The sequence below is a fragment of the Dipodomys spectabilis genome, unplaced genomic scaffold (genome assembly GCF_019054845.1).
Source record: "Dipodomys spectabilis isolate Male_0828 unplaced genomic scaffold, ASM1905484v1 ptg000412l, whole genome shotgun sequence".
Classification (NCBI taxonomy): Eukaryota; Metazoa; Chordata; class Mammalia; order Rodentia; family Heteromyidae; genus Dipodomys; species Dipodomys spectabilis.
Window position 1 is genome coordinate 364,893 of NW_024871089.1, and position 72,089 is coordinate 436,981.

Here is a 72,089-nt window from a genome sequence, read left to right on the forward strand (position 1 = left end):
TATGTACCTTTGTTTATAAAACTATTAGAATTTCAAATCATGTTTTCATACCTTGGATGTTACAGGAATTAGAGAATATTGTGATACTGAGTTCATAAAATGTCAAAGCTAACTGGAGCAATCTTTTCAATACTAGGAGAAGAACTTAATACTTTGTAATATAGTATCTTTTCTTTTTATATAAATATATTTTATTAACTATATGTGACTATCGACAAGAATAAATTTCTACATTTATCTACGTCTTCTGCAGAGGCCATAGTCGATTAGATAAAAATGGGAGATAATCAGTAGCACTTTTTAAAGTGCAAAATACGTGGAGAATAAGCTAATACACATATTTTTCCACTATCGCCTTCCTCCTCCCCTGCCTTCCTTAATAGAAAACACTCTCAACCAAAAAAAAGGGCTTAGGTATTTGCCTCTTGGCCTTGAAAGTGGAAGCAGAATGGTATGGATGTTGGAGCTGACTGTTTATGCTGTTTTACATAATAATGCTACATGCAACAGTTCTATGAGTCCTGAAGGTCTTAACTCTATTTTCTTAGTGATGTGACTGGACTTAGTATTGTTTTCTACTTCCTTTTCAGCACCTGGCCAAAATTGTGATACTGTGTAATGGAATGAAAATGTAATAAGTTCTTAAGAAAGTCATTTAGAGCTCTGGAAATGTGGCTTCATGGTACAGTGATTGCCTATTATGCAGGGAACCCTGAGTTAAATTCCTCAGTACCAAATAAACAGAAAAGGAAACACTGTAAGTGGTGCTGTGGCTCAAGTGTAGATTGCTAGCCTTGAAGTTTAAAAAAGCCTTGAATTCAAACCCTAGGACTGGCAGAAAAAGGTCATTTAAATAGTAAAGGCAAAATAAAGAGCCCATACTTGGAATAAATAATTGCTCCATCCATACTGATACCTGACAAGAGTCCCTAATTCATGTGCTTACCTCTATTAGGATGCTGTGTTGAAAAAAAAAAAGTATTGTTCATTAGTTCATGGCAATTAATGCCAGGAATGTGCTTAGATAATAGGTGAAGATTAATCCGAGAAATCCAAAGATTCCAGGTTTTTGACTGGTCACTTCTAATTACAATGAAAAGGTTAATCGCAGTGAGATTTAGAAATCTTTTTGGTCAGGCACAGCACCAAAAACACAGAAGGTAGTAAATAGTTATGACAAAAGAGAAGGAATAATTACAGAAGGAAGGAATAAATGATAGTAAGTAAGGTATACCAGAAACTGTTCCATGGAGCCATTTTTGGATATTGAAGAATTAGTCTTATTTATCTAGGCTTATTCTTCATTGCATTTAGCAATCTTTTACGCTAGTTCTTAACCTCTGTGTACCAAGTTATATCTCCTTCTATGCTGATCTTTCATACCCGATCTCTTTTGCTTTCTAAAAATCTCAGTCTTTCTCTATTTGTCTATGAACATTTTCTGATATAAAGTCCACCATCTAGTAGGCAGAGGATGATTATATAAGGGTCCCAAAGCTAATCAGTCATTAAGGCAACACCAAAAAAGAGGACATATTTATTGCTATTTCAATTATTCTGAATAGATGCAATATCATTATTTCATTTAAATTTCCATGATTTGTCTACATAGTGTCAGTAAGTGCACACAAATGCAAATATGAGCTGGGTGCCAGTGACTCCTGTCTGTAATCCTAGCTAATCAGGAGGCTGAGACCAGAGGATTGAGGTTCAAAGTCCCTCTGGGAAGGAAAGTCCATGAGAATCTTATCTTCAATTTAGTAAGCACCAGAAAACTGGAAGCAGTGAGGTACATGAAGTGAGAGAGCAATCATCTTGAGCTGAAGATTTGAAGGATAATACCCAGGACCAGAGTTCAAGCCCCAAGACCAAAAATTTAAAAAAGAAAATAGGATTTTGAGTATCCCCAAGAGAAACTAAGATGTCAATAGTAATCTTCCCAGGAGGAAAAAGAAATGTTTTAGTCTACTTTCTTTTGCTCAGTTAAAGCTATGTCTTCTTTGCTGCACATATTCTCTTTCAAATATTGTCAAATATTAGCTTCATAATAAATTTCTACTAATATTTCTCAGTTCAAAGCAGAATTCTTGATACAATTGGTGTCACTTGTCTTAGTTATTATCTCATTTCACTGCCAACTCAGGATGGAGAACCTGTCAATCTCATACTTGTAATTAAAACCAAGCTCAAGCAGTAGAGTACTACCTTTGGTGGCAGGTGGACAGAGAAGTCAACTCTTCCGGGACAGGGTCCAGAGTCTGAGTTTAATCCCCAGAACCAGCACAAACTAAACAATCAAAAAAACAAAAACAAAAACCACCAGATATATCTTTGTGACCCTTCTTAAAGCAGCACTGGTCTGAAAGAGTGTCCTTTTGCTAATTATATTCGCTGGATCCTGCTTTTTTGGAAGGGTTGTTGTTATGGAGAACCCAGGGCCAGACTATAGGAATTAATAACTGATTCCTGCCACAAGAGAATCATTTCAGGAGGGAAATATCCATCCAAAAGGCACTTTCAAACCTCCATGTTTTTGTTTTTCTGCAGTAGAATTCTTTGAAAACAAAATTATTTCCTTTTCTTCGATGTTGGCCTTAAAATTGCATAGTTTCCTTTTGTAATACTCTCAACTAGAAGTTTACAGACAAGTTTTATATGAGTAAAGAACACACTCGAACAAGTCAGGAACAAAGTTTTCTTTAAGCCTTCGATTCTTTTCTTGTACAGTTAAAAGGAAAGCACAAATTACCTTGAACTTTGTCATCCTCTATGTTCAATTCCTCTCCTTATCAGTTTCCACTTCCAGTAACAGTTCCTCCTAGTTACTTCCAATAAGAATTTATGGTGCTGCTCTTTTAAAGGTATTAATATACAGTGAATGTTTTCTTGCTTCATTGAGATAGCACAAGGATATCGTTGGACATGAGATAACATGTGTTTCAGAGACAACTTAGTAAAGAGAAAATATGAAATTTAAATGGGTTATAAAACATTAACCAGGAGTACATTGAGTTCAAATTTTGTAAATGCTCCGTAAATTAAGGCTAATTTTAAGTAGGAAGAAGATTCTCAGAAAATTGTGTGTGTGTGTGTGTTGTGCATTATTTTCTAAGTGTACATGAGTTAACATTATGGGAACAAGAGGAATAAGAGTAAGAGAAGTACTTTCTTAAAGTATAAGGGTTCAATACACTATAGAATATTCTATAAATAAGACAACATTGAAACAATAAAGCCAAGGCCAGTATATTCATCTATGGGAGTAATATAGAGAAAGCATTACTAAGTGGAGGATGAAGGATGAAGCCAGCCTCTTTCGTCTCCTGGCTCTAAATCATGGTTGATAATCACACAAATTGGTAAAGAGTAGGAAGGAAGAATAATTCTGGTTCCAAAGCAAGTCAGATATAAGGGCATGGACTTAACTGGAAAAAAGGCCATATTGAAAAAACAAGGATTATACTAGCAATGAATGTGTGGCAAAGATCACAATTCCTTTCCTTTCCTTCTCTTTCCTTTTCTTTTCTTTTGTTGCTTCAGGGCCCTGAAGTATGGGCTTAGATGTTGTCCCTCAGCTCTGCAGCTCAAGGCCAAAGTCCTACCATTTGAGCCACAGTGCCACTTTCAGGTTTCTTGTGATTAATTGGAGATAACAGTCTCATGGAGCTGGGTACCTGTGGCTCACGCCTTTAATCCTAGCTACTTAGGAGGCTGAGAAGTGAGGATCTTGGTCCAAAGTCTGTCCAGGCTGGAAAGTCTGTGACACTCTTATCTCCAATAAACCACTTAGAAATCCGGAAGTAGCACTGAGGCTCAAGAGGTAGAGTGATGCCTCAAGCTGAAGAGCTGAGGGGCAGTGCCCAAGCTCAAGGTCCAGGAGATGTTAATCTTTCCAATCAAGGAGCATGGGTTTTCCCATTTTCTAAGTTCTGTTTTGATTTCCTTTTTCAAGATATTAAAGTTTTCATCATAGAGGTCCTTCACTTCTTTGGTTAAGTTAATTCAACCTCCCTAGCCATAAAAGAAATGCATATCAAAACAACATTGACATACCACCTCACCACAGTAAGAATGTCTATAATTAAGAAATCTAATAACAACAGTTGCTAGTGGGGATGTGGACAGAAGGGAACCATAATGCATTGTTGGTGAGAGTGTAAACTTGTTCAAACACTTTGGAAAATAGTAAGAAGGTGCCTCAAAAATCTGCACATAGAGCTCCCCTATGACCCAGCAATCCCACTTGTGGGCATTTACCCAAATGATCACAAACAAGACCATACTAAAGTTCCCAGCACAACTATGTTTATTGTAGCTTTATATACCATAGCTAAGATATGGGACCAACCCAGATGCCCCTCAGTAGGTGAATGGATCAAGAAAATACGGTATATATATATATACACAATGGAATTCTATGCCTCCATCAGAGAGAATGGCATTACCACATTTGTTAGGAAATGGAAAGACTTGGAAAAAGTTATGTTAAGAGAAGTGAGGCAGGCTCAAAGAAAGACAGGTCTCATGGTTTCCCTTATTTGCAATAACCAGTGTATGTCTGAGTCAAACAGAAAAGGTCAGATAAGTTGATGTTAGGGGAATTAACCCCAAAATAAGTATTCAATCTTTTTTCTTTCATCCAATTGTCTTTAACATGTTTTTAAGATGATTTTTTTGTTGCTTTGTATGTCCCTCCCCCATTGTGTAACCCTTGCTTTCACTTTATTTGATGTTGGCATAATATGTGGAGGGGAAGGGAAAAAATTGTTTAAATAGGGATACTGGTGGACCTAATGAAATGTACAAGTCGTTATTTCCAAAAACGAACTTTACAACTTTGGTAGGGGGGATGATCGAGTAGGGTGGCAGGTGGGGGGTGGTTAATGGGAAGGGATTGGAAGGATAAACAAAGGAGGAGGCAACAATGCTGGATAAGAAATGCACTCATTATTTTTCCCATGTAATTCTAACTCCTATGTATGGTATTTTCACAATTAAAAAAAGATAAATAATAGCTTATTCTAATGAACAAGAGCTTACTCTTGAGGAATTATTACAGATGTTTCTGTTTCCTCTACCAGAATGTGGCTATTTTTCCATCGAATTCTCAATATGTAACACCTGATGGGAAACAGCATCTATTGCAGAATTACATAACATGCAAACAGGTGATGTTTTGAATCTTTCTGGTATGGAATGTGGAGAATTTGGAAATAAGTAGTTAGCAGTTAAAGGAATTTTGAAGAAAATATCTATTCTTAACAACTTTTCTATTTTTTAAAGATGAATGTTTTTTTTAAAATAATGTCAAGTGTGAAAATATTGTATAATTTGATACAATTCAAGTTGATAAGCCTCTGATAAAGAAGGGGGGATTAATTCAAATTAGATGGCAAATAGTATCAATTTTTAATAGGTAATACATTTAGAATAATATTTACTAAACCAATAGAGTGAAATTATATTTTATGTACCTAATTTTTTAACTTTAATTTTATTTTCAAGGTGATGTACAGAGGGGTTACAGTAAGAAAGTTCGTGAATACATAACTTTTTAAATTTGTTACCACCATCCTCATTCTTCACACTTTTCCTTCAGCATTCTGAATATTGTTATTGTACTGCTTTCCTCTTTTTCCTTTTTGCACGATTTCGTTGTTCTTCTTCCCTTCTCTAATTAAGATCAATGTATATGCCATACACAGTGTACCAAAATCAAATACAGCAGACGATAAAGCAAAGGGGGGAAACCCACACACACACACACACACACACACACACACACACACACACACAATCACATATTACACCAAAAACAACTGCAAAGAAAAACCTCGGTTAACCTATCTTGGAGTTTATTTTGCTCAGCATCATCCTATCGCATCATATATACATAGGTATGGAGCCATTCTGCTCATCTGCTAGACTCTCTTAAACATTTCCTAATTAATACAACCGAGGAAAACCATGCAATCTGTTTTTTTGTGTCTTGCTTGTTTTATTCAATAGGATTTTTCCATGTCTTTCCATTTCCTTACGAATGGTGCTATATCATTCTTTCTGATGGAAACATAGAATTCCACTGTGAATATATATATATATATATATATATATATATATATATATATATATATATATATATATACATATACATATATATCACATTTTCTCGATTCATCCATTGAGAGGCAGATGAGTTTAAAAGGTGGTTACCTGAAAGTATCACTTAGGAACATTCAGAAAGGACAGATGCCAATTTCACAGACATTCTAAAACATGATTTCTAAGTCAGATAGGATTATGTGGTGGTAGAAGCATTGAAATATCTGAACGATTCTAATGTATATGTTGCACTGAATTACACAAGAAGATATCCAATATAATATAGGATAAAATTTGAAGTGATAAAATATTCACTTGAGAAAGATATAGGAGGCTCCAGAAGGATAAAGTTCATATAATATTGAAGAATTTAGAAAGAACAGCTCAACTATCTCTTTAAATAAAAATCATGTACATGAAAGGGCAAAAGAAGGGGAGGAGAAGAAAATAAATGACAGCAGATCATTGTCCCTAATTAGAGTATAAAAAACAAACAAACATAATCTATAGATTCCAGGTTAAAAAGAGACCAATATTACATGTCCCCCTTAATTTAGGTACATTTGAAATATTTACTTGGTTTTCCCAAAATAAATGAATACATAAAAATAAAATAAATGACATAAAAGGTGTTTTTTTTTTTCCAAATCTTTCCCTTTCCTAACGAATGGAGTAATGTCATAGAAATCGTTAGAATTCCATTGTGTATATATAGCAGATTTACTTGATTCAATCATCTACTGAGGGGCTGGGTTGGTTCCATATCTTTGCTCTGGTAAATAAAGCTTCAATGAACATAGTTTTGGAGGTAGATTTAGTGTGGTCTTCTTTGTGAACATTTGGGTAAATATCCAAAAGTTGGATTGCTGCATCATAGGGGAGCTCTATGTGTCTTCTGAGGAAACTCCATACTGCTTTCTAAAGTGGTTGAACAAGTTTACATTCCTATCAACAATGCAATAAAGTTCCCTTCTCTCCACATCCCCTCCAGCAGCTGTTGTTCTTAGAGTTCTTGATTTTAGACATTCTAATTGGTTGTTTTGATTGGCATTTCTTTTAAGGCTAGAGAGGTTGAGCATTTCTTCATGTGTCTATTGGCCATCCTTCTTTCCTCTTCAGAGAAGTTTCTCTTTCAGTCTTTAGACCACTTATTTATTGGGCAGTTGTTTCTTTGAAGATTTGTTGTTGGGGGGGTTAATTTTTTGGGTTGCAGGTATATTTTAGATATGAGACCCTTGTCAGTTGTATGGCTAGTGAAGACCTTCTCTGAATCCGTAGGCTTTCTATTGATTTTGCTAGCTATGTCTTTTGCCATTCAGAAGCTCTGCAATTTCATGCAATCCCATTTGTGCAACTTTCTTTGTATTTTTGGGTCTCTATTAAGAAAATTTTGGCCTGTGCCAAGGAGACCTAGGGTTTCTCCTATTCCATTTTGTAATGTTTTCAGAGTGTCTGCTTTGACTCTGAGGACTTTTATCCATTTGGAGTTGATCCTGATGCAGGGTGATGCATAAGAGTCTAGCTTTAGTTTTCTACAAGTAGTTAACTAATTTTGCCAGCACCATATACTGAAGAGGCTGTCTTTCTTCCATTTTTTTAGCTTGCTTATTGAAGATTAGATGGCTATAAGTCTTTCTGTTCTTTTCGCGATTTATATGGAACAATAAAAGGCCCCAAATAGCAAAAAAACTATCCTTAACAGAAAAAAACAGTTCTGCAGGAATATCTATAAAATTTTAAACTCTACTGTAAAGCCATAGTATTCAAAAGAGCTTGCTACTGACACAAGAACAGACCCCAGTACCATTTTTTTAAGAATTTTTTTTTTTTTAGTATTTAATGTCTCCTTTCTATCCCTCCCCTACTCTCATCCAATCCCTGCTCTTCTCTCAATTTAATCTTTTAAATTAGATAATTTTTCACTTTTTCACTTTTTAAATTTAAAATTTTGTTTTTCAATTTTTTTCTTGTCTCTCTTTATCATTCTCTCCAATCCATTTCTCTCTTTGAGATTAGGACTTGGTTAATTTCACTCTCCTTTTACCTTTCCACATCCCTCTAATCCTATTTTTCTGATTTCTCCCTAACCTAAAAATTTCTGGTTTGCTAAATTCTTCTTTGTTGTTCTTAGCCCATTAATACATAGTTGTCTGATGTTGAATAGATTGGTATCTGTTGAACTAGATTGTATCTGCAGCCCTTTAACTGTATTTACAGGACTTTGGTTGAAACTTGCCTTAAAATAGTTTGCTAGCAAAAACTCGTGTCAGTTTCATACCAAATGGACAGAACACACTGGAGAAACACAAGAAAAATGGCAAGTAAGGGTATCTCAACTCCAACTCATGATAATCAGGGAACAGAACAGATAATGAATACCAGAGAGGAGAGTTCCCAAAAAGCTCTACAAACACTAATGATAAACATGGTGAATGAAAAGATTGAAAACCCATAAAGGACTCAGTGTGAGCATAATAGGGAGAGAGAGGAGGCAAACCAAAGGTCAATACAGGAATATCATGAGTGTGAGGAAGCTTCTCAATGTTTGATAGAGGATTTGTGTGAGGAGTTTTAGAACACTCAAAGAGAACTAAAAGAATTGCGTGAGCAGTCTGAGTACAGACAAAGAGATAGACCAGAAATACGTGAGCAGCCTGAGAACAGACATAGAGAAAGTCAGGTATGGCGTGAGCAGGCTGAGAACAGTCAAGGAGAACTACAGGAATTGGGTGAACATGAGGAAGATAATCAAAGAATAATGCAGGATCTGCAAGATCAGTATGAGAATAGGCAAAGATCAATAGAGACATTTATGGGATCCATAAACAGAGAGACAAAAGAATTCAGGGAGACAAAAGGAATGCTGAATGAGCCCGACAGAAGAAATGGGAGTCCAAGGAAACCATAACCAATCAACTAAGTGATTTTAGAATAAATATTGAACACCAAATTAAGGAAGTAAGAAGTTAACACAAGATATAAAACAAAGTTCAAAAAAAAAAATGAAGCCATTAAAGCTGACCAATTAGAAGGAAAAGAAATTTTCAAAAAAAAGTATAAAGTCTTGACAGTAGGTTAGACCATGCAGAAGATCAAATCTTGGGGATTGAAGACAGTCTAGATATTATCAAGAAAGAACATACAGCTATCCAAGACAAATTCAAGAAATATTATAGATGTATTCAACATTTGGAAGACACCATCAGAAAGCATAATCTGAGGATAATTGGTGTAGAGGAGAACCTAGAGACCGAAGTCAATGGGCTAGGAAGTTTGTTTAGCAGGATCCTAGTAGAGAACTTCCCAAACATGCAAAAGATAGGCCTATTCCGATACAAGAAGCTTTTGGGAACTCAAAGAGACCAGACCAGAAGAGGAAATCCCACTGTCACATTATAAAGATCAATTCAGACCAAAGAAAAATGCTTAAAGATATCAGTGAGAAAAGATCATTTATAATCACCATTTATAATCACCTCAGATTTCTCAGTAGAGACAATTAAGTGCCTGGAATGATGTATAGAATGCCCTACAGACAAAGAACTATAAACAAAGAATAATGTACCCAGCTAAACTCTCCTTCATAACTAAAGGTAAAATAAAAACCTTCCACAGCAAAGAAAAAGTGAAACCACATATCTCAACCAAACATCCTACAAAAGATATACAGATCTCCTACACATAGAAAACCAACAATACCACACTAAAGGCCAAGAAATCACACTTAAACCGAGAATCCAAGAACCATAGGAAGAAGCCAGTTGTCACAGCCCCAAGAAGATGGATAAAATGGCTGGAACTTCCAAATGCCTCTCAGTCTTATCTCTCAATATAAACAGACAACTCTCCAATTAAACGACATAATATGTCTAGTTGGATTAAAAACCAGATCCTTCTATCTGCTGCATTCAGGAGTTACACCATGCCCATAAAAACAAACACAGTTTGAAAGTGAAAGGTAAGAACAAAATCAATCAAACAAATCGCCCCCATAAACAGGCAGTAGTTGCAATCCTAATATCAGATAAAATAGACTTCAAATTAAAATTAGTGAGAAGAGATAAAGAAGGTCGCTACATACTAATTTAGGGATCTGTCCTTAAGGAGGATATTACAATTCTATATTTCTACTTGCCAAACATCAGAGTACAGAAATTTATACAAACCTCACATGGATCCAAAGACATTAATTGTTGGGGACTTTAACACACCACTATCCCCACTAGCTAGGTCAACTCTGCAAATCTAAACAGAAAAACCGCACATCTTAACAACTGCAAAGATCAACTAGATTTAACAGACTTCTAACGAATTTGTCACCCAGCAGCATCAAAATACAGGTTTCTCTCAACAACACATGCAACATTTTCCAAACTGTACCACATTTTAGGTCAAAAAGCAATCTTGTCCACATTAAGAAACATTGAAGTTATACCTTGCATTCTCTCACACCACAAGGAAATAAAGTTCGAACTCCAGAGAAAAATCCAATAAAGAAAGTCTTGTAACATATAGAGGCTGAACAACACACTGCTGAATCACGAGTGGGTCATACAAGAGATTAGAAAGAAATTCAACTGTGCATGATATTCAGTAAAAATGAACACACAAATAACCAGCTCCTATGGGACAGAGCAAAGGCAGTATTCAGAGGCAAGTTTATCGCTCTAAGTTCCTACATAAACAAATTGGAGAGAACTGAAACCAAAAATTTAATGAGACATCTGAACCTTCTTGAAAAAGAGCAGCAAAATAAACCGCAATCCAGTACCCGGAAAGAAATAATTGAAAATCAATCCGAATTACATGAACTAGAATTTTAAAAAATACACAGAAAGAATTAACAAAACCAAGAGTTGTTTCTTTAGAAAAATTAACCATATTGACAGACCCTTAGGAAATCTTATCAGAAAAAGAATAGAACACACCGAAATAAATAAACTCAGAGATGACAATGGAAACAGAACCACAGAAACAACCAAGATTCAGATGCTAATAAGTTTGAGAACTTGGCAGAAATGGACTTTTTCCTAGCAAAGATGAGTTAAACCATCTTAACAGGCCCATATTAAGCATTGAAATAGAAACAGCAATAAGAGACCTCCAAGCGAAGAAAAGTCCAGGACCAGATGGTTTTACAGCGGAATTTTACAAGGCCTTCAAAGCAGAGCTCACACCAATACTCCTCCAACTCTTCAATGAAATTGAAAGAGAAAGTTCACTACTGAACACATTCTATGAAGCCATCATAACCCTCATCCCAAAACCAGGCAGGGACTTATCAATGAAAGAGAACTATAGACCCAATTCTTTGATGAACATTGATGCAAAACTTCTCAACAAAATTTTGGCCAATCGACTACAATAACTCATACAAAAAATCATACACCATGATCAAAGAGGATTCATTTCAGGGATGCAAAGCTGGTTCAATATACCCAAATCTATTAATATAATTCATCACATCAACAAGACCAAGGATAAGAACCATAGGGTTATCTCAATAGATTCAGAAAAAAAAATTGACAAGATCCAACACTCTTTTATGATGAAGGTTCTGGAAAAATTAGGAATCTAGGGAAATTCCACAATAAAATAAAAGCTGTATATGACAAAACTGCTGCAAGTATTATACTCCGAGGTGAAAAACTAAAGCCATTTCCTCTTAACTCAGGAACAAGAAAAGGATGTCCTCTCTTTCCACTTCTCTTCAATCTAGTTTTAGAATGTCTATCTACAGCAATTAGAAAATATGTGAACATAAAAGGGTTCCAAAAACGGAAAGATGAACTAAAACTCTCCCTGTTTGCAGATAACATGATTTTGTATTAAACAATCCCAGGGACTCCACTCCCATATTACTCAAACTGATTCAAAACTTTGAAAATGGCTAGATATAACATTAACCCTCAAAAATCAATGGATTTTCTGTATTCCAACAATGAGAAAAGCATGACTGAAATCTGGAAACTCTATTCATAATGGTTCAACAAAAAATAAAATACCTAGAAATCAACTTAACCAAAGAAATGAAGGACCTGTACGATGAAAACTTTAAAAACCTGAAAAAGGAAATCAATAAATTTAGAAAGTGCCAAAATCGCCCATGCACCTGCATTGGAAGGATCACCATCGTGAAAATGGCAATACTTCTCAAGGCTATCTACAAATTCAGTGCTATACTTATCAATATTACAACCTCATTCTGCAAGGAAATAGAAGAGGCAATCCTAAAATAAATATGGAACAATAAAAGACCCTGAATAGCAAAAACGATCCTCAACATAAAGAACTATGCTGGAAGAATATCAATACCAAATTTCAAACTCTAATACAAAGCCATAGTCATCAAAATAGCTTATTACTGGCACAAGAACAGACCTCAGGACCAATGGAATAGACTTGAAAGCCAACAAATGAACCTTCGATACTATAGCCAACTAGATTTCTATAAGGGAGCTAAAAAAAAAAAAAAAAAAAAAAAAAAACAGAATAGAAGAAAGACAGCTTCTTCAGTAAATGGTGCTGGCAAAATTGATTAACTACTTGTAGAAAACTAATGCTAGATCCTTATATATGACCCTGCACCAGAATCAAAGACAAATGCATCAAAGACCTCAGTGTCAAAGAGACACTCTGAAAGCATTACAGAATGGAATAGGAGAAACCCTAGGTCTTCTCGGCAAAAGCTGAAAATTTCTTAATAGTGAAACAGAAAAACAAAAAATCAAAGAAAGTTTGGTCAAATGGGATTGCATGAAATTAGAGAGCTGCGTAACAATGGACATGGCTTATAAGATCAATAGAAATCCCACGAACTGGGAGAAGACCTTCACTGGCCATACAATGGACAAGAGACTCACTTATAAAATATATCTGGAACTAAAAAAATTAAATCCCCCAACAACAAATCTTCAAGGAAACAACTGTCCAATAAATAAGTTGCTAAAGACTTAAAGAGAAGCTTCTCTGAAGAGGAAAGAAGGATGGTCAATAGACACATGAAGAAATGCTCAACCTTCCTACCCATAAAAGAAATGCAAATCAAAACAACATTGAGAGATCACCATACCCCAGTTAGAATGGCTATAATCAACAACTCTAATAGCAACAGGTGCTGGAGAGGATGTGGAGAGAAGGGAACATTACTGCATTTTTGGTGGGAGTGTAAATTTGTTCAACCACTTTGGAAGTTAGTATGGAGTTCCTAAAAGACTCCACATAGAGCTTCCCTAGGACCCAGCAATACCACTTTTGGGCATTTACCCAAATGATCACTAACAAGACATTACTAAAGCTACCAGCACAACTATGTTTATCCTAGCATTATATACCATAGCTAAAGTATGGAATCATCCCAGATGCCCCTCAGTGGATGAATGCATCAAGAATATGTGGTGTATAAACACAATGTATTTCTATGGCTCCATCAGAAAGAATGACATTTCCCTTTTTTTAGGAAATGTAAAGACTTGGAAAAAAGTATGTTAAGTGAAGTAAGTCAGGGCCAAGGAAACATATGTCCCTTGGTTTCCCTAATATATGTTTGAGACAAGCAGAAAAGTTCAGATAAGTTGATGTTAGGTGAAATGAACCCAAAAATAAGCATTCTAATATTTTTTTCTTTCATGTAATTGTTTCTAACATATTTATAAGATGATTTCTTTGCTACTTTGTATGTCGATCCCCAAAGTATAACCCTTCTTCTCACTGTATTTGATTTTGGTATAATTTGTAGAGGGGAAGGGGAAAAATCATTTAAATAGGGATACATCTGGACTTATTGCATCTATGAGAGGTAGAAGCCACTGTGCAAAATTTAACTTTATTTTCTTCTTTGGTCGGGGGTAAGGGTGGTGTGTTAGGGGGTGTCTGTGGGTATTAGCGGGGAAGATGGGAAGGGGAAACAAAGGAGAAGGCAACTATGTTTGATAAGAAATGAAGTCATTACCTTTCCCTTGTAATTGTCACCCCTGACCCATAGGAATAAAGATATTCACAAGTCACTATATGGAAAATAAACTTCGCATCTTTGGGGTGGAGGAAGAGTTGTGAAGGTGGGTGAAGTAAAAGATAGAAGAAAAAAAGAAAGAAGGGATAATAATGCTTGACAAGTAATGCACCATTACTGACTTGAATGTATTTTTTCTATAAAGCATCTTTTGAAGAAAATGATTTTAAAAATACAAGGCAAAAAAAACTAGCAACAGAAAACAAAAAAACAAATTGATTATGGTTTTCAAATGCCCTATTATCTGTATGAGGTTGAAGTAGCTTTATTATCACATGTGACTATCATTGCATTGTGAGATTTTTGTTCTTTTTAAGTTCCCCAAGGAAATTAGCATTTCCTGAAGTATATAAATATACTGTTTGACATTATACTGTATTACTTACTAAATGCTAAGTTGACCAAACTGTGTTAAAGAATGATGCTCTTTTTTTATTTATATTCAAGGGTTTAATTTGATTCATGAAGAAAGTGAAAAGCAATTCAGTCAAATATAATGTTAACTTCCCCTGTATCAATATTCAGAATGACTTAATCCGCTGAAAACATCTTGTCGAATACATTCTGATTTGAAATACAAAACATATGTTATGAATTGAGAAGATTACATTGTTGTTTGGAAACAAAAGTGGCCTAAGACAAAAAGAAAAAAATAAAAACAATAATAATACTAACAACAACAATACACTTTTATTAAAGTGGAATGTTCATCCAAAATTGGTAAAGTTTATCATCTTTAATATAAGCAGTAATTCATTGAAGTGACAATAAAATGAAAGAAAGTAACTGAGGTATAGTGTTAAAATTGTGATTCATACTTGGATAAAGAACTTCTCAGGAACTTTGTTCTATATACCATTCTTTTTTGGTGGTGTGTGTGGGTGAAAGTTGAACTTGCCCATAGTTGTAATGGGCTGTAAAATGTTTTCTAAAATTTATGAATTTCACCACATAGTATAAATATATATATTGCTAGGTTCAATAGAGGTCTTCACAAATCACCTTATTAAAATATTTGACATGTGTTCTATTTGTAGCTCGTATTTTACTTCGAGTAATTACTGCAATCTAAAGTGATCATACAACTTTCACCATTTACTCAGTGATCACCTGTGATAGAATAATTCTGTCAAAACCCTGGCAGTTTATTCATATTTAAAATTTGCTCATTACCTAAGCTCTTGCACATCACAGTGTGAAGCGATCTGGGTGAAAATACTAAGATGAATTCATCAAGAATTATATCAATATTCAAAAAATTTTCAAGTGAAGTGATATGATACAAAGTCTTTAACATAATAACAACAGATGTGTCATGCATAACGATGCCCATATGTTTAATCTTTATACATGTGAAACATGCAAATTTTTAAAGTATTAACCTCACATACATAGTGATAATAGGGAGAGATATATAACGGTGTAGGATTAATTTTACTTTCATAAATATATTAATATCTTTCGATGTGAGTATTGCAATTGGACAGTGAAACATTAGGAGTTTCTAAAGACTGGCTCTTGTTAAAAAACTTTTTTAGCTCACCTGTATCAACAGAACTCTGGTGAAAGGGAATATCAATATGTGTAAGCTCTCTATGTGTTAGAGAAATTAATAGTTATTCTAGTTGCATGATAAGAAGTGAGGAGTATAGGCAGAAGTCATGCAAATAATGATTTACTTTAAACTTTATGGCAAGGTGCCAAATTGCATATATGTACTTTTGGGTTGATCACATTAAAATAACGGGAACATTCATGCTTCCCAAATTAATGTAACAAAAATTTTGTTTTTACATCCAAGGAGGCATAAGTTGTAACAAGATTGCACAAGGTCCAACCAAATGCTTCAGAAATATGCATGAGAGAATTCCATGAAGAAACTGACACATAGAAAGGTTTGAATATAGGGGGCTGGAAGTTGGCTCAGTGGTAGAGCCTTGCCTTGCATGCCTGAGGCTCTGGGTTCGATTCCTAACTACCTAATAAGCAAAAAGAAAAAAGTCGGAGTTGTCACTGTGGCTCAAATGGTTGAGCACTAGCCTTGAGCTGCAGAGCTGAGGGACAGAGTTCAGGCCCCACGACTGAACCCCGCACCCCCAAAAAAAGAAAGCCTCAGAGATTTTCCTGCTCGAGCTTGCTTTGTGTCGGGATCCTCAGATCTCAGCCTCCTGATTAGCTAGAATTACAGGCATGAGACACCTGCATTCATCACACAAGAATATCTTAAAGCAGATTCTTAAAGGAATGGAAAGTAAAATTTGGGAATATTGACAATCAAAAGCTTTTGTTAGAACTTTCTTTTAAATGTAACAAACTTCTTAATATGCAAATCAAGTGACTGAATTGCACACGAGAAGATATATGAACATCTTGTTTTCAAAACTATAACATAAATATTAGTAACATTTCCATTTATACGAGTTTGAGAAGGCAATTTTCTAAACTGATAGAAACAGAAGCATTGTGGTGTTGCTGTACATATAGGACAAAACCTGCAATTTTTAGAAACTGCCATCAAAACACAGATGGGAAAGTGGAAATAGAAGAATAATATCATTTGTTAAGGTAGAAACAACCAAGAACCAAATGACCTATAGAAATAGTATTTGGAAGGTGCACAAATGATACATTTTTGTTGATATCACCTCAAGTAAAGCAGGATCCTCCCAGAAGAAGGAAGAAAATATCCTCATTGCCTGGGTTACAACCAATTGTATCTATGTCCTTGAGTTTTGTCTTTTTCATTGTGATAGGGAAAAGACTGGCCATTTCCTTTTAATGACCTCAGAACTCTCAGATCAACTTGTGTTTCAGTCAACTGAAACATAAAACAACCTAACAAGGTTGGTCACTATTCTTTTATTCAATGAATTTCATGGCAAGTGTGTTATTTTAAGGAGATGTGTGCCTTGTTTGAATTTTCTGTGTTGTCCACGATTCTCCTAGCAGATATTACACCTTTCCTTGGATTATTTATTGCTATGCACAAGTTACATCCCATTATTCTCTTCCATTATTTGTCTAGAAATAAAATCAGAGGAGGGAAATTTGCTGTTATGTTATAGCATTTATCACAGCAAAAATAAAAATAAAAATAAGCTTGAGGAGTATGGTTTAGAATTCTAATGTATGTGGAGAGAGACAATCGGAATACTAGTCTCTGCATGAAACTTGCCAACCAACTTTGACACAGAACAATTGGGCCTCAAGTGTTAAGTAGTCTGGATGATACTTGAAATCATCCAATTCTCTATTGAAGCTGGAATAGAAGGGAAAAAAGAAAAGCCGTGTCTTCAATTCTGGCAACATGTAAATGACAATAATTGGATGAAATTTGGCAAGTATATATTATTATTAAAATATTTCACACTGCATATATGTCATTCTTCTTGCCAATAAAGACTTAATTTACTTCAATAACTAATATATAGAATATATTCCTTTTTTCAACTAGGCATCCATCCAGATATGCTCTCAATAGCTACATATCATTTTATTGTTCATTATAATTTTTATCTTGGAGTTATATGCTTGAATGTATATTGATCAGTACTCTGTTATACTAAATCATATTTTTTCATGTGAAATTATGTGAAGGTTCTTTAGAGTTATTAATGCAGATCATTGTCTGAAGTGCCTTATTCTGAAGTAATATTAAAATGTAATAATAAAGAAAAATAATATCACCTATTGATGAATATAAAAATATATGGCATTCTTTGTATAGTTTCATGAAACTCTAGGACCACATCTAAAATTTTGAGGCTAAATTATTTGACTAGAATATGTAACTCCTACATCAAGAAGAGAAAAAATGTTACAGATAGAAAAGTAGACAATAAAATCTGAAACTCTATTGGGAATGTGTACTCCTAGGTAGGAGAAGTTGTCAGTTTGAGGCTACCATACTATCTCTATCTTTCTTTTTTCCCATGATTGATTGAGAAGTTGCAAGAATTATATTAGTGTTAGTTACAGAGAATTTTCATCAAAAACATTGAGTGTATTTTGACTTCATAGAAGTTAAAATGTTGATAATGGAACTCTCTTTCAATTTGTAGAAACATTCTTAATTGCATTGCTTCATGGAAGTAACTAGACCCTGTAAAAGGAGCAATATGAATATCTTGTTTTGTAATATGACAGCATATATCCTAGTATTTCTAGGACCAAACAATTTTGAAATTCCTCTATGGTGAATTTAGAAAAATCTGTCAATTAGTTAATGTATCAATTGGACAATTGCAGCACCATTCAGAGAGTGATGGCAAAAGAAATGACTGCATGATTTGGAAGGCCACAGTTCTTCTGTAGAATGTTCGCTTACTATATGTAATAGCAAAACTTAATAAAGTTTAATGACAAGTCATCAAAATAAATCTTAGAATGATCTTTGTTTCTATCTCCTCAAATTCTCTGGTTTAAACTAAATAGACGTGGAAGAGGAAATAAATCCACCACGGGAATACATGGACCGAACTGCTTCTAATTAAAATGGAATTAAAAATGACAATCATCAAAATGATAACAAGGACTGAATAAGCCAGCAGTAAGTTAGGTGGAAAAAAAATTAAAAAACTGACAAACCCTTAGCAAATCTGAAAGCAGAGGCAGTCTGAGAGAAGAGGGACAGAGAGAGAGAATGTACACAAATGAGTAACACCGTAGATGAGATATTTAACCTCATGGCAGAGTCAAGATACAGAAGAGGATAAGAGAATATTGTGAAAAGCTAGTAAAATAAAACCCTAGACAAAATTAGAAAAATTAAAAAAAAAATTAGACAAAAAGGTTTACAGGTCATTTCTGGAAGTCCTTCAAAGGCTAACCCAATATAAGCCTCTTAAAATCTTCTATATAGCAGACAGTGAACTTATACAATGAACTTGATGTATGATGCCAGTATTTTGCTTAACCAAAAACCTCATATGGATTCATCAGTAAAAGAACTGTAGAAACATTTCTTGCTTGAACTTCAGTGCAAACTTTCTCAATAAATTTCTATACAACTGACATGAAGAACTAATAAAAATAACCCACAAATTCTGACCGAAGGGGAATCATAGCAGAGGGGAAAGTTGCTTCAACATATTCAAGTCAACCCATGTAATTCAGTTCATCGGTAGGAAGAAGCACACGAATCACAAGATCATGCGTATAGCTGTCAAAAGTCATTTGATAAGATCCCATGAAACCTTATCATGACAATTAGGGAGATAAAAGAAACATATGAAATATTCCTCGATATAATAAAGAATCTCTATGACAATCTGACTGTTCCCTTACACTTAATGGTGAAAGGAAAATACATGTCCAGAATTAGGAATGAGAGAATGAATCCCTGCTCCACAAAGCTTTTCAGTATACAATAGGAATTCCTAACTGAAATAATACTGGTATAATTTGGGGAGAGGAAGGGAAAAAAACAAATTATTTAAATGGAGATACAGGTAAACCACTTGCAAAAATGAGATGTATAAGACGTTATGTTCAAAAAGGAACTTCACAACTTTGGGTGGGGGTGGGGAGAATGGAACGATAGGGATAGTAAGGGGAAACGAAGGAGGAGGCAACAATGCTTGATAAGAAAATTACTCATTAGCTTGCTCATGTAATTGTATCCCCTCTCTATTTCTTTGCAGATAACTTGATTTTCTATTGAAAGACTTATACACTACAATCACAATCCTTTGGCTGTTCTAATCTTTTGGCAAAGTAACAGAGTTTACAATGAACTCAAATAAATCATTTCAGTATGCCCAAAATGAAAAGAATGAAGCTTAACCACAAAAAGACCTTCTTTTGTGATAGCCTCCAAAAGAAAATACTTATGACTTCACGTAAGCAGGGAAGTGAAGGATCTCTGTGAGGTACACATCAATCATCTGAAAATAGAAATTGAAGCATATTTAATAACATGAGAAAACCATACATGTTCCTGTATTTGAAGTATTGACATTGAGAAATTTGGGAAATTCTCAAAAGCTACTACCTCCAAATTCAGAGCATTACTGATCAACATCCCTAAAACATAATTTAATGGAAGAGAATATGTAATAAAAAGTCAAATAGAAATGTAGATGAACCAGAAAGCAACCTTTAGCAGGAAATTCATAGCAAGAATATAAATACTCCACTGCAAACTCTATTATTCAACACAGAGAAAAACCTCAAAATACACAAAAACTCACTCACACACATACAATATAGATATATGCAAACATATGCACATATACACACAGATGTGTGTATACAGACATATATATACATACATATATAAAATTAGAATTGGCACATAAACAGGCCTAAAGACCAATGGAATAGCATTAAAGACACAGAAATCATCCCAGAGATTTATGGCCACCTAAATTTTGATAAAGGTGCCAAAAGCATCAGATAGAGGAAAGGGAAACTCCTCTCAATATGGTGCAGATAAAAATAGCTATACATGTATGAATAATTTAAAGTAGAACTTTATATTTCAACTTAAGTTGGAGCGAAGTCTAAATGAAACAAAGGCCTCAAAGTAGGTTTATGTATCATGAAATATGATAGTATGGATTAGGGGATGACGTATTGAACTTCAAAATCAGGTCAAAATTTACTACATAACAATCCAGTCACAACGAATCAAAGGAGGGCAGAATATAAGGGATTGTGTTCAACTGGAGAATTTTGCATGGCAATATTCAGAGGTAGCAAGAGAAATATGTGTAATAAACCGACCATTTGGGAGACAATCTATTGAACTCTAACTATAAAACATGCAAGGGTGACAGAGCTCCCAAAATTAAATTTCCTCAATAACAAATTCACAAATCCTCAGAGAGAAAACTGCCTGATAATTAAGTGGGATAAAGACAGAAGAGACATTTCTCTGAAGAGGAAATATCAATGACCAGTACACACATGAAGAAATGTTCAACCTCTATAACCATAAAAGAAATTCAAACAAACAGCATTGAGATTCCACCTCATCCCAATTGGAATGACTATAATCAAGAACTTTAATAACAAGAAATGCTGGAAGGGTTGTGGCAAAAGGAAATTCTACTATATTGTAGGTGGGAGTATAAACTTGTTAAACCAATTTTGAAAGCAGTATGGAGGATCCTAAATCTCCGAATAGAGTTGCCCTATGACCCAGCACATGATCACAAACAAGACTGTACTAATCCTACCAGAACAACTTTGTTTAAAGCAGCATTATTTACGATAGATAAGAAAAGAAATCAACACAGATCCCCCTCAGTAAATGAATGGATCAGGAAAATGTGGTACACACACACACACACACACACACACACACACACACACACACACACAATGGAATTTTATGCCTCCATCAGAAAACATTTGTTAGGAAAAGAAAAGGCAAGGAAAAAATTATATTAAGTGAAGTAAGCCAGGCCCAAAGAAACATACGTCCCATCGTTTCCTTTACTTGCAATGAATAGTACATGTCTGGGACAGGCAAAAGTTCAAAAGCTATGTACATTTGACAAGATTAAATGATGTTAAGTGAAATGAACTCCAAGATAGGGACACAAGTGGTTTTTTCTTACTTACTAGTGTTTCTAACAGATTCATAAGGTACCATCTGATTTTTTTGTTGCTTTTTTGTTCCTTCCCAAATTATTATCCATGTTTTCAATCTATTTGATGTCAGTGCCGTGCATCTTCTCTATTTGAGGAGGGGAAGGAAAAAAAAAAGAGAATGATTAAGGAGGGATATAAGTTGGCCCATTGTATGAATGAGATGTACAAGACTGTTGAAAAACAATTTTTACAATTTAGGCTGGAGGGGGAGGGGTTTACTTGTGGATGTGGGAGCAAGGAGTGGTAGGGGAAAAACAAAGAAGGAGGGAACAATGCTTGATAGGAAATGTATTCATTACCTTGCTCATGTAACTGAAACCCCTCTGTACAGTATTTTTAAAATAAAAAATCTTAAAAAAAATTCATTAAGAAACAACCACCCCATTTATAAGTTTTCTAAATTATCCAAGAGATTCTGATCGGTATGAAATAAAAATGACCAATAGATGTATGCGGAAATATTTAATATCTCTTGCCAAAATCGAAATGCAAATAACTACAGTGTACATCAAACGTGCTGTGCTTATCATGAGCAAGAATACTGTAAAAATACTGTACGAAGGAGTGACAGTTACATGAGTAAGGTAATTAGTAAAATTTTATCGAGCATTATTGCCTCCTTTGTTTTGCTCCTACCATTGCTTCTTTCCTCACCTCCCCAACTCTTCCCCACACTGAAGTTGTAAAGTTCATTTTCAACATAAGGCATTCGACATCTCCTTGTTACATTGGTTCAACCTGTATGCCAATTTAAGCATTCTGATTTTTTTTCCCTTCCCCTCCCCAAATTAGAAAAATATATATACAACAGCCAGGACACTGGAATCAAATTCAGTGAAAAGAAGGGTTATATTGTGTGTGTGTGTGGGGGGGACATACCAAAGAAACAAAAAAGCGCATACTACGTTTTAAACACATTAAAAACAATAGCACGTGTTCCTATCTTCAGGTTCATTTCTCTTAACAACATCATATATCTCTATTTATTTATATATGTAAATATATAGGTATATATATCATAACTATACGTATATATATCATATATATGTATATATGTGTGTGTTTGTGTGTGTGAGTCTCTCTCTCTCTATGCCTATACATGTTTATTTAGCTTCAGACCTTTTTGCTTGTCCTAAATTTATACTAGTTATTCCAAATAAAGGAAACCATGTGACCTATGTTTCTTTGGGCCTGACTTACTTCACTTAATATAATTTTTTCCAAGTCTTTCTGTTTCCTACCTAATGGGGTGGTCATTCTTTCTAATGAAGGCATAAAATTCATATATATATATATATATATGTACATATATATATATATACAGATAGACATATATGTACATATATGTATAATATATATATATGTATATTACATATGTATATATGCCACACTTTCTTGATCCATTCATTTACTGAGTGACATCTGGCTTGGTTTCTTATCTTAGCTATGGTAAATAATTCTGTGAGAAACATAGTTGTGTGGTAGGCATAGTATGGTCTTATTCATGATCATTTGGGTAAATTGATGAGTCATAGGGGAGCTCTATGAGCAGTCTTTTCTTTCTTTTAATTTTTTATTGTAAAGATACTATACAGAGGGTTACAGTTACATGAGAAAGGTAATTAGTACACTACCTATTGAGCATTGTTACCCCCTCCATTGTTTTCCCCCTACTAACCCTTCCCTCCCTACCTTCCCCGAGGTTTTTTTTTTTTTTTAATTGTGATTAAGTGTTACATAATTTCCCAAATTTCACAGTATTGTGGAATAATGATGCTCATTTAAAGTCACAAGTTCATTCTAACTTTCCTGGAACAAATTGTCTATCACAGTCTATAACATATAATGGTGTATCCATATACACCATACAAGTGATCAGCTGCATGGGGATATTTAGTAGTTGTTATAGAAGTTGTGCATTTCTTCACATGTATATTGGCCTTTCTAGTTTATTGTGAAAATTCCATGCAGAGGGGTTTCAATTACATGGGCAAGGTAATGAGTACATTTCTTATGAAGCATTGTTGCCTCCTCCATTGTTTCCCCTTAACATCCCTTCCCATCTGCCCTGCCACCACAACTCCCCCACTCCCACACTACCAAAGTTATAAAGTTCGTTTTTCAACATAACTAATTCTCATTGTTTCAAGGGGTCCTCCTGTATCCCTATTGAAACAGTTTCTTTTTTCCCTTACCCTACAGAAATTACACCAACAACAAATACAGTGAAAGCAGGAGTTATGCCGTGGGGGAGGGACTTACAAAGCATCAAGGAAATAATGTTCTAAATATATTAGAAACAATCGCAAGAAAGAAAAAAATTGAATATTTATCTTGGGTTCATTTCACCTAACATGAACTTATCTGAACTTTTCTGCTTTTCTCAGACATATACTAGTTATTGCAAATAAGGGAAACCATGGAACCTGTTCTTTGGCCTGAAAGATTGAAATCGGGGCTATGTCCATTTCACAATTTACTAACTGCTAATTCTGCTTCTGTAAATTTGCTTGCACTAGCACAGACCCTCCCGGGAAATAAGTAAAATGTTTCAGAGTCCAGATGCAGGCTCTGGGACAAGGCCTGCAAACATAGATAAAGAACAAAAGAGTATGTTCTTCTAAATTCCTGTGTAAAAACTCTCAGCAAGGGACTCAAGATAAAGACTATCTGGCAAGCCCAGCAAACTAGGTCAAATGTCAACCAATCACGAGCCTGTAACTATGTGGACTCCCCTCCAGGGAAGCCTCCCTCTAGAGAGCCAACCAGTTTACGATGAGTGTTACAAGACTTCCCACACAACAAAATGATTTCTGGAGTATATGATGATTTTTAAATTAAGCCAATCCCGGTGTTTTATGCTAATCCTGTGGTTTTTGCCTTTAAAAGTGCCTGTATCCACTGCTTGGGCTCCCTGTCTTCCCTGGACAGAGAGTCCGTTTGCGTAAACGCCAAATAAACTCCTCTTGTTTGTTGCATCTGCTGGTTTGGAGTCTTGGTTCCTGGGATGCCCTCCCGTTGAAGAAAGTATCCCAGTGAGTCTGGGGTCTTTCAGGTTGGGGGCTCGTCCGGGATCAGGCACCCCCAGACCCAAAATTTCAAGACCAGTTGGAGGTAAGACAGAGCTCTAACTTTCTGTGTTTTCCACGCTTGTCCTCTTTGTTTTACTTTTTGGGGATCCAAAAGCACCTGTACAGGACTTGTATTTGAATTTGTATTTGGGCCAGAGGGAAAAGCAGACGTGCCCTGTACCCTGGTCCCACCCTGAAGTACTGCTCTAGGGTCGTTTGGAGGAGGGACAAGATCTGAGTGTCTCTTTGTTCTGGGGAGTTAAGGCACGGCCAGCCTCTCCCTTCTGAAGTTTTCCTCCTCATTTGTACTCACTTGGGCACCGCTCAGCCTTTGTCTAGTCTCGTCTGTGTCTGTTTAGCGTTGATTGTCTTTGTTGTCTGTCTTGTGGCCTTCAAAGAAATGGGACAACAACTAACAACCTCTTTAAGCCTGACTCTAGATCACTGGAAAGAAGTCTCGGCCCGGGCCCACAACCTGTTGTTGGAGGTCTGGAAAAAGAAGTGGATTACTTTCTGTTCCTCCGAATGGCCTGCCCTCAACGTGGGGTGGCCTAAGAGGGTTCTTTCAATCTTGATGTTGTTTTACAGGTGAATGCTCGAGTTTTCCAGTCCAGCCCTCACGGACACCCTGATCAGGTCCCCTTCATAGTTACTTGGGAAAACCTTGCCCAAGATCCCCCGAAATGGATTAAGCCTTTTCTCTCCCATTCTCCCGTCTCCCTTCCAGCCCCTCCACCCTCTGCCTCTCCCCTGTCCCTCTTCCTCCTGCCCCCACCCAGCCCATCTGTCCTCCCCCGCCTGCCCCCTCCCCACCCACTCCCCTCACTCCTCTTCTCCCTCCCTTATCCCAGTCCTCCCTCTACCCCCTAAAGGAATTGTCTGAGCTTAGAGCAAAGGACTCTTCCCCCTCCTCTTCGAGTCCCCCCCCCCCCCCGTTCTGTCTGATAATCAGACGGACTTATTGTTGTTAGAATGCCCACAAATGCCAGACCCTCTGCCGCCTTATCCCCAGCCTGCTCCAGTGGAAGAACACGGAGGGCTGCTAGGGGGCTCCCTTACCCCACCTGTTCCCTCACCCGACTCCACTGAGCCATCAGCCCCCAGAGCGCCCTCGCCACCTCCCAGCAGCCGCCTGCACCTCCGCCGTGATCGGGACGGAGAAAGCAAAGGAGTCTGGACGGCTCATGCCTTCCCTCTCCTGACAGTGGCCGGCCAAGTTCAGTATTGGCCTTTTTCTGCTTCAGACTTATATAATTGGAAAACCCATAACCCACCCTTTTCCCAAGACCCTCAAGCCCTGAGGGGCTTGATTGAATCCATCTTGCTAACCCACCAGCCCACCTGGGACGATTGTCAGCAACTCTTACAGACCCTCCTTACTACAGAAGAACGCCAGCGGGTGTTCCTAGAGGCTCGTAAAAATGTTCCAGGACAAGATGGCAGACCAACACAGTTGCCAAATGAGATCGATGAAGTGTTCCCTTTGTCTCGCCCTAACTGGGACTTCAACACTGTTGCTGGTAGGAAGCGGCTCTGTCTTTATCGCCAGGTTCTGTTGGCGGGTCTCAAAGGGGCAGGAAGTCGCCCCACTAATTTGGCCAAGGTACATGCGATAGTGCAAGGTTCTGAGGAAATGCCTGTGGGATTTTTAGAAAGACTAATGGAAGGGTACCGTATGTATATGCCCTTTGACCCCTCTGCTGCAGACAGACAATCCGATGTCATTAAGTCATTTATCGGGCAGTCGGCCACGGACATTTGGACTAAGCTGCAGCGGTTGGAGGGGCTTCAGGGATATACTTTGCAAGACTTGGTCAAGGGAGCAGAAAAAATTTTTAATAAGAGGGAAACCCAGGAAGAAAAAGAAGAAAGATTGTGTAAGTTGCAGGAGGATAGAGAGGACAAGCGAGAAAAGAAACGTACCAAAGAGTTAAGTAGAATCTTGGCCACCATAGTTCGACACCCAGGAGAGAGAGAGACTAGGCCAGTGAGGGACCTGGGAGACGAAAAGAGACTACAATTGAGCCGGGAACAATGTGCGTATTGCAAAGAAATTGGACACTGGGCCAAAGACTGTCCTAAAAACAAGAGACAGGCCAGAGGGTCCCGAAGATGGGCACAGGTGTTGTCACTGGAAGGTGATGACTAGGACAGTCAGGGCCAGGAGCCCCCCCCTGAGCCCCGGGTAACTCGTCGAGTGGGCGGGAAACCAGTAACCTTCTTGGTTGACACAGGTGCCCAATACTCGGTACTGACTGACCCAACCAAAAGGTCCCCTAAGTACTAAAACGTCCTGGGTACAGGGAGCCACTGGAGGAAAACTGTATCGGTGGATGACCGAGCAAAAAGTACATCTCGGAACAGGGCTGGTCACACACTCGTTTCTCCTGGTCCCAGACTGCCCCTATCCATTGTTGGGGAGAGACCTCCTCTCAAAGGTAGGAGCCCAAATCCATTTTCAAGAAAAAGGGGCCTCTGTTAGGGGTCCCCAAGGACAGCCTCTCCAGGTCCTAACTTTATGCCTGGAAGATGAACATCATTTACATGAAAGCCCCCAGTGGCCCCGATCGACCCCCAGTGGTTGTCAGATTTTCCCCAGGCTTGGGCGGAGACGGCAGGAATAGGGTTGGCTGCAAACCAGCCTCCTCTGGTCATCGGACTTAAGGCCTCGGCTGTCCCGGTGATGATACGTCAGTATCCACTAAGCAGGGAAGCTAAAAATGGAATTAGGCCACAAATACAAAGACTGTTACAATTGGGTATCCTAAAACCCTACCAATTCCCATGGAACACTCCCTTATTACCCGCCAAAAAACCCAGAAGGGGAGACTACCATCCGGCGCAAGACTTGAGAGAAGTAAACCGGAGGGCCTAGGAGATACATCCTACAGTGCCTAACCCCTACAACTTGCTGAGTACGCTGCCTCCGAGTCGCACATGTTATACAGTGCTAGATTTAAAGGATACCTTCTTTTGCATGAGACTGAGCCCTCAGAGTCAGCTGATCTTCGCCTTTGAATGGAGAGATCCAGAGTCGGGTTTCTCAGGACAGCTCACCTGGACGAGATTGCTGCAGGGATTCAAAAACTGCCTGACCCTGTTTGATGAGTCTCTACGCCAGGACCTGGCTGATTTCAGAGTCAACCATCCTTCTACAGTATGTAGATGATCTACTTCTAGCAGATGAGACTGGAGATGATCATCTAAAAGGTACTGGGGTCCTTTTAAAGAGACTGGGGGAGTTAGGGTATAGAGCCTCAGCCAACAAGGCCCAAATCTGTATCCAACAAGTAACCTATCTAGGCTACAAGCTAAAAGGAGGGCAGAGGTGTCTAACAGAGAGCTGCAAACAAGCCATCACCCAGATCCCTCCGCCCACAAGTGCTCGAACACTGAGGGAGTTCTTAGGGAGTGCTGGATTTTGTTGCTTGTGGATACCAGGGTTCGCTGAACTGGCAGCTCCTCTGTACCCTCTTACCAAGGCTAATACCCCATTCCGATGGGAAAAGGAACAACAACAGGCTTTTGATCAAATTAAAAAGGCCTTATTGTCAGCTCCGGCCTTGGGCCTTCCGGATGTGACCAAGCCCTTCACTCTATATGTGGATGAGTGACAAAGAATTGCAAAAGGAGTCCTGACCCAGAAATTAGGGCCCTGGAAAAGACCAGTGGCCTATTTCTCAAAAAAATTGTGGCGGCTGGATGGCCCCTATGTCTTCGTATTATTGCAGCTGTGGCCGTGTTGGTAAAAGACTCTGATAAGCTAACCTTGGGACAGCCCTTAGCTGTGACGGCCCCCCATGCTATAGAGACAGTTATTCGCCAGCCCCCTGACTGCTGGCTTTCAAATGCCCGGATCACTCATTACCAAACAATGCTGTTAAATCCCGACCGAATTCAGTTCGGGGCAGCACGCTCTCTCAACCCACCAACCCTACTCCCGGACTCAGATTCCCACCTCACCATCGAACATAATTGCCATCAAATCCTGGCGGAGATGCACGGAACCCGTGAGGACTTAACTGACTAGCCCCTACCGGACGCTAAACACACCTGGTATACGGATGGGAGCAGTTTCCTACATAATGGTGAGCGAAAAGCGGGGGCGGCAGTGGTGGATGGGACCATGGTCATCTGGGCATCGACCCTAGAGCCCGGAACATCAGTGCAGAGGGCTGAACTAATTGCCCTGACACAGGCGTTGACAAAGGCCCGGGAAAAGAAAGTTAATATCTACACAGACAGTCGGTATGCCTTTGCTACCGCATGTCCATGGAGAGATCTATAGGAGGCGAGGTCTGTTGACTTCGGCAGGAAAAGACATTAAAAACAAAAAGAAAATCTTAGACCTCTTACAAGCCCTTTTCCTGCCTAAAAAGGTAAGCATCTTCCATTGCCCAGGCCACCAAGTGGGGAGGGACCCTGTAGCGGCAGGAAACAGGATGGCAGATGAAGCTGCTAAGGCAGCGGCCTTGCAGAACCAAACCTTTGCTTTAGTCACATCACAAGAACAGCAGCCAAAAAAAAAAAAAAATAAAACCTCTCTTCCAGTATTCAGATCAGGACATAGAGGTGGCCAAAAAGCTAAAGGCAACTTTTAACGACTCGACTGGGACTTGAGAATATGAAAACAGGACTATATTGCCCCGAAAGGATGCGAAAAGGCTGGTCACCCACTTACACAGATGGAGTCACTTGGGGTACAAAAAGTTGGAGACTATGCTACAGAGAGAGGAACAGTTTCATTACATTCCAGATCTGTCAAACATAATTAAACAGGTTATAGACTCTTGTGTTCCCTGTGCCAAGGTTAATGCAGGACGATTCCAAGCACCCACTGGAGTCAGGATGAGAGGCGAATGGACCGGCACCAATAGGGAGGTCGATTTCACCAAAATCAAGTCTGGCAAGTATGGGGCTAAATATCTCCTAGTCTTTGTAGATACCTTCTCTGGCTGGACGCAAGCCTTCCCCACAAAACCAGAGACAGCACAAGTAGTAGTCAAAAAGATTTTGGAAGAGATTTTTCCTCGATTTGGGCTCCCTAAGGTAATAGGGTCAGATAATGTCCCTGCTTTCGTCTCCCAGGTAAGTCAGATGGTGGCCACGCTTTTGGGGATAGATTGGAAATTACATTGTGCTTATAGACCCCAAAGTTCAGGACAGGTAGACCGGATGAATAGAACAATCAAAGAGACCCTAACTAAATTAGTCCTAGAAACTGGCACTAAAGATTGGGTCCAACTCCTCCCCATGGCTTTGTTTCGAGCTCGGAACACTCCAGCAAGCCATGGACTGACCCCCTATGAAATCCTATATGGGGGGCCCCCTCACATAGCGGACTTCCTTGACCCTGCCATTGATTCTTTTGCAAATACCCGAAGTTTACAGGCGCGGCTGCAAGCTCTGCAACTCATCCAGAGACAAGTGTGGAAGCCTTTGGCCGCTGCCTACAGCGCACAGAGCTCCACTGTCGCACATCCTTTCCAGATTGGAAACGAGGTGTACGTGAGGAGGCACCAATCCAAGACCCTCGAAACATGGTGGAAGGGCCCGTACATTGTGCTGCTGACCACACCCACTGTGCTAAAGGTAGACAAAATCGCCGCCTGGATCCACGCCTCCCAAGTCAAGCGGACGCCGCCTGAAGACAAAAAGAACGCCCCCCAGAGCCACTGAAATGGAAGGTGCAGTGCACTCAAAACCCTCTCAAGATAAGACTCTTAAAAACTGTTTAATATTCCTTGTTACTATAATTTTAAAAGCAGTGGAGGGACAAAAATTCCACCCCCTGGGTGGGCACAAACCCACACTCTCCCTATAACCAGACTTGGCAAGTGATAGATGAACATGGGGGCATCATATGGTCTGCCTCCAATATAGCCCCCCTTTGGACATGGTGGCCCAACCTAACACCAAACTTTTGCATTTCTGTTTCTAATCAGGCGGATGCCTTATAGGGAAAGGCAGTCCGCCAAGGCTACCCTGTCTATGCCTGCCCCGTCAACCACCACAAATATGAAGGAGAAAAAGATTATTTTTATAAAGCCTGGGGTTGTGAAACTAGTGGGGACACCTACTGGAATCCTTCCTCCTCTTCAGACTATATTACAGTCAAAAGGGCCGGTGCGACAACAAAAGGGATCAGATAGAGTTGGGGCTATAAAGTTGGCCCTCGATATGATGAAGGAAATGAAAAGTGCGCCGACTCAGGATATTACCGGTGGTGCATAAAGCTTACTATAAAATTCACCACCAAGGGGCAAATGCCTAATTTAGGCTGGGTGACTGGATTCACCGGGGGAGTCAGGCTGCGCACAAATAATTGGGGTTATGATAATAGCGGGCTTATGATGATCCGCCTCCAAGTGCAGAGTGCTGGTCCCAACCTCCTGGAACCCAACCCTACCCTAGAAAAGAGGCCCTTTTCCATAAATCAGGCGCCCGACCTCACCTGCCCACGGGTCATCCCTAACCCAAGCCTGCCCTTAATTCCCCCTTTATACAACTTAATAGAGGGAGACTATTCTGCCCTCAACTCTACCAAAAGTAACCTCACTCGGTCCTGTTGGCTCTGCCTTTCTGAGCCCCCCCCTTATTATGAAGGGACAGCTTACAATGGTACCTACAACTATTCTGACTCATGCCCTTGGGGACGACAGGGCACCAAGTTGACTCTAGCTGAGGTATCGGGTCAAGGGCTATGTCTCGGCACTCCTCCCCCCAAAAAGAGTCAGCTCTGTGCTCTCACGGAAAAGTTTCAGGTCTTTGCCAGCAAATACCTGACACCCACGGATGGGGGATGGTGGGCATGTGACACCGGGTTAACCCCGTGCATCTCACCAATGTTGATAGACCAGACTGGTTTCTGTGTTCTAGTGCACCTCTATCCTCTGGTCATATACCATGACTCCCGATCCTTTGAAGAATTGGCGGAAGGCCTGACCCACAGATACAAAAGGGAACCCGTCAGTGTAACATTAGCTGTCCTCATGGGATTTGGAACCGCCGTCGGTATAGCGGGAGTGGGAGTGGGAGGGGCTGCATATGTGGGAGGTCAACAAAACCTAAAGCAATTAAAAGCTGCTGTAACACAGGACTTGAAGGCCATCGAAAAATCTGTCTCGGCATTAACAATCTCCCTCACCTCCCTATCAGAGGTAGTGCTTCAAAACCGTAGAGGCTTAGACTTAGTTTTTTATCAAGGATGGAGTGTTGTGCTCAGCCCTAAAAGAAGAATGCTGTTTTTATGCTGATCACACCGGGATAGCGTGCGATTCCATGGCCAAGTTCCGTGAGCGTCTGGAGGAGCTAAATTGGGAAAAGATTGATCAAAGCAGTTGATTTGAAAGTTTGTGGTCTAAATCCCCCTGGCTCACTACATTGTTGTTTATGATAGCAGGACCTGTCATCATCCTACTATTGCTTCTCACTTTTGGCCCTTGCATTCTTAACAAGCTATTGCAGTTTATCCATGAGAGGCTATCCATTTTGCAGGGCATGGTATTAGCCCAACAATACCAAGCATTACAGACAATTGACACACCTGTAAACGATATAGAAACTCCCTAAATTTTAAGATTAAAATTAGTCCAAAGACAAGAGGAGGGAATGAAAGATTGAAATCGGGGCTATGTCCATTTCACAATTTACTAACTGCTAATTCTGCTTCTGTAAATTTGCTTGCGCTAGCACAGACCCTCCCAGGAAATAAGTAAAAAGTTTCAGAGTCCAGATGCAGGCCCTGGGACAAGGTCTGCAAACATAAAGAACAAAAGAGTATGTTCTTCTAAATTCCTGTGTAAAAACTCTCAGCAAGGGACTCAAGATAAAGACTATCTGGCAAGCCCAGCAAACTAGGTCAAATATCAACCAATCATGAGCCTGTAACTATGTGGACTCCCCTCCAGGGAAGCCTCCCCTAGAGAGCCAACCAGTTTACCACGATTGTTACAAGACTTCCCGCACAACAAAAAGATTGCTGGAGTACATGATGATTTTTAAATTAAGCCAATCCTGGTGTTTTATGCTAATCCTGTGGTTTTTGCCTTTAAAAGTGCCTGTATCCACTGCTCGGGGCTCCCTGTCTGCCCTGGAAAGAGAGTCCGTTTTTTGCAAATGCCAAATAAACTCCTCTTGCTTGTTGCATCTGCTGGTTTGGGGTCTTGGTTCCTGGGGTGCCCTCCCATTGAAGAAAGTATCCCAGTGAGTCTGGGGTCTTTCAGGCCTGGCCTACATCACTTAATATAATTTTTTCCAAGTCTTTCCATTTCCTACAAATGAGGCAATGTCATTCTTTCTGATGAAGGCATAGAATTCCATTGTGTATATATACCACATTTTCTTGATCCATTCATCTATGGAGGGGCATCTTGGTTGCTTTCCAATCTTGGCTATGGTAAATAATGCTCCAATAAACATAGTTGTGCTGGTGGACTTAATATGGTTTTGTTTGTAATCATTATGGTAAATGACCAAATGTGGGATTGCTGAGTCATAGAGGAGCTGTATGTGAAGTCTTTTGAGCAACCTCCACACTACTTTTGAAACAACTGCCAAATAAATAAGTGGACTAAAGACTTAAAGAGAAACTTCTCTGAAGAGCAAAGAAGGATGGCCAATAAACACGTTAAGAAACGCTCAACATCTCTACCCAGAAAAGAAATGCAAATCAAAACAACATTGAGATAACACCTCACCCCAGTTAGAATGTCTATAAACAAAAACTCTAATAACAACAAATGCTGGAGGGATTGTGGACAGAAGGAAACCCAACTCCATTGTTGGTGGGAATGTAACCTTGTTCAACCACTTTGAAATTCAGTTGTTTCTTTAAGGACATGTTGTTGGAAGATTGAATTTTTTGAGTTCTAAGTATATTTTAGATCCGAGACCCTTGTCCATCAAATGGCTAGTAAAGATTTTCTCACAATCCGTTTGCTTTCTATTGATCTTGCTATCTATGTCCTTTGTCATGCAGAAGCTTTGTGCCTTCAATCACCATGAATTTATATGCATGAAATCTGATAAGAAATATGAGGGTTTGTTATGGCTGTAAGACATGATTTACTTTTAATTTTGGTAAGATATTTATTCAACCCCAAACTCAAGTGAACTGTTTTGAGTACAATGGCTGATAATTATTCTTTCCTCACAGTTGATTTTTGTGAATTTAACCTTAATTTGTCCTCATTGATGCACCTTGTATTGAATTAATATTTTATATTAATGATGTCTCTTTTAAGATTTTAATTTATTGTCCTATGTCTTGATATCGTCTGTTATCCTTGAATGTGGCTAGTAATATGCAAATGCCTACTAAGGAAAAAAGAATCAATGTGGATAATAATAATGGTTAGATATTAGCTTGCTCAGGTAGCAAATGAATCTTTCTTACCCTAAAAGATTGATAATATGGAGCAAAGGAACTTCCTTACATTAACATCAAGTTTGACTGCAAATTTGAAACAAAGTCAGGAATAAAAGAATGCAAATGAAAACTACACTGAGATTCCTACTACCTCCCGTTAAAAAAAGAAATCATATCAGAAGCTGGCACATATGTGACCAAATGGGAACGCTGCTATTCTGTTGTATTAATGTAGACTAGATTCAACCACCTTGGAAAGCATTTTGGAGGTTTCTCAGATATTAAAAACAGAGCTGCTGTATCAATCAGCAATCCTGTTCCTTTGCATTGACCCAAAGGATTGCATACTAGTATACAATAAACATACCAACATGACTATGAATATTGTTATATTTACTTAATATAGCTAATGAATGGAACAAACTCTGGTAGATCAGTCCCCTTTGGCCTACTGCATATAACCATTTCTTGAAATGTGTACATCCTGTAAATTCCATAAAGCTTTTAGAGGCTAAGTGGGTTGAAGTTGATAATGGTAATTAGGAAGATGTTAAAAAAGACTTGTAACAACTGTTCGAATTTGTCAGCTTTTCCCTTCTTATAAAAATATAATTGTTTTGTCTGTCATTGGGCTGAAATCTGGGCATTAGCACTGTCCTTCAATACTTCAGCTCAAGGCTAGCTCTCTACAAGGAATAAAACCCAGAGTCTCATGCATACTTGGCAAGAACTCTAATATTTAGCCACTTTCCCAGCCTAAAAAATTGTCTTGACTCCAACCTATAATACTTTTACCAAATGATAAATTAGGTCATACACATTTTTTAGTTTGATTTCACAACCTAGTATCTGATCAGAACATTTCAGCCATACACACACACACACACACACACACACACACACACACACTCACATTGTCCTACCAAAAATTCACACTGAAAGAATGAAGCTATAAGCAGCATGTTACTAACATACGTTACTCTAGGAAGGAATCCCAGTTTGAAAATTTTTTCATACATTCCCTCATATCGTCCTGTGCCTTGAATTATTTACATTAAACTTATTCAACTATAGAAGACCAGTTATCACAGATGAACACAGACAAATAACAAAACACGATACACTTTAATTACCTTTGATATATTATAAAATTTAGACCAAATACATTTGTGCACATACTTGAATCAACCCCATCTTTATGTATTCCCAAACCAATGAAGACTGATGCTGATTTTGAAAAATTTTCCCATTGAAAGAATTTGAAATTAGGATGTGGCTGGGTTTCACAGTAGTCATTGTGTAATTGGACAATGTCTACACAACCATGAGAAAAAAAAAACAACTTGATTGCTTTCATTATTTTGAACATTAGACTATGTATGTACAAAGGACTTGATTTTAAAATTGTAATACTTCATTATGAAGGGGTGTTGGATCTTGTCAAATGCTTTCTGCATCTTTTTGAGATGCGTATATTGAACCTGCTTTGCATACCTGAAATGAAACCTGTTCGATCATGGTGTAGGATTTTTTGGGATGGATTGCTGAGGTCAATTGGCCAAAATTTTGTTGAGAAGCTTTGCATCAATGTTCATCAAAGAAACCTGCCTGGTTTTGGGATGAGGATTATGATGGCTTCATAGAATGTGTTCGGTAGTGAACTTTCTCTTTCAATTTCATTGAATAGTTGGAGGAGTATTGGTGTGAGCTCTGCTTTGAAGTCCTTGTAGAATTCTGCTGTAAAACCATCTGGTCCTGGAAATTTCTTAGATGGAGGGTCTCTTATTCCCAACCTCATTTTTCAAGGAAATAGAAGAAGCAATCCAAAAATTCACATGAAACAATAAAAGACCCTGAAGAGCAAAAACGATCCTCAACAGAAAGAATAAGGCTGGAGGAATATCAATACCAAATTTCAAACTCTACTATAAAGTCATAGTATTCAAAACAGCTTGGTACTGGCACAAGAACAGACCTCAGGATCAATGGAATAGAATGGAAAATACAGAAATGAACCTAGAGACCTATAGCCATCTCATCTTCGATAAGAGAGCTAAAAAAATAGAATGGAAAAAAGAGAGTCTCTTCAGTAAATGGTGCTGGCAAAATTGGTTAACTACTTGTAGAAAACTAAAGCTAGATCCTTATATATCACCTTGCACCAGAATCAATTCCAAATGGATCAAAGATCTCGGGGTCAAAGCAGACACTCTGAAAACATTACAGGATGGATTAAGAGAAACCCTTGGTCTTCTTGGCACTGGCCGAAATTTTCTTAATAGAGACTCAGAAACACAACCATCAAAGAAAAGTTGGACAAATGGGATTATATGAAGTTGCAGAGCTTCTGCATGGCAAAGAACATAGCTAGCAAGATCAATAGAAAGCCCACTGAATGGAAGAAGATCTTCACTAGCCATACAACGGACAAGGGTCTCATATCTTAAATATACCTGGAACTCAAAAAATTAAATCCCCCAACAACAAATCTTTAAAGAAACAACTGCCCAATAAATAAGTGGGCTAAAGACTTAAAGAGAATCTTCTCTGAAGAGGAAAGAAGGATGGCCAATAGACATATGAAGAAATGCTCAACCTCCCTAGCCATAAAATAAATGCAAATCAAAACGTCATTGAGATACCCCTCATTCCATTTAGAATGGCTAAAATCAAGAACTCTAAAAAGAACAGATGCTGGAGGGGATGTAGATAGAAGGCAACCATACTTCATTGTTGGTGGGAGTGTAAACTTGTTCAACCACTTTGGAAACTAGTATGGAGGTTCCTCAAAAGACTTCACATAGAGCTCCCCTATGACCCAGCAATCCCACTTTTGGGCATTTACCCAAATGTTTACAAACAAGACTATACTAAAGCTACCAGCACGACTATGTTTATTGCAGCACTATTTACTATAGCTAGGATATGGAACCAACCCAAATACCCCTCAGTAGATGATTGGATCAAGAAAATGTGGTATATATATACACAATGGAATTCTATGCCTATATCAGAGAGAATGGCATTGCCCCAGTTGTTCGGAAATGAAAAGACTTGGAAATACTTATATTAAGTGAAGTAAGCCAGGTCCAAAGAAACAGAGGTTCCATGGTTTCCCCTATTTGCAACATCTAATATACGTCTGAGTCAAGCAGAAAAGATAAGATAAGGTGATGTTAGGGAAATGAACCCTAAGATATGTATTCCAATGTTTTTTTTTTTCTTTCATGTGATTGTTTCTAACACATTTATAAGATTATTTCTTTGTTGCTTTGTAGGTCCCTCTCCCACTGTATAACCCCTGCTTTCACTGTATTTGATGTCGGTATAATTTGTGGAGTAGAAGGGAAAAAACAAATCGTTTAAATAGGGATACAGGTGGATCCATTGGAACAATGAGATGTACAAGTCATTACGTCGAAAAATGAACTTTACAACTAAGTGAGGGGGGAGGGCGTGTAACAGGGAGGATTGTGTTGGGGGACAGGGACAGGATGGGAATGGATGGGAAGGGGAAACAAAGGAGAAGACTACAATGCTTGATAAGAAATGTACTCATTATCTTGCCCGTGTAATTTTAATCCCTCTGAGTACAGTATTTTCACAATAAAAAATAAAAATTAAAAAAATAAAATTATCATACTATAGCCACTGTGCATCTGTCTGTATGGAATATGTGAAATTCCGTTGTTATCACATATCCTAATTCAGTATTTTATCGTGTAACATGTATTACAGAAAATGAAGCATCTTCTTCACAGGCAAAACAATAAAATGAATGGAATATTGTTTACAATAAAGCAATCATGAATGCATTCTGATGATTCTCTTAACAATTCCTAACATAGTAAATATTCTTGCAAAGTGCATATATGAATTTAACCAAGTCAGAAATATCTGCAGTTGTTTGTGTCTTCAACTACTATTAAAGAATAATTATCTACATACTTACCTATAAAATCATATATATTCATAGAAAATTAGATAGAGTTAGTAGAGAAAATAAAAACCGATTTTTCTGATTCCATTCAGCATACAGTTATTTAAATTACATTTGAGTCAATAAAAATCAGGTTAAAATTATGGGTAAAGTTTGCAAATGGAGGCATTTTGACAAAGGAATTCAATTAAGGCCAAGTTACATTTTTTTTTTAAATAAAATAATGTCAAATGTATTTCTCTAGTTTGGCAATAAATAGCCTGAATATTCATGGATTGATATAAAGGTACATGAAATTAGAAAATGACACTGGCAAATATACTCAAATAATTATGTATTCTATTCAAATTATTAATCCATGAAAAGTTGATAATTGCCAAATGAGAAATTGAAGAGTAATCTTCACACATTGTGTTACTCAACAAGTCCCCAGGGTTTCTATGATATAGTGCTCCTTTGAAATTTTTTTTATCATAGTTCAAAATTGAAAATAGTATACTCCTGTAAGGTGTTCATGTTCATGTGAATAGTTTTCATTCAATACAATTCTTTTATCTTTTATATAGTAAAGTATAGACACTTATTATAAACACACAATTTTTTGTCAAAAATATATGAACAATACTTCATTGATTCTAATTGGATAAGAGGATTGATCAGAGAAATCCAGAAAAATATTTCCATGTTTACTTGGATAGTATCATTGAGTTGATGGGTAAATTTGAAAAGTGTAAAGAGTTTAAAGTGTAGGAATATGTAGATATTCCCTCTTGAAAATAGAAATTGTTCAACCAAGAATGAGAAGGATTTTCGGTATACTCATTACCTTTAAAATCTTCTGGTTATAGTGATCATCACCCCACATAGATTATTTTTCTTTAATTAGAGAATCAGCATTCATTCCAAAACGGTGCTGATTGTTCGGAAGGCAGAAGTTTATTGAGAATATTACACTTGTTAATGTAATTTTATATAGTTTGTTTATTTTCTTCTCACCCAGGTACCTGAGATCCAGATGAAAAATGCATTTCCGTTGCCTGTTGTGATAGTATTTCATTGTGCTCCCAAATTTTGGGGCTAAGGTATACCCAAACATAATTGCTATTTAAGATACAGCTACTGATTTTAGGTGCTAGATGAGGTCTGATTTCAGGCATTGTGGAGTCTTAATTTACTTTCCACAAGATATAAACTGGTGTATTGAAGAAACTAAACTATTACCATGAAACAGCGATTCAGTAATTACAAATAGTTGTAAAGCTTCAAGATGAAAATTTAAAAATGCCTCTTTTAGACATGCTTTGTTCATTGGATTAGAATTGCCAGGCTTCAAGTACTATGGTGATAGAATTTAAAGATTTTCACATGTAAGAATAAAATTATTGAGCAAAATATTCAATAAGTGAACATGACAGATAAAGGTGTCATCATTATTTAAAGGGAGATTTATGCATGAAACAAATTGTTTAAATAGAGATACAGGTGGACCCATTGCAAAAATGAGATTGTTGTACAAGATGTTATGTCGAAAAACGACATTTATAACTTTGGCCCCCACGGTGGGGGACGGTGTTTGGGGGCAAGGGGGAAGCAGGAGGAGAGATGGGATGGGACGGCAATGGGAAACAAAGGAGGACGCAACAATGTTTGATAAGAAATGTACTCATTGCCTTGCTCATGTAATAATAACACTTCAGTACAGTATCTTCAAGGAGCTCTTTATACTAAACTCAGTCATCTTAAGAGAAAGGACACTGCAATGTTACCAAGTGTTGACTAGATGAGCAGGGAAATAATCATCAAGCATTACAAAGGTCTAAAGGTGCTTATAATTGTAGGCCTTGTGCTAGAAATGAAGCTTAAATATACTTTCCTTATTAAACATAGTATATGCTTATTGGTTTGAATCCATGGAACTCAATGGTGAGCATTGAGAGGAAACAGCTAAATTTGCAGAAATGACAACATGATTCTATGCAACCAATTTTCTCATATAAAGAAATTGAACATTTTATATTTTCATGACTGCAGTTTGTTTCTAGATTATGGATTACACATTAAATAATTGAAAATTACCCCACAAAATTCTGAATCACACACTGTAGACCTATAAAGGCCCTTTTACCAGTATGATGTCATTTACCCAAACTATAGCACAGTCTTGTAACTTGATTAACAACAAGTCCAACTTACCAAATTCTTATGAAAGATTTAATGTATAAATGTGGGGAAAGTGAGCGAATATTTAGATTCACTTTCAGAGATTTGAAATGTACTTCACAGGAAGAAAACATTTTAATTGTGTAGTTAGTTGCATGGACATATAGTAGTATATAGGAGTCAAAAGTGCAGTGGTCACTTGCTTGCAGTGTGCATTCAGGATGGGGCTATAGTTATTCTATTATTGATAAAAATATTATCTGTTAGTCATGATTACTCACTTTATTGAACATCATCCCACATTATTGCAAGTCAATGCTACCCTGCAGGTACAAATGATAAAAGCGAAGTTTGCACAGCATGCTCTATTTTTTCCCCTTTTGATTTTCTGAGAACTCTGCTATTGCCCAGTAGAATTGAACTCTTGGTGGCTTTCCTACCCTCTGTAACTCATATATAAAAAGATAGTTCTGCTTATATCTACTTGATGTGTCTACCCTCTGTCTGGTTTGAGTGATGCACTAATTGCCAGTGCAGGTTTTATACTTTTTTATGGCAGTTTTCATAAGAACAGGAAATCAGATATTAATACATTATAAATTAGACCTAAAATTGTGTGCATATAGCATAATAGAAGACTTTTCTTCATAATGACCCCTGAAATTTCTTGATCACTTACTGAAGACATGTACTTATATGAAGAAGGTTTTATCACTATCATGCCATTTATCCAATACTTACCATGCTCTTCCGCCTGGATTATGAGGCAGCAGGAACAACTTCAGTTTCTTTTTAAAAAACTATTGTAAAAATAGTGTACAGAGGGGTTACAATTACATGAGTAAGGTAATGAGTACATTTCCTATTAAGCATCATCACCTCCTCCTTTGTTTTTCCCTACAATCCCTTTCCACCCCACCTCCTCAACCCTCTCACACCTCCAAATTGTTAAAGTGTTTTTCATGATAATATCTTATACATCTCATTGCTACAACATGTCAACCAGTATCCTGTTTCAGCATTTGTTATTTCCCTAACTCCACAAATTAGAAAAATGTATTTAAAAGACACAGGGCACTGTCATCAGGGGTTATAACTTGGGGGAAGAACATACAAGAGAAACAAATCATGTAAGACAGTTTAGAATCATAAAAGCAATTCAAGAAAGTAGAAACAACTTAAGTCCCTATCTAGGGATTCAGTTCATTTATCATCTTCTTGTATGGTCATATGTATATAGTTTTTGGACTTTTCTGCTTCTCCTCGATTTATATTATTTATTGTAAATAGGGGAAACCATAGGACCCATGTTTCTTAGGGCCTGGCTTACTTCACTTAATATAATATTTTCCAGAAAAACAAATCGTTTAAATAGAGATACAGGTGGATGCATTGCAACAATGAGATGTACAAGTCATATGTCGAAAATGAACTTTATAACTTTGGATGGGGGGGCGGGGAGGATTGGGTAAGGAAGTAGGGGGAGGCTGGGAAGCGATGGGAAGGCGAAACAAAGGAGGAGGCTACAATGCTTGATAAGAAATATACTCATTATCTTGCCCATGTATTTGTAACCCCTCTGTACAGTATTTTCACAATAAATAAATAAAAAAGGAAAAAATTAATTTTTTCCAAGTCTTACCATTTCCTAAAAAATGGGGTGATGTCATTCTTTCTGATGGAGGCATTGAATTCATTTCTAAATGAGGGTTAGAAGGATAAATGTGGGGATAGTGAGGAAGAGTGAATGTTGTGAATTAACAAGTTTTGTCGTCTTGAATAAAAGTAATTGTTTACAAAGTAATTTTCTTCAGAAAGGGAATATTAAATGAGAAAGATATTTCACTGTGTAGATAAAAAATAGAGTGTAAAAACTGTGTCTAATCTTATAAACAAATGGTTAAAAATGAAAAACACTGGGTTTTAATGTAATCTCACTTAAATGAATTCTGTGCAAATGAAAGACGATTTTCCTACAAAATTTTCAATATTTTGTGAGTGTAGTTATTAATTTTAGATCTACATTTTGATAATTTTCCTTTTCCTTATTCCTTTATGGCTGTGTTTCCTCTACAGGAGGAAGCAACATAAAAATGGAGTGGAACATTTCAATTCACATTTTCTTTGCAGAGATGCTGTCAAATTTCTTCGATGTTGTTTAAATACCGGTGGATAATTTTTAAGTTAGTAATATTATGGTACTTTATTAGAGAAGAGTAAGAACAGATGAGAACCAGTGGCTCAGGTATGTAATCCTAAGTACTCAGGAAGGTGAGATCTGATGATAAGGTTCAAAGTCAGCATTGGCAGGAAAGTCCATGAGAATTTTTTCTACAAATGACCACCAGAAAAGTGAAAGTGGCAGTCTCTCTCAAAGGGCAGAGCACAAGCCTCGAGGTAAATTATGCAGAGAAAACGCCCAACCTCACAGTACAAACTCCAAGACAGACAAAAAAGCCAGAAGAGAAGCATTTGCAATATTTCTGTGTAATTTTGAAGGATAGTATTTGACAGAAGTGTTTTAAATTACTCACTGTCTTATTATGAGATGACATTTTTGCAGGAATTGTATAATATATTTGGCAGAAGTGTTTCAAATTATTCACTGCCTTATGACGACATGACATTTTTGCAGGAATTGTATAGAGAGCTTTGCCAAAGTTCAGAATCTATCAATTCAAAATTTTCCTTCAAAAACATCTCAATCTCATTACAAAGGGGTTTCCATGTAAAGAAGAATTTGTGATATTGATATTAATGGCCGTTCCCTACATATACTTTCATTCTTTTTTTTTTTTTTTTTTTTTTTTTTTGTCGGTCGTGGGGCTTGAACTCTGGGCCTGGGCTCTGTCCCTCAGCTCTTCAGCTCAAGGTGAGCGCTCTACAACTTGAGCTACAGCGCCACTTCCGGTTTTCTCTCCTGCCCGGGCTGGCTTTGAACGGCGATCCTCAGATCTCAGCCTCCTCAGTAGCTAAGATTACAGGTGTGAACCACCAGCGCCCGGCTTATACTTTCATTCTTAACAATGGGTTATGTACTATCAAGACTCTTCCATGAATGTCTTACTGAGAGTAGATATTTACCAATGTACAAAGGAATCTTTGGGAATACTGACAAGCCATCAAAGAATTTGGAATTAATTCTCTCCTGAGAATCCAAAAGTTATAACACTGTTTTGTACTCTAATGACAGGGATATGAGTTACAGGGATTTGTCAAGGCAAATATAAAAGAATCAACTTTTTTTCTGAACTTAGGGTGAATCAAGAATCTTGACTATTTAAAAAAAAATGAATAATTGTGCCTAATTGGAGAACATTCAATCAAACAAAATATGGGAATGAAGGGCATAAAAGTCATAAGCCAGTCTATCAGGGACAACTTGGATTTAGCCTAGTGTCCATTAGCATGCCTAGGTTGTTGGGTGAAGAAAGAAACCTGAGGTAAGGACTGTTTCCTAAGTTCTAAATGTAAGTTCACCCCTCACAATAGCTACTTTTGTCTGGGAATATTATGTTCCATTTCACTCATTAATAATGTAGAATATAAGAAAAATATAAGAAAACTAAAATAATATGTGGTTCCTAATACAAATTTCCCAATAATTTCTGTGTTCCAAAGAGGAGAATGGGTAGGAAAATTTTACCGATTTTTTAAACCACCTAATTTTGCAACGTATTTGTCAAGGCACAAGATTCTAAATCATCTCAATATTTTTCATGTGTAATCTAATCTGCAGAAGAAATATGTGAGTTCTTCCGATTTTCTGTGGCAGGGAAAAATAGATTCTTGCAAGAGTACAAACATCTGACATTTGTTAGTTTTGGGGGACAATGTGCACTCTTTGAAGATACCATATTTTTTACAGAGAAACTGTGATTTATTAGACAAGAATTTGTTCTGAGAAGATGAATCTGTAAAGTTATGATTTTAATTCATGATCAGTTCATGAAACCATATATCATGAATATTTGTTTTCGACTTGTGTATAAATTACCCCTCATATATATGCCCCCAACCATTTTTTAGTTCATTTGTCATTCTTGGCCCACAACATTCCTATTGCAAAATGGAATAAACTTTCAAGTGTATTTTAGAAAGATCTCCCTTGCCAAAAATATTTATTACTGGTTAGATTCCTATGTAATCAAAAGAGATGAAGTATTTGACTACAGATAAGGAAGTTTCACATCAGAGAGTCTTGCTTACATTTATGATAGTTGTGATAATGTGAAGGTTTCTGTTTTGGAGCATATTTGAGCATTAGTATCTCTTGGTTTGCAATGTCAAATGACTATTTGAATTCCTACCAAAATATCTGAAAAAAAAAATGATTTCAACATTAATTTGTCAATGTGGGCTAGAAACCTGGTGACCTAGGCAAACCTGTCTGCTTATAGAAACGTCAAGAAATCAGACCTGTGTGTACTATTGACTTAATTATCTACAGGTAAACATGAGAATTGAGAAGAGTGGATGAATCAATACTCTTCTTTCTAATGGAATCTTGTCAAGGTGATGTACAGAGGGATTTGCACTACATATGTAAACAATGAATGAGTACTTCTCTCATCATAGGTTTTTACCCATTTTTCACTTTTACTATTTTTTGCCTAAAATCTCTATCCTCTCCCACCAAATGTAACGTTTATTCCCTACATATAGATTTGTTGGGATTGTTCTTGTTGGGTTCGCCCTTTATCCTTTGTCTCAGATTTTGTTGTTCCCTCCCTGTGCCTAATTCTCATTAACTTACATGATATACAGTGTGTACCAAAATCAAATACAGTGACAACATTGTGCAAAACAGGAAAATAAAAGAAAAAGTCAAGTGAAGAGAAATACCTTCACATACTACATTTTAAAAAATCAAGAAATAGAAACCAACTAATTTTTATTGCAGAGTTGAGATTGTTTAGCCTAATATTTTATGGTCATATGTATATTACTATTAAGCTATTGTGATACTATTCTAGGACTAAAATTGACATATACCAGTTTTTAGAAATAAGAGAAACGATGGAGCCTATGTTTGTTTGGGTCTGGCGCCCTTTAATTCATGTTTAAGGTTTTCCATTTCCTTACAAATGGCACTATGTCATTATTTCTAATGGAAAATATAATTCCATTGTGTTTATACCCCACATTTTCTAATTCATTAATCTGCTCTCAGGCATCTGGGGTGGGTCCTGGTTTTCCCTCTGGAATGCACATAACTTTGCCATACTAATCGAATGTGGTGGAATTTCAGTATTGACTTTTTTTGGCTTGATTTTATTGTCACAGACATTCAGCATTTCTTCCTGTATACTTTGGTCATTCTCAATTAGCCATCAGTGAAGTCTCTCTTTAAATATTTAGACTTCTATTCATAGAGTGGGGTCATTGTTCAGGTTTTCTTTTTGCGTGGGTATTTCACTTGTTGAATTTTGTTTATATTTCATCTCTAAGATCCTTTTCTCTTTTTTGGCTAGTGAAGATCTTCTCCCAATCTTTCCGGTTTTTATTTACCTACGTTGTTATGTCCTTTCTTATAAAGAATCGGTACTAGTTCAAGCAATATACTTTGTCTAACGTTTCTTTGACTTGATGCATTTGTGCATCTGTAATGAGAAAGTTTCAACCTGCTCTACAAGATCTAGTATTTCTCTATTGCTTCCATTCTGAGTATTTTCTTTAACCTCGAGGTCTGATCCATTAGGAAAGTGTTTTGACACAGGGTGATGTATAATCTAACTTTAAGCTCTTATAAGAATTTAATGAGTATTACAACACTATTTATTTAATATTGATTTTTATTTTAAAGCATTTACCTTGCCTCTTTTAAAACTTACCTAATGAAGAGTCATATTTTTTCTTTAGAAGTGCATTTAAAATATAGGTGCCCTACTTTCTCTTTTTGTCTTAATTGGTATATGTCCAGTTTCATACAAAGAGGAATGCAAGAGCTTAATTGCTATGTATATATGAACAAGAAGAATAGGGTAAGAAAAATGAACTCCAAGAAACATGAGGTTTATCATGGTTGGCAATTTCTTAAAAAATACTATGAAAAACGATTTCTTTTTTGTTGTTTTTGTCCTTTATTTTTCATAGGGTTTCTCCCTTCTTGTCACTATATTTGATTTCGGTAGACTGTGGACTGGATAAACTTTAATCTGAATAGGGCAAAGAAGAGGAATCAAAAATTTAGAGATAGAGGACAAGAGGCGAACCAATGCCACAAAATTCCTCACAAGGCAGCATGTTGGAAATGGCTTTTACAGCGGGTGGGGGGGGCGAGTTTGAAGCAGAATAAAGTGTAAGGAAAATGAGGGGGAAAGTAACATGTGAAAAGAAAACCATTCATTGCCTTAGATACATAATTATAATCACTTTGTAGATCACACTGACAATATGTTTAAAGAAAAAGAAGAGTATTGATACATTTATTTTAATTTTCATAAGTTAACACATGGATTTGTACGTAGATTGGTTTTCAGTCTATACACAGACATGTGTTGAACGATCTGTTCTCTTCAGTACCCTACTAGGAACGTCTCAGTTTCTCTGAGTCTGAAGGTTCTAAACTATCCTTCGCAAATTAATGTTGAATTCATTCCTGCTCACAACTTCTGAAGGATAACCAGGAAACATTTGCAATTATATACGAGATGCACAAATAAGCCCATAATCAGAAACTCTCCCATTTTAACACCAATAATAAGTGAGGCACATTCTTACATCTTTTACTTCCTCATCTTTACCCAAAAGATTCAACTAAATTTATTACACAGGAGTCGTACCAACAATTTTTACAAGGTAGATCTTCATAAAATATGCTTCAAAAATTATTGCATTTTGCATCAAAAATATTTTGGTCCTCTATAAATATTTAGGGGCATATATGAAGATAGTCATTGAATATGGTTCCATAAAAGTGTGTTTGTTATACTCTACATATACAGTCCACTCTTTCTTGCAACATCATACAATGCCAAAAGATGCATATCCTCTTGCCCTAAAATTATCACATTTTTTAGCACACAATCATGCTATCTTCACAAATTGCAGTTTGGAACCTCAAAAGAATAAGTTTTGAATGTCATTTTGTGTACACATACATTAACCTGGTTTTTTTCTGCACATGTTTTGGGAAGAACTCTCAGAATCCTTGTTTACATGAGATTACATGTGGAAATGATTGAGATAGATGAGAAGCTTCTATAGTAAGAACTATACTTCAGAATGTTGGTTGAAAAATCCCTTTGAAATTTTAATGGCCATTCTATATTGGAATACATAGTTGGTGTAAATTTCGTTTTGTTTTGTATTTATTAGGCTCTGAAATTATATCAATATATGAAATGGAAGGTGATATTCACAGGCAAAGTTAAGGACAGTGAATAAAGAAGTATGATTTGTTCTCTATTGGGAAACAAATGTAGATTTCGATTTGATTATTAAAGTTTCTATATTCCAGCCTTACTTTGTCTATGTGGATAGTGACAGGTTGAATTCCTGTAAGGACATAAACACCCGGCTTTGCTTCTGGATTCAAGGAAAGGGTGAATAGAAATTGAATAGGTAGTAGAAATTAAAACGAATTCATTTAGTTGAATGAGCATGAACAATATATTAATAAATGTAAGACGTAGATGAAAAAATGAGAAATGATTTGACCTCATGGATTGTTCCTAGAATGATTCCTGCTAAGAAATAGAAAAAAAATATTATTTTACTTTCTGTGGAAAAAACTGGAATATGTATTTCTGAATTCTGCACACGAACAAGAACTTCGCCTGCAGTTCAAGCAATATTCAAAAACTAATAAGAGCACATCATCAGTTATTTTCAAAAAAATCATGCTTACTTCCACTTCCATTTCTACTGAATTTTGTTCATTGTATACAAACCACACTAATCACATTTGGACAGTCTCTGCCTCAACACATTCAAACTTCACTGAACAATTGAAGTGTGACCCTAGTCAATTTATTATTTCAGCGATTATTTTTCAGTTCTTAAAATTTTACTCTAATATCACGCTTTCAGGCTTCGCCATGTCTTGGCACAGTTTCTGAACTAGGTCTCTTGTAATGTATATATGGACGTATCATGCATCCAGGAAAATGGGAAGAAATACTTCACGTTGTTGTACAGTCAAGAAAATCCATAGTGGTTTTACTATATAATGTTATTACAATGTAATTAGATCAAAACTCCATTTCAATATTTGTGAAGGGATGCATAAAAACAAACCACAAAGAGTGATTGTTTTATGGGATGTTTCGTACTAAAAGATACATGCTTTATGGGAAACAAGTAAAATATGAAGGGATACCATGCAAATTCCTTCAGGTACAATTACAAGAAATATTCCATGGCTCATACAAATAAACGGCTTTTCCATTCTTATGTGTAGACAAAACAAATGCTATTGTGAAGTCACAATTACATTGTGACGTGGTATCAGGTAAATATATTCCGAAGTTCTGAAAAATAATTAACCCTTAAGACACATATGCCTATCCTCTCTCAGTAGGAACACTGAAATATTGGACTTTGAAATGAGCATAGAAAATTTACTTAACTTAGATTAACATTCCTACATGAAAACTGCTTTCTCACATAGGTATGGTTATGAGAATTATATGCCAGAGACATACCAACATTTGTAATACATCACTTGAATCAAGCCCAGGGTAAGAGGCTTGAATATCGTTGGACTAATCAAGGATTCAATACTAATTGCCAAAGAAGACACATTAAAAAAAAATCAGTGAAATCCTGAGATTAATTTTTATCATGAGTGAGTAAAATCAAGAATTGAAGGCCCGGAAAACTATCCTCACTTTTCATCCAAAACACATCCACTTATGGGTGTTGAAACAGAGTGAGAGAAAATGTACACCATTTGAGTTTGTACACACCGAGACAAAACATTTGCATCCATAAATGGACAGGTAACAGAAATGTCTGTTCACAAACACAAATCACCTCACATAAGTGTCTCTCTCTGTCTCTCTCTCTCTTTCTCTCTCTCTGTCTCTCTCTCTCTGTATCTATCTATCAATCCATCTACAAAATGGCAAAGCTAGGATTAGATAAATCTTGAAAAGACCAATCAATCTACAAATCATGAATTTGTAGATCTTTTAGTATCATCTACTTTTTAGATGCCAGAAAATTATGATCCCATAAGAAAATAAATTAGCATAAGGGAAGAGAATTAGTAATCCCATTAGGTCACATTAAGTGTACTAATAACCAATTAAGTAAGGAAATAGGGTTGGGAATCTGGCTCAGTTGTAGAGCACTTGCTTTGCATGAATGAGGCCCGGGGTTCGATTCCTCAGCACCATATAAGCAAAAATAAACCCGGACATGGCGCTGTGGCACCGTGGTAGAGCGCTAGCCTTGAGCTGAAGTCCTGAGGGACAGTCACCAGGCCCAGAGTTCAGGCCCCACGACGGGACCCCAGCAAAAAAAGAGTGAAATAAGGAAATATCACTGCTCCATCAAACATTACTCTCTGAAATTCAGAGAGAAAATACATGATATATACGTATAGGGGCTGAATAAAATCTAACTGGCTCTTATGTGGAAGGAAAAAAAATCAGAGATTTTGGAAATACCAGTGAGTATGGGGCATTGTTGATGAATATTGCATTACATTGCTGTCTTTGGTTTTTGTTCTTGTTAGTCATTGGACTTGAACTTTGGGCTTGGGCATGGTTGAGCTCTTCAGAGCGCTAATACTTTACCACATGAGCTACAGAGCCACTTCCAGTTTTGAGATGGTTAATTGGTGATGAGAGTGTGACAAATATTACTGAGTTCTGATGATCAGATATCAGCCTCCTAAAGGTCCCTAAGCAACCTGTATCAGGCCTTTTTTTTCTCTGTTATCCAGAGTGTGCTGATGATTTTTGAGCTTGTCTGTTCCCAACTGCCGGTCTATGAATAACCATGGTTTTCCTTAAGGATAATGCTCTCGATAGTCTTTGATTTTGAAGAGATTAAATCCAGAAATCAATCTGAAAAAATCCTTCACTTCATTAATCTATGATTAGATCCTTATTTTTCAAACACGTGAGATGCTAGAATTAATATTATCACCTGACCTGCCTCAAATGTGGTTTTCTACCCCAAAAATTGTTTCACATAACATATTCCTTTACCTTTGCATGACAGAGGATGAGAAACTCCCTAACCCAAAGAATAAATGTATTCTGTTGATCAAATTCTAGATGGATCTGTTCTGTTTGTAAATAGGATTAGTTTTAGTCCTTTCTATTATCTTCATGAATTAGTAAATTGTCATCAGATGCAAGGGTAAATTTATCTATCATTATTACTCCTCCTCAAAAATTTCTTCACTATATAAACTGCCAATTCATCCTTCACATAATACTGTAATATGTTTGACATACAGAAGACATTTCAATACAAATACTTAGTATACTTAATACCTTTTCACAGTAAGAATATATGAGGCCTGACTATGATGACAGGCTCACATAAATTCACCTTGGTCTTATGTTGAATAAGCTTTTTTTTTTTTTCTATACTGATCAGAGGAGAAAATTCTTAACATTATCAATACATCTAGAATCTCTTGTCTCACTTATAAAAAGGAAGAGGTTTCATATTGGCAAACAAGACAAATTACATGATTCCAAATTAAATAAATGTTCATGAAGAATTCCAGGAAAAAACAATTACTGTTCACTTTTTCTTTTATTTGCCATCTTACCATGTCAGAGAGACTTAATGTTTTCAAATTCCAAAAATAAAAAATGTAATCTATTTTTTGACAAGTACATTTTAGCAATTAAAATTCTTTAAACGATCTCATAAATACTCACTAAGAGATAGCATATCTTTTGTAGTTACACATTTAATTTTGAATTTCCAATCTATAACATATCCAATGTGTATATACTCTTTACAGGAATGTAAAATTTGAAATCCATGTATGTATTGGCTGCTAAAAATATCTAAATACATTTTACTATATGTATATTTGCAAAGTGCCATTTGTAAATCATCTCCAGAATATCCTCAAATAGCTTATACTAATTTGTGGAGAAAATTTAATTCAATCATTCCTATAATATTCATTAATGAATTTCAGAAGGTTTACATGGTAACAAATCCATATGTCAGTACATTTATCAATTACCAATTGAAGATACTGCCATTTACACTATCAGAATTGATGTGACAAGTGAATCCTTATATCATGAAAATGGTTATAAAAAGATTGGCCCAACATAATACTGTTATCTATGGCTTCCCTGATTTAAATTGATTATAAGAGAATGAGAAGAACCTTCAGATAAGGTAATTCTGATTTGAAGTAATTTGGGTGTTTACATTTCTTATTGGTCCTAGGGAAACTATACTTCACTTTTGTCACCAATCATAGGTTCACCAGTTCAGAAAGCAATCGAAAACTTTGTTTTTAGTGAGCAAAATATATGGGTATATATAACAGAAAGTTTGGTATTCATTTATCTATTTCTTTACTGTGAATTTTAAGAGACAATAGTACATCATAAGGAAAACTTCTTCTTTACCTGTTGTTGCCAGATGATTTGATTGTGCCCCCAACAAAACTTGGGTTAGGATCTTCCAAGGATTCTGCCAAAGGGAAAGTAACATTCTTGATTTAGGTGCTAGATTAGATTGGCTCAAACTTATACATTGATAAAGAAAAACAACAAGGTTTTTTTTTTTTTTTTGATAAAGAAAATCAAGGTTGAAGGCCTGGAGAGCTTTCCAAGAAACTTTTAGCTAGATAATAAAGATTGAAAAGTATGAGTTCTTAGCCATGTGCAAAACCATATCATTTAAATATTTGACATGGTTTTTAATCAGTTAATACTGCATATTTTCATATATGTTATTGATATTAGCATACAAGACAATCCAAGTTGAACAAAGAATTTTTAACTTCACTCCTGAAGGAAGAAATCATACAACAGCACAAGGTAAGTTGAGATTCAATAATGGAAAATGCAGAAAATTCAACAGGTTTTTACCTTTATCCCAGTCTTCCTCAGAGGAAACATATTGCCATGTACTTTCAGAACTCTTGTATCATTTCTCCTTCCATATGATGTTATCTGCAAACAAAGAAAAAGCTAGTATCATAGTAGAAAACAGGTGCAAATGGCCTTCATTGATCTGGATTGTGTTTTAGATATCAGGCTTACCTACATCATCTTCAAGAGAAGTTTTGTGCATACAAGTTGCAATATGTTCACTGAGTTGATCTCGTGGAACCAGGTGGCGAGCATTAAAGGGACATGTAGTCAATTTGGCAGCAATATCAGGATGATTCTGTATAACAAAAGTTCAAATATGAAGAAACATTTTCAAATTTTCTCTTTTTAGGTTACTTTGGGCATTATATCTACCGTGGACCTGACACCATGGTATAGGTACTCTGCTATTACATCTTCTTATTAAATACACATATTTTATTGAAAAAATACTGTACAGAGGGATTACAATTATGTGAATAAGATAATGAGAACATTTCTTATAGAGCATTGGTACTCCCTCCACTGTTTTCCCCTTAAGATCTCTTCCCTCCCATCTCCCCAACTCCTCACTTCTACCACTCCCACCCACACAGATAAAGCTGTAAAGTTCTTTTTCCACATAATATCTTGTAGATTTCATTCTTACAATGGGTCAAGCTGTATCCCAAAGCAGTATGGAGTTTCCTCAAAAGATTCCACATAGAGCTCCTTTGTGACCCAACAATCCCACTTTTGTGCTTTTTCCAAATGATCACATACAAGACCATACTAAATATAGCACCATTATTTTTCATAGCTAAGATATGGAACCAATCCCGAAGTCCCTCAGTAGATGAATGGATTAAGGAAATGTGGTAAATATATGCAAGATGGAATTCTATGCCTCCATCAGAAAGAATGATATTGTTCAATTTGTTGGAAATGGAAAGACTCAGAAAAAATTGTCTTAATTGAAGTAAACCAGGCCCAAAGAAACATAGGTCCATTGTTTCCCTTATTTCAAATAACTAGAATATATTTAAGACAAGCAGAAATGTTCAAAAGCGATATATACAGGATCATAAAACATGAATTTTACTGTTAAAGAGGGGGTTAAGGCAGAAGTCGATTGTAGTTGAGGAGCTAGGAATGAGGGGATGGTAGAGGAAAAATAAAAGAGGAGGGAAATTGCTCAATGACTCCATCAGAAAGAAGGATATTGCCCCATTTGTAAGGAAATGGAAAAACTTGGAAAAAGTTATTTTAAGTGAAGTAAGCCAAAGAAACATAGTTCTGTTTTTTTTCCCAATAACTAGTATATGTCTGAGACAAGCACAAAAGCTCAGATAAGATGATGGTAAGAACAAAGAACCCCTACATAAGGACAGAAGTTTGTTTGTTTGTTTCTTGCGATTGTTTCTAATGTATCTATAAGGTTCCCCATTGTCAACGTCTAAGGTGTTGGGGTTCCTGGGAAAGGGTCACGAAATCAGGACATAGGAGATGCATAGTGAAAACAGCAAATGCCACTGGAGGCTGTTCTTTATTGTTAGTGGGTATTTAAAGGAAAGCAAGCATGATTCTTTGCCAAGATTTAATCAGGAGACATTAACATAAAAAAATTTCAACAGATACATTTTTACTTAACCTATGAGACAATGTCTTTGTATATTATCTAAACTATTATAGAGCAAGCTGAAACCACCTCCCCAATATCAGGAAAATGCTTGACTAGCTGTTCATCTATGCTAAAGCAAGCAGAAGAGCTACTTCTTCAGCTCCCAGGAGTCTGTGACATGTGTTTTGAGATAGGGAGAGAGAACATGTTCCCTCTCTAGCCCGGAATTCCAAGAGCTTTCCACATACACGAACACTATCCTCAGATAATCCTGAGGCCAGAGCCTGCATCATTCTGACCCTTCAACATAGACCCTGAGTCTTCACACCCCATGATTTTTATTTATTTATTTTTTGAATGTCCCTTCCCCATGGTATAACTCCTGTATGTAGGAAGACCTGAGGAAGATGGTGGAAGAGATGCTGGAGGATAAACAAGCTCTCGCATAGAATGCAGTTTTAGTGTTCCAGTGAACCGTCCTAGGCTGGAGAAACACACCAAGTGCTATACATTACAGATAGTTTAGCAAGAGAGGGAAAGCCCAGCCAGGGACAGATCTGAGCCTTGCAGGTTGCTGCTGCTTCAGTGGCTGCAGTGGAGGAGGCAGCCGAGGCCACCATACCAACGGAGAGAATCTGGGATATAGGCATCAGATGCTGTGGGCCAGTGGATTCTACTCACCACCAGTAAGAACTGAAAAGGAGCAGAAATCTTCATCCTGAGGATAGCAGACCAGAGACGGACCAGAAACCAAGAGTTTGGCAGGAGTACAACCATGACATCTGTACTCCTCATGGAGCACCTGTGAGAAGGCTGCCCTCCCCCAACCAGAGATCATCATATTTGATACTGACAAAGGCCCTACAAAGCATCTAGCTCCAACTCAGGCCTTGGAAGAATACAAAAACAGCCATTTAGCAGGTCCCAAGAACCTGACCTGACCAGCCAGGCTCAGCTCCACCCAGGGAAAGTCACTTTGCCCAGGCAGAGGGAGCTTCGTACCTGGAGGCTTGTCTTGCTTTATTGGAAAAACAGAGCCAGAGCCTGGCCCTGCCCACAGCAGCTTAGAAAAACAATTGAAACTCAGTAAACATCAACCCTGAGATGACTCCATCCTGGGCTCTGTTTTTCAGGAGCTAGTCTCTCAGGGAAGAGCTACTGATTGCAGATAAGTCTCACCCCTACCCAAATGCTTGCCTTATCATATCAACTCCAAGCTAGAGGAAACAGCCATTTCCCTCTTTTGTGATACTCAAAGCAGATCTCCCTCTCACTGAACTAGCCTAAGGGGGAAGATCACAAAATCCTGAGCAATGCAGAGCATTTTTTGCCTGCTCAAACAAACTGACAAGAAACCAATCAAACAACAGGAAAAGCAAACACCAAAATCAGACCAGAGAGCCCTCATCTAGACAAACAGGAGCTACAAGATTTTCACCCCCCAAAAAATCACAAAATTTTTTTGTCTACTTTGTTTTATTTTTATTTCTTTAAAAATATTTTCTATTATTTTAAAATCTCATAATTTTTATTTTAGGTGTATATGTAATGTGCTAATTTTTTGTAATCTCCTCTGACCTTATGGTCCTTTTTTTGTTTTATTTTTCTATTTTTTTTGGTTTTTATTCTTTTCTCTATCTTTTATACATGACTTAATTGCTGTTCTGCTTATCCCCAAATACATATCCCTAATCGTTTATAAGATATAATCCCCCATTGTGTACATACTTAATCCAGGAAAGTATTACTCGTTTCACAACCTCTTAGGCTTAATTTTTTAAGTCGTATTACCTCTTTATACCTATGTAACGTTCAATTATTCCAATTTTAAGAATTTTTATTTTTTAACGTTTCATGTTCCTTTTTATTTCTTGCCTCCTCTCATCCTATATTTTTCCTCTATCCATATCATTTCCTTATATTAACATAATTTTAAATGTTTCATTTCTTAGATATATATTTGTGTTTTTCCATTTTTCTTGCTTTTTTATCTCCCTGCTATCATTCTGTCAAATCCATTTCCCCTCTGAGATTAAGGCCTCTTTACTCCAGTCTCTTTTTACCTCTCTCCATAAATCTAATCCTATTTTCCCCCACAATTCTCCCTAAAACTAATAATTTCTGGTTTGCTAAATCCCTCTCTGTTCTTCTTAGTTCTTAAATACATGGTTGTTTGATGTTGAATAGATTGTATCTCTTGAACTAGATTGTATCTACAGCCATTTTGACTGTGCAACTACAGGACTATGGTTGATGCTTTCCATAAGGCTGCTCTAAAACAAAATTGTTGTTATTTTCATACAAAATGGCAGAAAAAGCAGGAAAAACACAAGAAAAATGGCAAGTTTGGGTATCTCAACTCCCACCCATGATAAGCAGGTGACAAACTTTTAATGAATAATTCAGAGGAGAGATCCCAAAAAGCTCTAAAAAAAATACTTGTACATGTGGTGAATGAAAAGATTGAAAACCTGCAAAGGACTCTGAAAGATAAAGACCAAGAAGAGGAAAACCAGAGAATAATACAGGAATCTCCAATTTGTTAGAAAGCCACTCAAAGTTTAAAATAGGAAATGCATGAGCAGGCTGAGAACAGTCAAAGAGAAAGGCATTATGTGAATAGTTGAGAACATCAAAGAGAAAGACAGGAATTGTGTGACCAGGCTGAGGACACACAAAGAGAAACACAGGAAGTGTGAGCTTGAGGAAGCTAATCAAAGACAAATACAGGAATTTGATGAGCAGAATAAGAATAGATGATCAATCATTCATGGAATCCATAAAGAGAAAGCTGAAGGAATCCAGGGAGACCACAAAGGGATTGCTGAATGGAGGCCATCAAAAGGAAAGGGAGTACAAGGAAACCATAATCAAATAAGTCATTTGAGAATAAACACTGTACACAAAATTAAGAAAGTAAAGAAGTTCATAGAAGATCAAAAATTAAACTACAACAAAGAATTGGAAGCCATCAAAGTCGATATATTCGAAGAAAAGACAATTAAAACAGAGTGCAAAATCTTGACAGTAGGTTAGAGCATGCAGAAGAATGAATCTCAGGGATTGAAGACAGCCTAATAACAGAGAGAAAAATGCACAACTAACCAAGACAAACCCAAGAAACATGATAGATCTTTTCCACGTTTGGAAGTCACCTTCAGAAGGATTAATCTGAGGATAATGGGGGTAGAGGAATACCAAGAGACAGAAGTTAATGGTCTAAGGAATTTATTTAATAGGAACCTAGAAGAGAACTTATATAACATGCAAAATGATAGGCCTATTTAGATACAAGAAGCTGTTAGAGCTCCAAATAAACCAGGCCAGAACAGGATATTCCACTGTCATATTATAATACATACAGGAGCAATTCAGACGAAGGAAAAGATCCTTTAAGCTATCAAGTAGAAAATACCAATCACCTATATAAGGACCCAATTATCATAACCTCAGATTTCTCAGCAGAGACAATTAAACAAGAAGATCCTGGAATGATGTGTGCCATACCCTAAAACTAAACAACTATCAATCAAGAACACTGTAAACATTTCTTCATAACCAAAGGTCAAATAAAAACCTTCCATAGCAAAGACAAACTGAACCAATAAATCTCAACCAAAACAGCCCTACAAAAGATACTTAAAGATGGCCTACACATAGAAAACCAACAAGACCAAAATTAAGTCTAAAGAATGTGCACCCATACTCAGAATCTAAGAACCATAGGAAAGAAGCCAGTTGTCACAGCCCCCAAGAAGTTGGATAACATGGCAGGAACTACCAAGCACCTTTCATTCCTAACTCTCAATATCAATGGACTTAACTCTCCAGTTAAGGGACATAGACTAACTAGTTGGGTTAAAAAGCAAGAATCTTCTATCTGCTGCCTTCAGGAATCACACATTCCCATAAAAACGAAAATATATATTTTGAAAGTAAAAGGCTGGAAGAAAATCTACCAAGCAAAGAGCCCCCATAAAGTGGCAGAAATTTCACTACTTACATCAGGTAAAATAGCCTTCAAATTAAAATTAGTGAGAAGAGGTAAAGAAGGTTGCTACATATGAATTAAGGCATCTCTCCTTCAGGAGGATATTAAAATTCTAAATATTCGCCTAAAAACAGAGCACCCAAATTTATCCAAGAAAGACTACTTTCCCTCAAGTCTCATATAAACCCAAAGACATTAATTCCTGGGGAATTTCACACACAATTATACCCACTAGATAAATCAACTTAGCAAAAACACAACAAGGAAACTGCCGATCTAAGGAACTATATAGATCAAATAGATTTAAAAGACATCTAATTAATATTTCACTCAGCAACACCAGAATCCACGTTTTTCTCAAGCACATGGGGCATTTTCAAATATGCACCACATTTTAGGTCACAGGCAACCTTGTCCAAATTCAGACACATTGAAATTATGTCCTGCATTCTCTCAAACCACAAGGGAATAAATTAGACCTCAATAACAAAAGCCACCAAAGAAAGTCCTGTAATACATCGATGCTGAACAACACACTGTTGAATGACCAGTGGGTCACTGAAGAGATTAGAAAGGAAATTCAAATATTCATGTATTCAACAAAACCTAACGTACAAATTACCAGCTCCACTGGGATACAGCAAAGACAGTACGCAGAGGCAAGTTTATAACTCTGAGTTCCTATATCAACAAATTGGGGAGATGTGAAACCAACAATTTAATGAGACATCTGAACCTCCTTGAAAAAGACCAGCAAGATAAACCCCAATCCAGTGAATGGAAAGGATAATTGAAATTAAATCAGAATTGAAGAAATTATAACCAAATATTATACATACCTATATAGAAGCAACAAAACAAATAGTTGGTTCTTCAGAAAAAAAAATTAACAAAATTGACAGAACCTTAGCAAATCTTATCAGAAAAAGAAGAGAAGTCAGCCAAATACATAAACTCAGAGATGAGAATAGAAACATCACCACGGACACAATCAAGATTCAGAACATTATAAGGGAATAATTCTCAAAACTTTATGCTAAAATGTTGGCGAACCTGGCAGAAATGGACCTATTCCTAATAAACATCGACATACCCAAACTAAACCAAGATCAGTTAAACCATCTTAACACGCACATACAAGCATTGACATAGAAACAGCAATAAGAAACCTCCCATCTAAGAAAATCCCAGGACTGAATGAATTTCCAGAGGAATTCTAAAAGGCCTTCAAAGGACTACTCACACCAATACTCCTCCAATTCTTCAATGAATATGAAGAGAAAGTATATTACCACTCTTTCTATAAAGCCATCATAAGTCTCATCCCAAAACCAGGCAGGAACTCATCAAAGAAAGAGAACTATGGACCCATGTTTTTGATGAACATCGATGCAAAATTTCTCAACAAAATTTTGCTCAATCAACTTCAACAATTCATTTAAAAAGCTATACACCACTATCAATCAGGATTCATTTCAGGGAAGCGTAGCTGGTTCCATGTACGCAAATCAATTAATATAATTCATCACATCAACAAGACCAAGGATTAGAATCACATGGTTATCTCAATCGATCCAGAAATAGCATTTGAGAAGATCCAAACTCCTTTATGTTGAAGGCTCTGGAAAAACTAGGAATCCATGGAACCTTCCTCAAAACAATAAAGGCTCATTTTTGTCCTCAATGGTGAAAAATTGAAGTCATTTCCTCTAATATCAGGAAGGAGCCAAGGATGCCCACTTTTTCCACTTCTCTTCAATTTAATACTAAATTGCATAGCTACAGCAATAAGACAAGATGCAAATATAAAGGGGACTCAAATAGTATAAAATGAAGTAAAACTCTCCCTCTTTGCAGAGGACATTTTCTTATTTTTAAAAAATCCCATGGATTCCACTCCCAAATTACTCATGCTAATTCAAAACTTTGGCAGAGTAGCAGGTTATAAAATTAATCTTCAAAATATCAATGATTTTTCTGCATACCAACAATGAGAAGAGAACAGCTGAAATAAGGAAAGCAACTCCATTAGTAATAGCCCCACAAAAAATAAAATACCTAGGAATTAACAAAAGAAGTGAAGGAACTCTGTGATGAAAACTTTCAAAGTCTGAAAAAGAAAATCAATACAGGACTTAGAATGTGGGACAACCTCCCATGTTCACGGGTTGGAAGGATCAACATCGTGGAAATGGCAATACTTCCCAAAGCTATCTGCAAATTCAATGTGATAGCTATTAATATTCCAACCCCATTCTTCAAGGAAATAGAAGAAACAGTCCTAAATTTTATATAGAGCAATAAAAGTCCTTGAATAGCACAAACAAGTCTTAACAGAGAGAACAATGCTGGAGGAATACCAATACCAAATTCGAAACTCTACTAATCAAAACAGCTTGATACTGGCACAAGAAGCGACCTCAGGATCAATTGAATAGAATTTAAAACCCAAAAATCAACCCACAGACCTATAGCCACATAATCTTTGGTAAGGTATCTAAATAAACTAGAATGGAAGGATAACCTTTTCAGTAAATGTTTCTGGAAAAATTGGTTAATCACCTATAGAAAACTACAGCTAGATCCTTAAATATCACACTGCACCAAAATCAACTCCAAATGGATTAAAGACCTTGGAGTAAAAGTAGACACCCTGAGAACGTTACAGGTTGTAATAGGAGAAACCTTTGGTCTCCTTAGCTCAGACAGAAATTTTCTTAATAGAGACTCAGAAATACAACAAATCAAAGAAATATTGAAAAATGGGATTGCATGAAGCTGCAGTGCTTCTGCAAGGCAAAGAACATACCTGGCAAGATTAATTAGAAAGCCCAAACATTGGGAAAATATCTTCACTAGCCATAAAATGGATAAGGATCTCATATATAAAATATACTTGAAATTGTAAAAATTAATTCCCCATCAACAAACCCTCAAAGACACAACTGCCCAATAAATAAGTGGGCTAAAGCCAGAAAGAAAAGCTTCTCTGTTTGGGAAATCATAATGGCAAATAGACACATGAAGATATGCTCAACCTCTCTAGCCATAAAAGAAATGAAAATCAAAGCAACATTGAGATTCTCCCTCACCCATTACAATGGCTATAATCAAGAACTCTAATAACAACAGATGCTTGAGGGGATGTGGCCAGAAGGGATCCTACTGCATTCTTGGTGCGAGTGTAATGATGTTCAACTACCCTATGACTCAGCAATCCCACTTTTGGCATTTACTCACATGATCAAAAAAGACCTTAGTAAAATTACAAGTACAACTATGTTTATTGCAGCATTATTTACCATAACTAAGATATGGAACAAACCCAGATGCTCCTCAATAGATGAATGGATCAAGAAAATGTGGTATATATACACAATGGAATTCTGTGCCTCCATCACAAAGAATTACATCGAACCGAATGGAAAAACTTGGAAAAAAATTATATAAAGGGAAGTAAGCCAGACCCAAAGAAACATAGGTCCCATAGTTTCCTTTATTCGCAACAATTAGTGTATATGTGGCACAAGCAGCAAAGGTCAAATAAGATGATGTTAAGCGAAATGAACCCAAGATAAGGACAAAGGGTGTTTTTTTTTGTTTTCTTCCTTGCTATTTTTTCTAACATATTTTTAAGGGAATATGTGATTTTTTTGTAGGTCCATGCCCCATGGTATAACCTCTGTTTTCATTGTATTTGATGCTGGTATAATTTGGGAAGAGGAAGAGAAATAACAAAATGCTTAACTAAGGATACAGATTGACCCATTGCACCAATTGCACACGATTGAAATAACCAACTTTACAATCTAGTCAGGGCTAAGGATGGGGGTGAGGGTGTGTAGTTGAAGAGTTGGGAGGGATGGGATGGTAGGGGAAAAACAAAGGAGGAGGCAATAATTTTAGATAAGAAATTTACTCATTAATTGTAACCCATCTGTACAGTATTTGTACAATAAAAATTTATTTAAAAAATACGCTATGTCAAAAATGAACTTTATAATTTAAGCAGGGGGGAGGTGGAGTGTAGTTCTGGAGACCGGGGAACGGATGACAGGAGAAAGTTAAAGAAGACAACAATGTGGTTAAGAAAAATACTCATTATCTTCCTCCTCTAACTGTAACCACTCTGTACAGTATTTTCACAATAAAAAACTTATTTTAAAAAAAGATGTTAAATGAAATAAACACAAAGATAAGGATTCGAATGGTTTTTTCTTTCTTGCTATAGTTTTTTTTTTACGTATTTGTAATAAATTATGTGGTTTCTTTTTTCCTTTGGTTAGTTCCTCCCCCATGGTATAAACCCTATTTTCACTGCCTTTGAGTCTAATGCAATGCATTGTGTATATACATTGACCTAAATTGCATGAGGAAGAGTAAAAACAAGGGCATCCTTTAGCACAGGGCTAGACTTCTACAATTTTAGCCACAGCACTTCTTCTATTCTCATTTGATAGTGGAGATAAGAAGGTTTATGACTCTCCTGCCTGGATTGACATTAAAAAATGATACAGAGATCTTAAACCCTTCTCTTTACTGAGGCAACAGTGCCAGTATCCATAAATTGTATATGGACCGGTAGAAACATAAACATATGCTCAATTTGGCCTATGTTTACTCAAATATGGATTATTTATATACAATTGACCAATGCATAGATAGGGTAATTGAAAACATAGTTGAAAATATCAAAACCGAGTATCATCTCATGTGTCTTTTTTACAAACAAAATAGCAGAAACTATGCCTCTCCTAAAGCTTTGGAACTTATTGTAGCAGTGTCACATGAAGAAAAATAGTAATTTTCTACCCATAGTAGAGTGAATCTTCACATATTGTGAAGTTTTTGATGAAAATAGGAGCAATTTTTTAATAAATACCCTCTTTATAGAAAAGAGAAAATGCATCTCCCATGTTATGTTTATAACTGTGGCATGAAAAGTAAAGTATGCAAACTAAATTCTAGGCCATATGATAATAGAGTGGGTGTTTTAACAAAATAATTTGATGCTTAAGAATACCATTGATTTACATTACGGCCATTAGGCAATGGGGAGGAAAAGGGAACCACCTCTAATATTTGTGAAATATGGCACATACAGTTTGACATAATTGTCCACACAAAACATCTTGCCATTGTTCTGCTTTGAATAGGGATCTAGAAACACGTGTCTACAAATACAGTTGGAATACGATTGTCTTAATTTTCATTACATGCTGCTGAGATATCAGAAGAAATACAAAAATCTCACTATGACATTTATGCCCACAGTCTCTCTCACATTTTCACATACATTTCCCACAATTTATTACAAAAACAATACTCAAATTCATCCATGAACTAAAGAAAGTATGGAATATCAACATGTTCCAATGAACATTAACTCTTTATATTTCACAAGATGGTATGGGAACCTGTATGTTCTGATTTTGTGATTTTTATCATAGGGACACAGCAATAACCTCTCAGGATCCACAGATTCCTCTGAAAGAGATCAAATACTTCGGGAAAATCAATATATTGGGGATCATGTAAGTCTTCAATGTTGTTTTCCATATTAACTCTACCTTAGCTCAGGAATCCCTATTTGGGGATTATAGATTCTAAATATGACAAAGGATATTACTCTGGAATTTAAGTTATGATGTACTCTCAGTCCCTATTAGGAAGTCCTTAATTTTTATTATTAGATATATTTATTATAGTCAAAAATTATTGATTTGAGTCAAATTGAACTCAGAATTTCTTTTATCTTCTGAAAGCATACATACATTGAGTGCCCCTGATTTAAATGCTTTCTTACATTTCAATCTAGAATGTACCCATAATTTACATTCTTTTCACCTTTCAATCTAGCACATCAAAAGTCAAAGTTATAATTATCAAAATGTCTAAAGTTTCAGATTCAATCAAGATGAATCCTACTATTCTATTCACTCGGTTCCTGTCAGTATACTTTCTGTGATTCCAAACAAGAAAAAATGGCATGAACTAGACCATAAACATGTTTACCTTTTTTACTAGATGCATAAACATGTTTACCTTTTTCCATTTTGACAGACAGCTAAATATCAGCAAGTCCTGCGGATAAAAAAATTCTCTGAGAGAAAACATGACGAAATACTTCAAAACCACATTTTTTAAATGTTGTGATTTCATCAGCGATATGAGAAAGAAATTGATAGAACCTATTCATCTCTAATACTTTTTGTTGCTAGACACACTTGAATTGAAATATATTTATATCTGTCCACTAAAAAATTATGGTCAGTAATAACAAGCTGTAGAAATGTATAACTTTTAACTCAAAATGTTTCATACATTTCAGGCATTTTTTTTCATTGTACCAAAACAGAGGATGATGTATCCTGACAACTTTTAAACGAATGTGGAAAAAGTATTCTAATTTATTGATGTCTGATTTCTTCATTTATATACCATATATTTTTACTTATACAAATATTAATGTTATAATGGTACAAAATAAACATATAAAAGCTGTACAAAAATACTTTTGGATGTCTGCCTTTAGGAAGGCCTTTGCATTATTTAATCACCAATAATATAAACTACATGCAAATTTCTGCACTATAACTTTTGATTATAGAACTTGCAACTCAAGAATCTATTGACAGGTTAGTGTAGGACACATGAAATTCAGTTAGATTTTAATAAAATATGAAGTTATTATGGCAAGTTTCCTAAGATGAATTGAAATGTTTGTGATATATGAGATGGCACATAACATATGTCACATTTTTAGCATTATGTAGATTTCATATCATTATTTTTCATAAATACCAAGTAATTTTTTAAAAATATGCCAAAGATTTTTGTTGTACCCTAAGAAACTTTGAGAATTATGTATTCTCAGTGGCAAGGTTCTTCAATATATAACTAGTGTATATGAACAAACTATTGTTAATTAAACTATGTGATGATAGAATAATGAGGACAGGATGTTATTGGTCTACAAATTTGTCTGTTTTGAATAGCTGAACTGAAGCATTTCAGTTTTTCTATCGGTAGAAAAATATAATATGGTTTAAGATAATTGAAACAAGGCCGGACACTGGTGGTTCACACCTGTAATCCCAGCTATTCAGGAGGCTGAGGTCTGGGGATCACGGTTCAAAGCCAGCCTGGGCAGGAAAGACCGTGACACTCTTATCTCCAATAAAGCACTGGAAATCCAGAAGTGATGTTGTGGTTCAAGTTGCAGAGTACTCACCGTGAGCTTTAAAGTATTTATATTTGCAAGCAGTTACTTCATTCTTTGCTAGATAAACTTCATTGAGGAGAAAAGTACACTGCCCTCCATTAGCCCAATTTCAGTGGCTGAAATATAATGCAGTTACTATTTTTTGCTGGGAATATTTTAACGCAGGGATATATATATTTCCCTAGATCAAACAGACCATTGAAACAAGTGCTATGTAAAGTACCTTCTATGTATTTATAAAAAGTATGATTATAGTTCTGGTGAATTAGATGCTAAGAAGACACCACCAGCACACTTCCATCAAAGCCTAGAACAATTCCAGTGAATTCTATGACGAAAATTATAGCACTCAGAAATGGAATCTTCCCTTCAGTCTTTGCGCCAGAAGGGAGCATTTCAATTGAGACACCTGGCGCGATGATGAAGGACCCGAAATCCTCAAGGTGAAATGATAGCATTAAGTATGGAACCAAACAGAGGAGACATTAGAAGTGACCACTGAAAAAGATACGTCTATTTGATGGAAGAGCTTCCTGTTGTCTTTGATGGGTCTCCTCACCTTTAGCAGATACTTTAATGTGTACACAATTCTTTCATTCTGCCCGTTTATGTTACTACTTTTATTCTTAGAGCTAAACATTACTCATATTCAGAATTTTTCTGAATATCAGCTGTTGTCTTCCTACAGGTTCTTTGTTAGGTCGAGTTTTCTAGGTTTAATTGAAATGTCAAGACACTACTCTCTGAAGCATTTTTTTGTATCATGGAATGATAGCACCAATCATTAAATTCTGTCCGAATATTCTATCAACTCAGGAAATTTACACTGTAGCTTTTGCTATGATGCTCTTCAGGAATATTTCCTAGCAGTTCTTTCTTTTTTGGAGTGCTGAGGGGGGGATAATCCAGTCGTGGGGCCTGAACTCTGGGCCTGGGTGATGTCCTTTAGCTCTTCAGCTCAAGGCTATTGCTCTACCACTTCAGCCACAGCATCACTTCCGGCTTTTTGTTTTTGCTTATGTGGTGCTGAGGAATCGAACCCAGGGCCTAATGCATGCAAGGCAAGCCCTCTACCGCTGAGCCACCTTCCCAGCCCCTCCTAGCAGTACTTAATTGAAGGCAGGTTAAGTATTAAAACATACTTTGGAAAAATGGTATTATCTGGTCCCATGAACTTTCCTATGAAAATATATTTTCAGTAGCTTCCAGAGCATTTTCAGGCATAATTTTGAACTGTGATCCACAACGTATAAAAGCATTATGAAATTCAGTAAACAAAATACATATATTGAAATAAATTTTATACTAAATTTTGTTGTAAATGCCATCTTCATATTTCTGTGAATTTGTCTGCATATCCTTCATATACGCAATACCACTGGATTAATTCTGGAAACACTAGTAACTGTGAATTCTGTAAATTCTTCATATCTAAAATAGGATTTGAAGCAAATTTAGTATTTTTACTCATGTGCTATATCCTGAGATAATATTGCAATTTTCTTCACATCAATATAGGATATTTACAAGTTATAAACTTAGGCAACACCATTTAATTACTCCATGATAACTAAGCATTAAACCTCATACTGAATATGACTTGCTGTTTAATTTTTCTGGGAGGGAAAATTACAATATTCTAGAGATTTGTCTTGAGAGAACATTTGTAAATACTGAGGTCAATTCATAACTTTCTGTTTAAACAATTGTTTTGCTTCTTAGTGACTAACTATGTAAATATGTTTATGCTTAATAAGTCTTTGTATGTTCATGTCAATTTATTTGTATCTCATGTGCATGTGTCTGAAATATTTGTTTTGACATGGTGCAGTCTTGTTTTACCTTATTCCTCCATACTTGCATAAACAAAAATTTTGTTATATTAATTAGGGAATCATCAGTGGTCCCATTATTTTAAAGGGATTACCCTAATCACATACCACACCTTGCAATACTATTTAAAATAAATTAGTTTTACTCTACACCACCCTACACTATTGCTCTCCTATAACAAAATTTGGACCACAACATGCTCTATCATCTGCACAGATGGTAAATATTGCTGTCCCCCACCACTAGAGTTCTCAAGATACAGATATGATAAAGCTATTTCATGGGAGTCAGTCATTAGAATCTCCTACTATGGTAGAATTGAACTATTCTCACAGACATGAATCATTTATATAGTTATGAAAAGATAGCTAATTATTCGACATCAATCTGAATCTGTCCCTAAGAGCACTACCTTCTGTGACTTTTATTATGTTGCAAACATTTGCATATTTCACACATCTTAATGGAATCAAGACTATTCTGTGTTTGAACATATGTGAAGTTTTATCTATGACACTTCTTTTGTAATTGTACTGAAGATTATTTATTACATCACTATGATATGTTTGCATAGATGGCTATAATTTTTGTCAGATCATGTTAGTCTTCACAACAGAACAAGGCATAATGCATAACAATGTGAAATTCAAGAGTGTTGGAAAACAGCAACAGAGAACAGAATAGGAGATGAATTCATATAAAATCAAGAATAAACTATTTCCAAATTTAGTAATTTTATTGTATTTTTATATCACATCCTGTGATGATTTTTGAATATCTGTAATTCCCGATAGTACATGGGTTAATAAGTGAGATGTATTTCTAAAAGTGTTACAAAAATTGTGGAGATTATGCATTTGCCATGACATTACATTTGAAAAAGTAGACTGAAACTATAGAACTTCTGCAATGATTCACATAACAAGAAAATGGTAAGAAATGAAAATGGAGAAACATATGTATTAGAAACACTAACACAAAAATATGCTGGATATGACCTGTAAAACTTGGGGAGGGGATTATGATTGGAAAGAGAGACATAAATGAGGAATGGGGTAACATGTTCACCAAGAATTGTGCTTATTAGCTTTCTTATGTAACTATGCACCCTCTGTACAATACCGTGACAATAAAATTAAAATCAAAATAAAAGACCTAAATCCTACAAAAGATGGGATGACTAGTGGTACATATTCCATAACAATTCCCTTTGAAACAGATGAGAATGATAATATCTATTAGCAATTCTCTGAGTACTACTGGTGCCACTAGCTACTTGTTGGATATACAAAACAAATGGAGATCAAAAGAGTTTTAGGTTAATTAGCCTAGGTTATCTTTTAAATTCTGAAATCTAGATCAATCCTGAATAACCTTATTCATTATGTCCCCATTACAAGATGTATGTTAAGGTCGTTTGCTTAGGAAATATATAAATAGGATTTTGTCATAATCTTTTGCATAAAAACCTCTAGGCCATTTCTAATTTCCAAAACTGAGTTTTAGTAAATAAATGTAATGATTAGAATCAGAAAAGTTTTATTTTTTCCTCCCATTCATTCTAAACAAGTTTTTGAAAGGGCATGCTTCTCATTTGCAGGGAGTCAGAAAAGAGTTCTTTGTAATTGCTTCACAGCAAAAATTAGTTTCTTTTTTTCTCACAATAAGTTAATTCATCATTCATAGGAATTGTGATGTTAACATAATGAATCTTCAATAAAGTTACTGCAATATATGTATGCTTTGCTGTACAGCAAAAATCATCTGCACCGGTTTAGATTTATCAGTGATTATATGATTATCTCTTTCACTTTACATATAAATTTTAATACTAAATAAATCATTAGAAAATTTGGTATCATATAGAACTGTTATAGAGATCTATATGCTCCATGCACAATGACAATTGAGTGAGCACTTTCAAGAAAATTTTTAGACATGAACACACTGCTGTACAGAGTTGTGACAGAATCATTCTGTAAGAGGTGATTATTGAGCAAAGTGACTCAAGTAGATATGAAAGATTTACTTACTTGTATTGGAGGACCTACATGAAGAGGAAACGTCTGCTGAACATTTTAAAACATGATTGTTCAAAACTCCATTGGAACTAGCAATACCAAAAATTCAACTCCATTGAGAAATTCATCAGTTTTATAAAATATTCTGCAATCTGTTTCAGCTTTCTTTTGTTTTATTTTGATGCTTCTGTATGTGAATTTAGATCCTCACATTTACTTGACAAGTTCTCTACCACTTTCCCTTAATAGGTATGTGTACAGTCAAGACTTCAGCCTCTTTTTCCACTATACTTTCCTACTTATTTTTGAGAGGATTCTGTTTGCTATCCAAGCACACACCTAGAGACTACAATTTTATATTTTATGGGCATCCTTTTGTGGCTGGGACGACAGACACAGGTCATCACTACCAGTTTCCCTTGTTTTAAGGGCATTTGTGTCTGGAATGGCATTGAACTTTGATTCTTCCATTCTATGCCTTCAAAGAAACTTGGATTATAGGTAACAGTCAGGGGTATTCAGTTATAACTTTGGGGTAACAACCTCTTCATTTCATATGCCAGGTTCATCTTGAAATTTTCCAGTAGCCCAGATTCACTGCCTAATTCGCAAAAGCTGGGATTATGGGAATCACCACTATGCCTCGTTTCTTAATATTTGTTGTTGTTATTTTAACTTTAACATAACATATATTTGTAAGCCATCATCATCTGGATCTGGATTTCCTTGCTTCTTTTCTTTCTTCCCACCTAATTCCTCCCTTAATTGCATGCGTCATTCCTTCTTTCCTTCCTCCTTCCATCCTCCCTTCCTCCCTCCCTGCCTTCCTCCCTCCCTCTCTCCCCCTTCCCTACCTCCTTTGTTCCTTCATTCCTTCCTTGCTTCCTTCCTTCCCTCCTTCTAACTTTTGATGTACTCCAATCTGTCTCTGAACTTGTAAGCCTTCTGCCACAGCCTGTTTCAGCTAGTGGCAAGGTAACCCATCACACACACCACACTATACAAAAAAAAATCTGATGTGCAAATAGATTTGCTGAGTATGATTAGCCAAGTACAAATCCCTCTTTCAATTATATATATACATACATATATATATATTATGAAAAATCTGTACAAAGAGGTTACAGTTACATGAGTAAGGTAATAAGTCCACTTCCTATTGACCGTTATTACCTCCTCCTTTGTTTTTGCCCTACAATTCCTTCCCCTCACCACTTGCACAACTCCTTCCTTCTCCCTGAAGTTGGAAAGTCCCTTTCAACAAAGTGTATTGAACATCTCATTGTTAGAATGGATCAATATGTATGTTTATTGAAGAAATTTGTTATTTGCTTTCTCCTCCCCTAATTAGAAATATATATATATATATATACATATATACAATTTTCAGGGCACCTGCATCAAATTCACTGAAAACTGGACTTATTTGCTAGGGGAAGAATATAGAAAAGACACAAAAAATCACATAGTATATTATAAATCTATTAGAAAATAGCAGGAAAAATATAAGCACTTGTCCCTTTTTTTGGAGTTCATTTCTTAACATCATCCTATATTGTCATATGTACTTACCTTTTGAGATTTTTTGCATGTCCTAGACATACTGGCTATTGAAAACAAAGGACACCATGGGACCTATGTTTCTTTGTTCCTGGCTTTCTTAATTTAATATAATTTTTCCCCAAAATTTCCACTTTCTAAGAAATGAAGCATTGCCATTCCTTCTAATAGAGCCCGAAATACATTGTGAGTGTGTGTGTGTGTGTGTGTAATATATTATATATATATATATATATATATATATATATATATAGATCACATTTGCTTGATCGATACATTTACTTAGGGGAATCTAGGTTGGGTCCATATCTTAGGTATGGTAAATAGTACTGCGATAACATAATTTTGTAAGCTTTAGTATATCATTGTTTGTGTGCATTTGGTTAAATGCCCAAAAGTGTGATTGCAGGGGAACTCTATGTTCAATCCTTTGAGAAATCTCAATAATGATTTCCTAAGTGGTTGTACAAGCTTACTCAAAACAAAACGCAGTAAGATTCCCTTTTGGCCACATCCCCTCCCGTACCTGTTGTTATTAGAATTTTTTTAATTTTTAGAATAACTTACAGAAGAGTTACAATTACATGCCTCCTCTTTGTTTCCACTTCCCATCCCTTCACATACTCCACCACTCCCCCCACCCGATCCTTCCCCTCCACCAAAGTTGTAAAGTTTGTTTTTCTACATAACGACTTGTACATCTCTTTTTTGTAATGGGTCCATCTGCATCCCTAGTTAAATAATTTTTTTCCTTCCCCTCCACAAATGATACTGACATTAAATGCTGTGAAACCATAGTTTATAACATGGGGCAGGGACATACAAAGCAACATAGAAATTTTCTTATGAATATATTAGAAATAATTGCATGAGAGGAAAGAAAACACACACAAAAAATTGAATACTTATCTTGGGGTTCATTCCTCTATCATCAACTTATATGACCTTTTCTGCTTGACTCAGACATATACTACTTATTGCAAATAAGGGAAACAATGGGACCTATGCTTTCTTTGGGCCTGGCTTACTTCACTTAATAAAATTTTTTCAAAGTCTTTCCATTTCCTAACAAAGAGGGAAATGTCATTTTTCTGATGGAGGCATAGAATTCCATTGTGTATATACACTACATTTTCTTGATCCATTCATTGACTGAGGGACATCTGGTTGGTTCTATATATTAACTATGGTAAATAATGCTGCAGTAAACATAGTTGTGTTGGAAGCTTTAGTATGGTTTTGTTTGTGATCATTTGGATAAATGCCCCAAAGTGGCATTGCTGGGTCATAGAAGAGCTCTATGTGGAGACTTTTGAGAAACCTCCATACAGCTTTCCAAAGTGGTTGAACAAGTTTACACTCTCCCAAAAATGTAGTAAGGTTCCCTTCTGGCCACATTCCCTCCAGCATCTGTTGTTATTAGAGTTCTTGATTATAGCCATTCTAATTGGGGTGAGGTGGTATCATAATGTTGTTTTGTTTTGCATTTCTTTTATAACTAGAGAGGTTGAGCATTTCTTCATGTGTCTACTGGCCATCCTTCTTTCCTCTTCAGAGAAGTTTCTCTTTAAGTC

The 72,089-nt window shown here is 36.4% G+C and overlaps 1 pseudogene; it reads left to right on the plus strand.

Annotated features, from left to right (window-relative positions):
• Window positions 1–25,183: 25,183 nt before the first annotated feature.
• LOC122097086 lies at window positions 25,184–30,462 on the plus strand (annotated as a pseudogene).
• Window positions 30,463–72,089: the final 41,627 nt, after the last annotated feature.